A 71,025-nucleotide genomic window follows, 5' to 3' on the forward strand; every position below is an offset into this window, starting at 1 on the left:
TTAAAAGTGATATTTAGTTAAATATCCCACTACATCAAAGATGAAACATCTCAGAGAAACATGAACATTTCAATAGAGTTTCGCTTGTGACAAAAATGAAAACCTCTAACTAGATACCTGAGGTCTTTGGGTGTCAAACCAGGCATCGCAGCTCTCACCCAAAGGCATTTGAAAGGGGCTGTTTTGTGTTTTGTTCCCACAAAAGATACAGAGAGACTTCACAGAATCACAGAATGGCAGGGGTTGGAAGGGACCTCTGGAGATCATCTTGTCCAACCCCCCTGCTTGAGCAGGGACACCCAGAGCAGGGGGCACAGGAACGCGTCCAGGCGGGTTTTGAATGTCTCCAGGGAAGGAGACTCCACAACCTCCCTGGGCAGCCTGTGCCCCTGCTCTGGCACCCTCACAGGAAAGAAGTTTTTTCTTATATTCAGGTGGAACTTCCTATATTCCAACTTGTGCCCATTGCCCCTTGTCCTGCCATTGGGCACCACTGAAAAAAGTCCAGTCCCATCTTCCTGACACCCGCCTTTAGATATTTATAGGTATTGATGAAATCCCCCCTCAGTCTTCTCCAGGATGAACAAACCCATGTCTCTCAGCCTTTCCTCATAAGGGAGATGCGCTGGAACCCGGATCATCTTGGTACCTCTCTGCTGGACTTGCTCAAGCAGTTCCCTGTCCTTCTTAAACTGGGGGAACGAAAACTGGACACAGTACTGCAGACGTGGCCTCACTAGGGCAGAGTAGAGGGGGAGGATAAAATCCCTCAATCTGCTGGCCACACTCCTTTTAATGCACCCCGGGGTACTGTTGGCCTTCTTGGCCACAAGGGCACGTTGCTGGCTCAGGGTCAGCTTGCTGTCCCCCAGCACTCCCAGGTCTTTCTCAACAGAGCCGCTTTCCAGCAGGTTCAAAAACCACAAGACCTTTCCATGGGATGGAATGGCTGTTCTTCATCCAGTTCTGCTCTTACACTTCACAGGAGAGGTAGGTACGTTCATGTCGACCACGTTGGTCATTCAAGAAGGAATGACTGGAAGCATGATGCATGTTCTCCTTCCTGTTTTCCTTCCAAAAAATTGTAATAAAATAAGGTATGAATTCATTGGATATTTTGCTTAATTATCCTAAAAGCCAAAAGTAAAAAAGTTGATAATCACTGTATTAAAACATATTTCATTATTACAAAGTGTCTGGGAACATCTTGTATCAATTTCTCTTCTTACACATGTCCAATTAGTCTTTATATCATTTACTTCATGCTTTTATATAAGGAATAGTCTAGCTTAGTTTATGTCTTTTTGAAAGACACTTAGTAGACATTTCAAGCAAGTAATTATTGACATCACAATATTTTTAAAAAAAGGCTATCTTCTAACTCCATTACTGTACATTAATATATCTTTTTTTCTTTACAGTCAACCTAGTTCACAAAATTTAGTCTCTCATTGGCTGGGAACTTTTCAGACTAAAAATATCTCACAGTCCCTCTGTTGCATGGCAATTCCCACCTCTTTAGGTGTCTGTTTGATCAATCACAAGGACCATAGATTCATCTGAAAAATAATTTGCCTTGGAAACTGATATGATCGGAGTCAAAAGCATAAATAAGATTCAGAAAATGTTGCCCTTGCATGACATGCACACTCAGGAACGAAGAAAGTATTTCCATTTTCTATCTACTTTTTTGGCCTTTCACATTTTTTGAGTATAATTTGAAGTCAGGACAGAGTATAGGTTGATGATGCAATTTTTCCCTTTTAAACAGATCTTATGTTAGTCTTCTGCCAGGTGGGCCCTTGTGTATCTCTCCCAATTCCTCATTACATTGCAGACAGTTCATATGGTCATATGAAATTACTGTCAATATAATGAAAGTGTTTCATTTCAAGTGTCTTGAACTTATTCATCTACTGAGTCATCAATAGTTTTGTGCTTGCTTGTATCCAAGTGACCCTCTAATGGGAATGAATGACACGTGGGATCATTTCAGCCCAAAAGGGTGAAGCTAGATTCCAAGAGAAAATTATTTATAGTTTCAAGACAAAGATGATGCAAAAGTAGATTATTTTATATCTCATATATCGTTGATTTATTGCAAAAAGATTTTCCACTTGAAGTTGTGAGTTAGTTGTATTTGGATTGAGGATAGGGAAACAAACTGAATGGAAGGAATTGATAAGAAGTGACTCTATCAAACCAATTAAAGCCAAATAATTTTCCTTGAGAAAAAAAGGAAAGTCAGACTTAAACAGATTGGTGCAATCTGATGGCCTCTTCCTTAACCTCTAGATTTGTGTGTGTGAAGTCCTCTTTGGGCTCTCAAACAGGCAAAAAAAAAAAAAAGGCAGGAGAGCATTTCTGGAAAAGCTTTCCCTTTGTTCTGCCAGTGTTCAGACGTACTGGCCTCTCAGTTCCCATTATCAGATGCAAGTGCTCTAGCACGGGTGCAGACAGAGGCACCTCCTATAGTTCAGTAACACCATAGCCAAGCTGAGAGCATCCACCTGCAGAAGAGGGCCATGCACCTCAGGCTCTGCTACAACGGGTCAGAGCGGCCTCTGAGCCTGCTGAGCACACTCAGATCAGGCCGCAGCAATGGCTGTCATGCTTGTAGGTGCTCCAGCCCCACACCAGGAGCTGCCCCAGCTGGGAGCACTGCAGAAGAGGTATTCTGGAGTGATTTCTACATCTTCCTTTGGTTCAGACAGCACTGCATATATAAGTATAAGCGCACAACCAAAAGGGATTCCTGTGAATGATACTCAGCAAGTGTCTGGGAAGAGCTGTCAGAAAAAGGCTTCATCAATTTTAGCATCCTCAAACAATTTGCATTAAAAAAAATAATGGATGGATGTCACTGATTGAAGGAATTGCTTCCAGCCATGAAGAATAAGAAGGCAGCAACTGAAAAGGTGCTGAAAGTTTTTGAGGTTTCTCATGCTGCCCAGAGCTGAGATGGATATCTGAATATGTCATGGTTCTCACAGCAAAGGGACAATTCCCATCCACAGTACCACCTTTTTGGTAGAATATGGTCAGCCTAAAGGGTGAAAGAACCAGGAACACCCATTTGATAATTCTGACAGAAAAATCTGTCAGATATGAAGGACTGAGATGAAAATTAAAAAATGAAAATGAACAGTGAGGTACAAAAAGCCAGGCATCTGCCCCAAAACAGCAACAACAAAGGGTAGCTTCTTCAAGTGTAAGGTTTTTGCAGCAGCGGCATTTTGTTTGATGTTTATGCAACAAGTAGCAGGGCTAAAATCCATGCGTAGTGCTCCTAGTGCCACCTCGACTGCTATCAGAACTGGATAAGTAGCATGGCTGCAGTCTAACAGTGGCAAGCCTGGAAAGTGAAAGACTTGTTAGGTTCATTAGAAGATAGTCCAATTCCTGTAGAACACTACTTCCAAGCCCTCAAGAAATGCTGCTGTTATTTCACCTGATCAAAAGATCTTGCTTTCTGGAGGAAGTAGCAGGTGATTAATTCTACCCCCAACTACAGCAGAGCGACTCCATTAGCAACAGTGAAATTTCTCCTCCTCCATGAACAGATGCAAGAAATTCCTGGGAGGAAAGCAGCTCAAAGGCTGTGTTACCTCCTTTGCTTAAGCTCCAACATCAGAGGCAAGCTGCTTTAACATGATGAATTGAAAAAAAGAAACAGAAGCTTCCAGTCTAGGAGGTGCAAAAAGCAACTGTGCACCAAAGGAAGTCTTTTATACCCTCAATTCAGGTGTCAGTACCTGAATTCTTGCTGTCATCCAGGATATTACTCAAAAAAAAAATAATCTCTGCATTGCAAAGAAGTGCTATGGACAGAAGTTTAATCTGTCCCTCAGTGAGGTACAGTATCTAATATGTAACTTGTCCTTCCCTCTTACTCCCATGGATCGATGCACGCTTGTGGTTATTTGTAAGATTAAAGACCATGCCATTAGCAGAAGGCATTCATGACAAGCAGCTCAGGCATTTGACTTCCCCAGAGCAGTAGATGTTGATTTTTGCTCTAGCTCCAGCAAATTAGTGATTAACTGGAAGCTATTCAGAGTTCCAGTGCCAAGGTGAGTAGAAAGCACTGAACAAGGTCTTGTGAACATCTTTTCTCTCTCTTATTAAAAGAAAAAAATTGCATATCCAGGTTAGCTGACACAACTCATTCTGGTGACTTCATTTCTGGCTCTTTTTTCTAGTCACAGGTTAGGGTTATTTGATGTTAGTACCACAGTGTGTGTTTCTCCATTCAAAGAGGTCAGAGAGTGCTGTCAAAGCAGAGATGTATCATGGGCTTAAACTCAGAATGAAATTCAGGTGCATATTCAAGTACCACTACCCCCAGCTTCTGGCAATTGGGTCTACCAGGAGCTGAGCAAAAGGAGATGCACACCACCACACCGTGTTAGGCACCAGCCTCTGTGACCCCAGGCTCTGTTGCTCAGGGTCTGACCAAAGAAATCCCCAGTTTTCTTGTTCTCCAACTGTCTCTCTCTCTCCTGGGCAGAAGGAGGGTGCTCCCTCTGCAACAATGCTTGTGAAGTTGTGAGATGTAGACACAGTTCTTTCAAAATTGCACCAAAAAGAAAATCAAATGGTTGAAACAGAAGGGGAGAATTCAGGCCTCATGAGAATTATTCCTCCTTCTGTCACTGGCTCACCACTCCTGTCTTGTAAGCAGTTTTTGCCTCCCTTCCTTTCTCACACCTCTAGACAAGTCTGAGGACTCATTTGTCTTCCAGGGATGTTTTAAGATGTAATGGGTGTTTTATTATATAGTACCATAAGCCTTTTGGATGAAATGACCAACGTAAACTCAAAGAATTTACTAATGAAAAGCATTAATAATAAATTAATTACAGAGCTTTTGTAATGTTTTAAGAACTTCAGACTATTTCAACATCTGCATTATCTATTTATGATTTTAAAACAGAGGATGATAAAAAAATTTTTACAAATAACATATAATCAGAGAACTTTATATCCCATCTTACATTCCTCTGTACATCATTGCATTTTTCTTATGTAAAAACATTCAAGAATATGAACACGTGCAAGGGTGTCACTCCTCCTTAGGAACCTTCCAGGTGCAGTTTCCTTGATTTTTCCAAGTTATTTCTCCCTTTGAGATGAAGAGGTTTTCATTTTCCTAAGCACCACACACTTCATGAGCCAAGACTTATTAAACAAGCATCTAGCAGTATCTGATACCAAGAACTGAACAACTAACTGGCCCATTTCTTCTTCTCCATCACCTTTCCTGGCAGCACAATCTTTAGATATTCCCTGATAAATTAGAGCTCTTTAGAGAATAAGCAACCCCCAATACAGATTTCTCACAACAAACCTATAAGATATAAGATTTTCATGGTGTATTTCCTGCCTTTCTTGTCCGGGCCCAGCATGTATTCTAGGTAGATTTTTCGCCTCTGTTGATGCATCCTGGAAGTGGTGAGTAAAATGTAAGCAAGAACAAGAATAATGAGAAGAGTCACCAAAAGCTTTGATCAACCCCTGCACATTGCAAATCATAAAACAGTTGCTTCAGTCAGAATTCAGTGCTGCAGTCTCTGACTTCAACAAAAACCTGAGTTAAAATTAAAAAAACAGACCTCAGTAATATTAAACCTTCAGCAGACAATGTTACTAATCACCAGATATCCAATGGGTCTTAGTTTAGCTTGCCAAAAGAAGTCTAATTTTGCCCTACTTAATATTTGAAAGGTTTTTAAATTAACACCAGTACATAACGACTCCCATAAGATTTTACAAAAAAGCCGTGATCTCTTGCTTGTATTCAACACAAGTATTCACTAGAGAAACATAAGTTGATATGCTTGCTTGGTGTTCACAAAGCATTCTGAAGCTGAGAAGTATCATGCGCTAAACATTAAGCTAGTCTGACTATCTTCTCACTACACTACAGATAGACAATCTGTCAGAACGAGAAAAACGAGACACAAAGCTGGTCTGGGGAGGATCCTGTTTTGCCTTTGAAAAAATGTTACAATAATTGATAGTTTCAATAATAGATAGTTTCAAAGTATTAAGCATTCCTTTGCCCACTGCTTCAAAGGGGTCCCCAAATACCTGGCAACATAACTATTTTCCTTTTCATGTTTGATAGGAAAAAGTACTCAAAAGACACTTAAAAATAAAGAGATCTATCCACTTTTTGATCCACCTTTATCTAAAATTAAAAAAGAAATTTGAGTGCTTTACTTGCTCCCCTGTAATGAAAAGCCTCACAAAAAGACTCTGATGTGGAACTAATTTGCATTCTGAATATGGACTACAGAGACTATAGTAACCTTTAGAGAATCTTTGCTGTGTTAAAAAAGTAATTCATACTCTACCTTCTACAGGAAATGAAAGGTTGAAAGATGTAAATTAGACAAAACAAACAAATCTTTCATAGTATATTATGAGTTCCAGGTCTCCTGTGCATTTAGTAAAATTTCAATAACTCGTCTGCCGATTTGGGCCATTTGACAAACACCTCATCAGCATTTAATTTAAATGTTGCCACATACAGAAGTGTATTCCATGGAGAGGTGCATTAAGAAACAACTTCTTTGAACTTGTTTTTCTCTCCCCTGTGCCATCACATGGATGATAGTTTTTTTATTATTTAAAACTGCCATAATTTCCAGCCTGGCTAACTGACTTTTAGTGTACATGACCAGGCAGTGCATGTACATCTTCACATTTCTTTAATTCATATGTTGAAACCCACTGGCCCATCTCCACAGGCTTTAACAGCCTGGTCCAAGTCCCAAACAGAATTAAGTTCCTACTTACCCCATGAAAACAGAGAGCAGGGGAGAAGAGAAACATCCTCTAAAAACCCCAGTTAAGAAATGGGGAACAACATAACACTGGTCTCATGTGCGAGACAGTGAGCCTTTCTAAAGGCTCAGCTCACATGGAAGGTGTCTGTTAGGCACCAGAATTTCCTTAGTGTCCGTGTTCATGGGGTCATTCATTAGAGGGCAATAAAGGTAACTTCAAAAGCAGTGAAATAGTAATTTGATAACAATTCCTTATCCCCACCCTGCAGCATCATTAAAATTATACGACTTCTACCCACGCAAGCTGTCTATCTTTCTTTAGTTCCCCTTGTCCTTATAAGGACTCTGCCAGTCCTCCATAACCATGCCATATTGCTTCTCCATATCCCCCAAATCCTTGGCCGCTCTGCGCTTTCATCTCCCACTACGCAAGTTTCCCTGCAGACCTGAGGTAAAGACAGCATCCATTATCATCGGCTATGGACACACTAGCCTCTTTGGCATATGCTTTGCAGATCTCCAACTCAAAGGAGCGCTGTGCAAGGTGAAGTTTATCCTCCTGCCTTGGAAGACCAACATCTGCTTGTACGAGAGACACAGGGAGGCTTCACACCTTCCACTGCCCGTGGGTAGGGTTGTGGTGGAGCTGTGTTAGTCCTTTTTTCAAACATACCCAATATAGCACTACTCCAGGGACTTGAATGGACAATCTAGTTATTAGGATTTGCTAACTGGAGGCATGGGTTGGAGCTGGAGATATCCAAAGGTCTTGTCATCACCAGCTGAGGACAGAGAGTTCCAAACCTCCCTTGGCTGCTGACAACTGACACCGAAGTGGGCAAAATGGCATAATAAAACCACAAGCCTGCAGAAATCTGTGGCTATATTTATTATGTTAACACAGTGGAAACAATGAGCCTCTCTCTACACTGGGGACACAGAAAGGTGAAGTCTCAGTCAGGTACCACATTTAAGCTGGTTTGTATTATCGACCTGCCAAGACCTTTATTAATCCTTGGAGGATGCATCTGAACTTCCAGCACCCAAGCAACAGATTCAGGGATGGAGCACTCTCAAAAGTGGGAAACCAGAGTGACTTAGCATTATTCATTCAGATTATTTGTTTTAAAGGGAGCTGTTGCACAGAAGAAAATTTCTGTTGAGAGGAAAGGAGGGGTTCTCAACACGTGTGTTTCATGCTCTAGGATTGCATCAACACTATTATCCTAGAATCAGAGGGGGGAAAGGGCTGTGAGAGGCCATCCAGCCCTCCCCTTGCCAAAGGTGTGATCAGCTAGATCTAAACTATTCCCGAATGATGTTTATCTAACCTGCTTTCAGAAACATTCACAAAGCGCTCACAGCAATTTAGCTCAATGCTTCAGTGTGTGACTTGCTCTCTTCAGAGCATGCAGGAAGGACAGGCTGTTTCCTATGTCTTAATAACTGTCTTTTACATGCAGGTTTCATTATGCTTCCCGCTCCTCTTTCTAGCAACCGAATATGCTCTACCCTTTCTACTTTTTTCCACCTACACTTCTCATGATTTTCATTGCTCTACTCTGAATTTTACGACTTCATATCTGTTAATTGTAGTGTCCAAAACCGGACACAGGATGACTTCTTTGGGGCATGTAGGATTTCTGTTGAAGGGTTTGGTATAACCATTTTTCACACATTTCTTTCTTTTTTCGGTCTCTCCATGATGCTGCCCTTTTCCCCACCAGATCACATAACTTGCTATCCCAGCCCTGCCCTCTCCCCAACCCTCACCCTGCCATTTAGGTTGTGCAAGACAGCAATTAAATTCCATTTTTTCCTCCCTTTCCCAGATGGAACAAACCCAGCTCCCCAAGCCTCTCCTCCTATGCTGCATGCTCTAGAACGAAGAGCACCACTGTGGCTTTCCTCTGGCCTCTCTCAGTCTACTCTTCTACTGGGGGGTGGTGTGTCACCCGTTGCCCCCACATCCCCAAGGCTGGGTTGGGTGTGCTGAAGTTATGAGGAATCACATTTTTCTTGCCTAAGCATCTGCTCTGTCTTTTTTTGTAGTAAGAGTACAGGCTCTTCAGGGCAAAGACCATCTCAGGGCACTTAGCTATAGCGTTACAATAACATAAATTTTAAGTAAAAGTAAATACAGTATTTCTGTGTTACTGGAAATCGAATGTGAAGGGTCCATCAGGAAGAGAATGACATTTTCCAGATTCCCAGTTCATTAGCCTCTCACTCAGCCCCTCCTTGTCCCTTCTCAGAGATCAGTATAAACCCATCATTCAGGTCTTCAGTGCAATGACTTGCTCAAGCCCAAATCTGGGGCTTGACCAAGGATCCCAGACATCCCTGGCCTGAACCACCAAAGGAGTGTGGCTGCTCCGGGGCGGCGCTGGCCCCACATGTGACAGCGTGGGACAAGCCATTCCCCATGGAAGGAGTGCAGGCAGACTGCGGAGACCAGGCAGCACTGAACCCTGGAAAACCTTCCATCCTGCTGTAGCAGGGATGAATGTCACCACCTTGATGGAAAGATATTTCCTTGATGGCAGGATATTTCCAAACACTCCTTCCATAGCGATCATAGGTTCTATAATATAGAAAACAAGCAAACAGGCAAGCAAAACAAAAAAGAGAGGGGCTTTATTGTTGTTTCCCTGAAAAATAAGCAGATCTCCCATGAGGTCCGTAAAAGCTTTCAGTATTTTGTACTAATTGCCGTACACTTCTGTGTACAGAAGGCGGTCACAAGGACACTGATGTCAATAGGAATTAGAAGTCAGGCACCAAATTACCTTTGAAGATCTGGGCTTTAATTACTGCTGTTACGGAAAGCAGTGTAAAACCTGCTGACCAATCGCTAATGTAGGAGTTTTGCAGACACTCAGCAATGACTGCCTCTGCTCTGAGGAGCACATGATATAAGACTGGAGGGGGAAAAAGGGGTGAAGCAGAAGTTGAACAATGTCAGCTTGCACTGCTGAGTAAGAACAGACCTGTTACATGTGAACACATTGAAATGCTGAAGCCACAGGCCCCTATCAGCTACCTAGCGAGATCCACAAATCCCTAGCGTATTAGATCACACATTTTGGGATCAAAACTGACATCTCAGACAGGAGTTTGTGTAGATGCTTTACCTGTCATCCACTTCCTCCATCACTTTAGCAATGTGCTTTGTCTTACTGTGAAACTGTGGATCAGTGCCAGATTAACAGGGCTGGATTAGTGTGCAGTTTGCATTTCGTCCTGAAAATGACTGAGTGTTGTTTTGATATTTTAATTTTAGTAAAAACACAGACTGGCAGGAAAAAAAAAAACCCAAGTCTGTCATCCTGGTAATGCTTCACATTGGCTCATTTACTGGTAGTACTTTGCAAGTGGGCACACCTTATGGAAGCCTGAGAATTTTGGAATGGATGCAATGACTAATTCCAGGTTGAAAAAATCTGCCGCATTGCATGTAGTTTTCTGTTAGTTTCCTGAAACAGAAATATAACAAAATCAAAGTAGTGAGAATAGCCTTAAAAAGGAATTTGAAGATACTATTGGAAACTTAAAAAAAGACACTAAATGCCAGCAAGTTTTAGAAAACATTAAAAAAATTGTAGATAGTAGATATAGTAGATACACAACAGCAAATGTTGTCGTCAAGTCTCAGGATAATAAAGCTATCACGTCTTCGCATTACTCCCGCTGTCCTGCAAAAGGACTCTTCTTGCTCATTATTTAAAAACTTCTTTGTATGTCAGCATTGAAACACTGCAACTACCATGTTCCAGCAAAGACTCCATCGAGTCCATTTTCACGCTATTCACATGCCCCAGTCTGGCTTCTTAAGGGCAAGTGCACTGAACAGCTACCAGGTAATCAGCTTGCAGTGGAAGTCCTCCCTCACTCCTAAAACAATTAGAGTCTTCAAAACATGGTTTCTATCTGTTTAAAATTGGTTTTTAATCCTTGCTATTATGGCTCTGAATGCTATACTTAGCTGTATGCACTAATTCAGCTTTGAATCCTATCTATCTAATCAATCAGACAATATGCATTTGTTATTGTAGTGTGGTATATGTATCCCTCCAGTCTCAAAGTTCAGTCTTACCCCACAAAAAACATTTGTGTTTTATATAATTCAGTAGAAAAAATATACAGGCTTTGTCATGTGAAGTTTACATATTTCAGTATAATGAACATAGCCTTTAAGTCCAAATTATGCACACTAAGCGATCTGAAAAAAAGTCCACGCTGTGTTTTTGGTAAGAGTTGTTGAAAAGAGGGAAACAGAACAATTGCTTTACAGAGGCATTGCTTCCTTTAATAATTTGTGCCCCATAAAGAATGCTTTTCACACTAGGTCATTCAAGAGGGATTTTGGTGGAATGTGATCATTCAGTTTATGCAGCAAACCCAAGCTACCATGATTTAATTCTGCTGCATGCTCGATTTTTATATTGTACGCCCATCAGTTGTTAAAGCATAGCTCCTGCTAAGCTGAAAACATAAAAGAAAGAGTCTCAGGTTGCTTCTGAAAAGCTTGAAAATATTTAATTCATGTAGTTGTAGCACATACATTGCAGGGTGTGTTGCTGGATTCAAGAGATAATTGAATGACCCCTCATAGATGAGATTTTGTTAGTTTGGGATTTCGGTTGGGCCATATAAAATTGATCATGTTTTTTCTTCTGCTCCAGGTCATTAATTTTAGACATTTTGATGAAGACTAAACCAGAGCAACAACGCATTACTGAGCAGGATGCTGAAGGCTCCACTTGGAAGCCTGGAGGCTGATAACCAAAGTAGGGGTTAAGTATCTTTCCTGAGGCTGCTGCATAATGATGAAAACACTGCATCTCAAAGCCCACATAGAAGAAAGCCTAGTGCTGCTCTTTAAACCTCTGCAGGTAAAATGATGGATTTAAAATAACTAGCCTCTTCATCTGCTGGGGCACAGTAGACCTGTACAGTGCATGAAATGTAATGTGCGCTCTATAACGAAGCTTTGTGCTGCTAAGAGGCAGAGCTGACAGATCCTATTTCAAAGTTATCTTTAATGCAAAACCAAGAAACGTTCCCAATTGTATCCATTACAATGAAGCTGCTGGATGATAAAGCCTGCTACCTAAATCATTTCAGCCATGTATGGGAAATCAAATCCCTGTGAAGCCTGAATGCACGCAAAATGCAAATCACTCCAAACTGCCTCTAATATATGCGTGTTTATATACGTCCTTGCTTTCAGATAGAAGGTGTCATTGTGAGCTCTGCTGTGGAGCCTGATGTAACCTGAGCACAGGGTAATGCTGACTTAAAGAGCTGCATGACAAAGAGCCAGGCCCTGCAAGTGCTCCTTCTCCTGAGCCCTTCCGCAGGCCAACGGGCTGCTTAAGAACTACTCTCGGGAGAAATGACTCCATATGAAATACCGTACTAATGACATTAGGGAGTATTCCACTGTCTCAAGCTAGCTTGAGAGTCTTTGCATTGTACCAACAAATCCTAAGTGTTTGGGGGATTAGGCTAAAAGCTGGGAACGGCTTGTCAAAATAGTCCTGAGTTCATTTAGAAAAGTCATTTATTGAGACGTTAATAACATCACATCTCCACGTAGACAAAGCGGGGCTATCCTTAGCACAACACACCAGCACCACGCACACTGCCTTTCACACGCGGAGAAAGGCTCGGCGTACGTGATTTCATCTTCCTGAAAACAAGGAAGGCACTAGCAGAAGCTTGTGGGTATAGCAGCATTGGATCTGGCCCAAAATACTTCACCTTGTGGAGGCTTCTGTTGAATGGAAGTTGTTCATTCCAAGTCCCTGTAGATTTCTAAACCAGCTGAAAGCTGCAATTTGAAAAACTTAAGGGCTATTCAGAATATGATGCTGTGAAGGAAGGAACAGTAGGCTGCACACAAACCGTAAGTGCTCATTCTAGGCTATTGCATTCAAATAATAACGCTATACTTTATTCAGGACATATGTGGCCAGCGTATGTTTACAATGAAAGCAGTGCCATGCATCAAACAGAAGCAGAATTGTTTCAGACTCATTGCAGTATACATTATCCAGACACACTCCAGCTGGACAGATCCACAAAAGTGAGAGGCACAGGTAAGAGCTGGTTCCAGTTATTATAGGTGTCATTTAAAAACAAATCAAATAGTCGTGAAGTGCGTAGGCTCCATTCTCCTCCTTTCTCATTTTGTTAAGAAATCCACCCAGGGAGGGAGGACATGATGGATTTATTTCATCGCTGATTCCATTGTTCTGTGATGGAACAGAACAAAGGTTATCAGATCATTTTTCTGAATCACTCATCTGGTCTGGTGAAAACTCAAAAACTCAAGAGAGTTTAAATACGCTTACATGCTATTAAAAAGCATTCTGGTCCTATTTCTTCAAAAAAAAAAAAAAGAAAAAAAAAAAGCCATGCCACCAACAAAGGCAACCATCCCAACTCCTTTGTATATTTAGCAAGAACTTCACTTCAAACATATGCCTATGCTTCATTTGTTTTACTGGTATGTCAGAAAATTAAGGACTATTGTTGCAGCCTTTCTTGTTCTCGCTCTCTTTGGAGAGAGTCTCTCTATTTTCAGTTTTGTGGTTTTAAAAGACAGCCAGGTAAATGGCTGGCGTAATATTTTGTCTTCATGCTTTCTTCTGGAACATTCAGAGAGAAGCTAAACAAGGGAACAATGTGCTCTGATACTCCCTGCAGATTCCAAGATATATTCAAATGGTAAGCTTTGTTAAACTCATGCCGCTCCCAGGTTTGTTCAGCCTACTGGAAAAGTAAAGGAACACTATCAAAGGCCTGCCGCGCTGCGTTCCCTCCGGAGCCCTCTCCCCCGCTGAAAAATGCGGACCGTCGTGCAGCACGCCTAAGTAGCTAGGCGTTTTTAAATGCATTTCTCCACAGCTAGGGAGTAAAGATAATCACTCAGAACACGGCTGGGCCTTTAAGGGTTATTAGGAAGGAGCATACCTGAAAGACAACAAAGATACAACTTTGGAATGTCATGAACTGTAACTATTTGCTTTTGAATTCTCATCCAGTTAATTGCTGCTTTTCAGCAGGATATCACACACACATTCCTACCTCTTCCAGCCTCTGTCTTTCATCAAGGATGGTGAAACTTACACTATTTGGATATTCTTATATATTAATGTAGTCTGTGGGAGTCAAACCTCAAGCAGTTAATTCACATACTTGATATGCAGAAGCTGAAAAACAGCTTTAGCCGTTGTAAGGAAAATAACTCATTGCCACAGTAAGAAACAAAGGAAGACTCTGTTTAAGGTCTGTTTGTCCAAAATGAAAGCATAATAATACTTTGAAAGGGAAGAGGCTGTTATAAGTATTGAAAACCTACTACAGCCACTAGAGATGTTAATCAAGGCTCACCCACCGATTTCAGAGCGGAATCCAGCCTCCCAGTGTCACTAAATCTTTCAGAGAAATGAAACTAGTTACACTTCAGCATTTCTAGACCTTGAGGTTTTTAATCATGTATACTGTCTTGCTTAACAGTTCATTCACTTTATGCAGGCAAGTTACAAGTTTTTGTAGAAGTTTCTGGAAATGCATCGAGAATGCGTTGCCTGTCCACTGGTTTATTTACAGGTTTTTTTCCAATGAAAATCAGTAGCTAATAAATCAAAGCATAATTACACAAAGACAAAAATACAATCATTAACATTTTACTGACTACAAATGATAAGCATGAGGAAATGTCCATTTACACCCACTGACATGAATTTGTGTTAGTTTGCTATTGATAAATGATACTCTGGATTGGTGGCAATGTAACTGACAGATGTGCATTTAAAAAAAAAAAACCCAGAAATTAGAGAGCCACTCATGTTCGACATGATCTTATACTGAGATAAATACCTACACACAGTGATATGATCATGCGTACCCACATGTGATCATATTAACACTGGGGTTTTTTTTCCTGACAAGGTATTATGGTCAAGGTAGTTGAACCTCCTCAACAAATCTTGCTTTGATCAAGTACCAGATACTATTATCTAAAGCGTTGGATGATACAGAAACAATCTGTGCAAGTGTAGCAATTTAGAATCAGAAAATTTTAAAAAAAGTAGTATTTACAAAGGTAACTTTTAAATTCATTAATTAAATTAAGACTCCAGTCTTCATATTCCAAACACCTGATCATTTAATTTCTTTTTTTTTTTTTGGCATTTTGCTCTCCTCTCCCCATTATTCCTTCTCCCCACCGCAAATATTAGCCCATGTTTAAAGTAAACTAACACAATTAAAACTCTTAAAAAACCCAAACCAGTAAGTTATTCACCTTGTGCCAAGAAAAAAAGCACAGCCCTAGAACATTACTCAAAAGATTCCATAAATCCTTCATAATTAAGGAGAGTTCCAGGAGCAAGGAGAACTTAAACAAGTTGTAGAACTTGAGAGGAGAAATAGGGGAAAGAGGAGACATTTATCCCTTAATTTTTTTTTTGTTTTGTCTGAACTTCATTTACAAAAGGCTCCTGGTACTTTTCCCAACGTTTTCACGCCTCCATCCTCTGGCACATATGGTTTAATACACAAACAATTTAAATAAAATGTCAAATTCAAATTCCCACCATCAATAATTCAACTCTTGGGAAAACTGGTGGTTTTTAAGCTATTTCAAAACTAGCCCTGCCTAGCTAGCCATTTGGTTAGGACTCAGAAGTTAAATAAGAGGATTCTTATAAAAATTTGGTATCCTATTTTAGCCTTGTAACAATTTCATACACATAAAACCTAGAAGAAACCCTTTTCACTGATATTTTGCTTCTTTTGTATACATCCTACTACCCATAAGTTATAACCATATAGGCTATGCGAGAAACAGAACCACTCAAGCTTCGCTGTGTTTTCTAGTGGTTCTATGAGCCTCTCGACTTCAATGAATTTAAACGGAAAATAAAAATCTCTTCAAGTCCTTATTCTAAACGGTAGATAAACCCTCTAGCCTTTTTTCTTAGTGAAGTGGTATCATCCATCCTTATTGTAAGATACTGCATTTCTTCTCAGCTTTAAATTGGGGGTTGTCGATACTGTCTTTTTGCTTCTGTCTTGCTTTTCAAATTCCAACTCATTTGGTGAAAGAGCTCATCGTTTTACCTCCTTGCTGAAGCCAGTCTTTTCACACTGGTTAGCTTTGGAAAGTCGGAATACTGAGTGCTTCTCTAGGTCAGACTGGTACTAATTTGAGTATGGAGTGGAACCAAGCTGGTTTGATGTAGAGTTTGGACCGATTTATTTTCATGCTGGGTTGGAGATCTAGCCATCTCAGATGGTTCAGGAAACTGGGTGGGGAGTGGTAGCCATTTCCATGCCAGAGTCTCTTAACAGCAAAAATACAGAAGAGAAACTGAGAGAATGAAAAGAAGACTTGTGGTCGAATGAAGAGAATTTCCATGTCCCTGAGGGGTGGTACTGTTCACTGAATTTGTGACAGTTGACAGAGAAATGGAAGTTGCTGAAGAATTGTTTGAAGGTGTTGGACTTGTTCCATTGGGATTGCAGTAGATCTAGAATGCAGGGAGGGGAAAACAACAAAAAGGAGTTTGTGGGGGTTTTTTGGTGTGTGTATTTGTTTTTTAAAATCAGTAGGCAGATTTGTAGCAACAAACAAAGTGTCACAGCACTCAGACCAGATACACAGAATTGTTCATGCCTCTCATCGTGCAGTTAAAGACAAAGCCATTTTGAATTATATGCATGCGATTTGTTAAACAAATAGAACATTTTTCTAAACCTTTTCCTGTGGTTACATAACTATCACTTCATCAAAACCCTACACTAAGACAAAAGGCAGAATAGAGAAGTAGGTTTCAAAACACCTCACACCAAAAAACCCAAATGCAAATGTAAAGGTATGCAAGACAAATATTAGGATAAAAAAAATAAAAAGACAGACTTTTGGACAACTACATTACTTCATTGTCTTTGCAGACTAAGCCACAAATAAAAATATGTGCAAACAATGGTGAAGAATCTATTGATAATGTTTCTGGTGCTGGTTTGGAGATTCCTTTCAAGCAATGGTGGGGCTTATGTGAGTGGGCTGAATATTTCAGCCTCTCTCGTCTCCCATCTTGCCGTGGTAGTACTAAACTGCAGAACTTAAAACAACAGAACTCTACTGATTAAATCATCACCTATTGGCATGCTAGAGCCTACAAATAGAAAATGCAGTGGAAAGACCATATAATATTAACAAGTTTTAAAAAACAGTGACAGAAAGTAAAAATCAAAAAATACAATCCCCACTCCCCCAGCTTTGCATTATAGGGATGGAATATGAAAATTTGCACCCTACGTAACTTCAGTATCAAGCTATTTCCTACACATGCACAGGAAAACTTTCAAAGCTAAGCTACTGTGTTCTTTTCTTCCAGTGGGGGGGGGGAAAAAAAAAGCATGTGACACACGAGGACGAAAAACAAGGGCAAGAATCACAGATCTGCTCCCTCAAAATGAGCATAGTTTAGCAAGCTTGGCTTCAGCTCTGTGGCAGCAAACATGTATTATACCAGCACCTTCTGGTAAGCTCTGACAGAGTTTGCTGAAGTGAAAATAAATGTTTTCTTTTAAACAAGAGCAGTTAGTTTAATAAATAATACTCCCCATAAAATGTGTCCTTACTGTCTCATATTTCTAGTGCTGCTGAGAAAGTTTATTTTCTTTAGAAGAAAAAAAATAATTATAGTCCCTCAATGCTGAAGCCATGAAGGCAATATTAAATTTAAAGAAAGTACTCATGCAATTTTCTAATAATTATTTTCAACTTTAAAAAACAAGCATGTAATAGAAAAATATCAGGATGGTGTAAAGATTCTGGTAGCTCAGGGTCTTGGCAACCAGCAACATGCTGGAAACAATTTAGGACTGCAGGATAAAAATTGCTGTGTGGAAGTTTTTGTTGAAACCAGTCCGAAAATGATCAATAATGAACTGCAGAATTAATAACCTACAAGCTGGATACGAGGCAAGTCCCAACCTGCCCTGGAATTTTTTCAGTCTTCATACGAAGTCTCCACTGCTGTTTCACGCTTGGTTATGCATTTTTAAAGTTTTCTTAGTTTTAAACAGAAAGCCTAGTTTCTGGATTTTTTTTCTTTTTTTTTTTTTTTTTTTGTGGAAAAGGAAGGGCTTAGAGCCAAGTTCCACAACGCCAAGGTAAATGGAACCCCAGACAGATCTTCTTAACGAGCATGTGACAAATACCTGTGACCTAAAGAGTCTGATACTGCTCTCATCACTGCCACGGGCAAGACTCCACTGAGCGCAATGGAGATGGGATGACGCCCTTCCTTACAAAGCAGGGGGGGAAAGAATATTTAAAACAATCTCCAGCAACTCCTTTGCTGTTTATTTTTATGATATCGTGTTATCGACTCTTTTCGAGTGGTGGTCTCTACGATCAACACGCCGATCCGGTATCCGGGAGCCCCGCTTGTCTTGACCGCTTACCGAAAGGCCAGCCACTACTACCTCTACATCAAGGGTACAGCAGCCAGGGACAGACGCCTTTGCTCCAAGCCTGCCCAAACCTCCCCCTCCTGCCGCGGCCCGAGCCCCAGGGCCGGGCCCAAAGCCCCAGGGCTTCGGTGGGGGTGTGTGTGGGATTCAGACCAGGGCCTCGCTGCCCTCCATCTGCAGAACCCGGCGCCAAGGCGGGTTTGGAGGGATCGCTCCTCTTCACCTCAGCGGGGGGAACGAACGCTCCTCCGCCGCTCGCACCACGGCGCCGCGGCTTTCCCCCGAGCATCCCGAGGGAATAAAGGCGCCCAACTCCAAAACTTCAGTTTTGTGATTTGACGGGGGAACCCAGGGCACCGCCATCCCGGGGCGCTGGGCTCGCCTCCCGGTCCCCCCGCCGCCAGGAGAGCTGCGGCGGGCCAAGCCCACCCGCCGGCGGCCCGGCCCCGGGCCCTCCCCAGCCGGGGCTGCCCGGGCTCGTTTCTACCGCTCCGCCGCCGCTCCGGGGCGGAGGCGGAGGAGCCGCCTGCCACCCACGGCCGCCCGGCGGGGCGCCACGGCGGGCTCCGGGCGGCGAGATGGCAGCAGCCCCCCTAGCGGCCACGCGCCTCAGGAGAAAGCCACCCTTGAGGCGGCGGCCGCCGCGGCTGGGGGCGCTGAGGGAGGGTCTCGCTCGGCGTGGGGCTGCTCTCCCGTCCCTCGCACTCGGGCCGGCGGCGGGGAAGCGCCGAGCCACTCCGGGGCTCACCTGCGTGGGTAGGAGGAGGGCCAGGAGCAGGAGCCCCAGACCGAGCCGCGCCGCCAGCGCCGTCCCCATGACCGCCTGCTGCTGTCCCGCTGCCGCCGCCGCTCCTGCTGCCGCTCCTACCGCTGCGGCTGTGGGCGAGAGGGATGCGCTGCTCGGCCGCGCCCCGGCCCTTTTATGGCAGCGCGGGCTCCCGTGACGCCCCGCCGTCGCCTTCCCCGCCTCCTCCCCACACCTCTGTTCCCGCCTTCTGTGCCCGCCGCCCCCTCGGCCCCTGGCCCCCCTCCGCGGAGGGCCCCGCTCCCCCTCCCGGGGCCGGGCCGCGCCGGGCCGCTGGGGCAGCTCCCGCAGGGCCGTGCTGCCGGCGCGGGTCCGGCTGGCCTCTTCGACGGAGCCGAGAGCTGCGTTCCCCGCGTTTGGGTCTCAGCGGCGGCGGCGCCTTTGTCTAGCGCCGGCGCCGCGTTCTGGTGTTGAGGGACTGGCACGGGGCTGCAGGGGCTAAGCTGCAGTTACTCTGGAGGAACGCCTGTGTTTATAAAAACATCAGGCTTTTTAATTAAAATAAAAAGAAAAACCTCAAATCTTGGGTGAGAGAAGGAAAGGTATAGAAGGCTATACGTCCTTCCAAACGATGGGAACAGTGGGTAAAAGGCTGTGGAGTTAAGATCCCGTCTTGTTTAGAGCTGCCTTAACACTAGTGCTGAGGCTTCAGACCACGGGTTGCAATGTCAAGCACTCTTTGGATCTAAATATCTAAAAATTACCATTATTAAAGGCTAGGAAACCTGAGTAACAAGTGGAACAGAAGGTTCTTCCAGCTGTAGCCTGTGTGTATGCAAGGTTCTTGCTTCTGGCGCAGTAAATACTGTAGTTTTACTGTATGTCCTCCCTTAACAGACTGAAGATAGATTGCGCCAGTGCCTCACCAAATCGGTCAGGTATCTCAGTGTACAGACAAATTATCAAAAAATGGACTGTGTTCACATTATAAACTACAAAAAGAGACACTGGTGTGCTGATTTTATTGTGATGAAGCAGTTACTTCCATTTAAAAGAAGAGGAGGGTGTCCTGTTTTCTCAGACTAAGCAATGCATTTTAAAATTGTCCATGTTCGTGCTTATCTCCAAACAAAGTGTCAGGTATCCATGTTCAGCACGATATAACTCATTTGCCACCTCCAGGGGCAGGACTATTTCTCAGGAGTTGTTGAGGGCACTGCTAGAACTTGGTCCGGAAGCACAGGGATGCGGAGACATGCTGCAGAACTCGATGCTGGGACTCATGTTAGGCAAAAGACATCATTCTAAACCCAGTCCCACACTAATTGCTTCAGAATGCCTGATAAAGCTATAGTTATTTTGTTTTTCCGGGAATAAAGGCATTCTGCAAGTGGTACCGTCCAAGATATCAATCCTTATTCTATAGCAAGATGAAAAATCTGAGAGGTACACTAAGCCTGAGGCCCTCATGAAGTATCATTTCCCTGTTTTTTATACATTCCTGATCATAGTCAGAGTCCAGTTCCTAAGTATTAGAGGCATAGTCTATCTGTAGAGTAACTACAGGTGTAGTCACCAAATTGAGGGTCTTATTTGCTGGTTGTCTGCTGAAAGTTGGTTACCAGAAGATGGGTTTTCATTAATACAGAGATATAAGAAGAGCAAAAAGGAAACAGATTGACTTAAAATAAAAGAGGGTTGACAAGGCTGAAAACTTTCCTATTACTACTTTTCCTTGCCAACGGTTTGCTTTAGTTGTCACAGTTAAATGAAACCACAGACAGGAGGGAAGGTCACCTTTTCACTCGGTTGACATGCCTAACGCTACAGAGAAGTGAAACTCCCTGTGCGAGAAGTCACGTGAATCACAGCAATAAAGTGAGGGCTCATGCCATTCTGACACCAGATCCCCCAGAGGAGATGCAAAAGGAAGGGAATCCAGTTAGGGCTCTATGATTGCCAAAGTGAAGAATATTCTAGTGTAAAGCTGACAAAGATGGTTTCCATTATAATCTCTCCCACCTTGTTTGGGAGAAAAGGAAGTGATACAGCTGTTGCATGATCCTGTAGGGATCGTAACTGGCTGTTGCAGGTTAAAGCAGCAACCAAGACACGTTAATGTCAAAGCTGGGAGAGGTGAGAATGAGAGAATAACTATCAGATGGCCTTTCCCTCTCTACCCAGTGCATATCACCTGAGGTCTGGAACCGTGACTGTAAAAAATGAGGATGATGCATAGTTCTTGTGAGGTGACATGAATCAACACAGCATTATACAACTGCTAATTATTATTGTATTGCACTTTTGGCATTTTAACAAGCTTCAGTGAAAACAGGATGATCTTTCTTTTTGCTAAAAATATTATGAAATCTTTTCCTTTATTTAAAAACAAAGAAAAATGCAGAGGCTTTCAAACAGTTGGCAGATATGATAAATTTCTGAAATAATAAAACTGTGTTAAGTTTATGTTCTGAGGCCAGAATCCTTTCTGAAATATTCCTGAAATATTAATGCAAGTAAGGAAATGTATGGGCAGCAACGGAGAAGTGCTAAAAGTATTTTAAGCCCAAGATTTTCCTTGAAACTTTTGTCATTGGAAATTATCATTAAAATGCCTATGCTCCATTAGATTTCTACAACCAACTCTCCCCATTCAGGACACCTGCAACATTCTTGATTCCTCCCGAACACATAAATCACCTGCACTTCTAATTCAAAAATCTTTACTTTTTTTCAGTCTATAATGAAGTCTGCAAAAGATGTATCTGAGCAAGAGACCAGGACCCAATATATGGATTTTTCTACAAAGCAAGAAACACTGTAATTGAGTTGAGAACGGTAGAAAGTGAAGCACTGCTATCTGGTGGCCAAAAGGCACTTCTGATTTTTTTCACTCAGAAAAGACAATATACTGCCTCAACCAAATATCCTTTGGTAGCAGTCTACCCGAAGAGCTTTCATGATGCTGAGATATAGTGTTAAATAGTATTGTTAAATCCCCATTGTTCTGCTTCCTTTATTCTTTTGTAGGTCAGAACAGTACTCAGCACCTCTCCCAGTTAAATACATAATATTTGATGAGAAAGCTTAACAAAGGGAGAAAACTACTTTGATCTTTTGGGTTAAATATAAACTCATCTGTATATTCCCCCAGTGACTTTTAAGTTGATTGAACTTTGCAATAGGCATAACTTTCAACCTGGTGATCGGAAGCCAAACTTGTGCTACTTTGTATAATACATTAGCAAACAAGATCAGCTAAAATGACTGGCAGAAAAAAAAAAAATAGTTGTCTATAAAAGGCAGCAGAGAAGTAGTCTCCAAGACATATAAGTAGTGTATTTAAATTTGGACAAGGTTTAGCAAAATAAGTGTAGCCAGAGCACTGAGTGGAATTCATGAGAACTAATTTTCACTTAACGATTAAATTACTCTTGCCTTTTAGCTGCCAATCTTTATCCATCTAAACTTAAATATTTTTGGAGCATCAGTTGCCAATGAGATTCACTGGATCCTGTGCCACCAGCAAGCTCTTGCCTCTCCTTGGCTGTGCATAGACTAGAGCTTACTACACTCTGTGGCTCATCCCAGGGTCTTCATCCATTTCAAGCTCATGCTGGAGTGCCCTGCAGCTCTCAGCACTCACCTGGGTCATACTATGAGTTATTTTAGTTAATACCCATCTGTGAACATGTTACGCATTTATATATTAGAACCTGATCTTTTTTCAAAGGACTACTTCAAAGAGAGAAATCCAGCTTTGCAGTGTGTATTGACTAGCCTGTATATGCTGATCTATGCTGACATCATCTGGTGGTAAGTTTCTTCGATGTCCATTTTTGCCATATGGATTTTGCCTTGAGAAACTCACAGGTCGGTGTTTTCTAATATAGAGAAACACCAGCTTTTCATAAGTTAGGCTGGCCTTTCTCTTTCTACTTGTTTAGCAGAAAGGACCTATCTTGCAGCAGCACCAAAGCTCCAGCTATATAATCAAAATCTGCCAGCTTTTTTGAGGCACCCTTCCTTACAGTTGCACATTCACTATCATTGCAGAACAAGGTTGAAGTACTGATGGGAGCTGGCTGGTTGAAACTGATTTTAGAAAACTGAAGAAAGCTGTTTGGCATGTGTCTTTGGGGAGAACTTGGAATATATATTGAGGATTACATTCCTTCTTCCAGGGGAGGGTTTATATTAAACTCATGTTAGTAGAGCTTTTAATGGAAGGCATGATTGTCGGTAGTGTAAATCTCCACTTGGTAATGTGTATCGGATTCAGCTATACATGTCTTCAGACATGGGCCTTGCTGCCATGATCCAGACCCTGATGGGACCAGGATTCCATCAGTGCTACTGTTTCCCTTCTACGTCAATCTGAGCCAAAAAGCATCGGGCTGCTTAACTAGAGGTATACAGTTACAGAAGTAAACAAAGCCATGATTTCCAGCCCTGGAATCATAAACTTAGAATTTTGAGCAGAAGTTAAACTGATTCCAGAAATAGTCTCAAGAAGAAATATTTAAGAGTTGCCACCCTAATACCCATGGGTCTTTTGACTTCTGGGTAGACTTTAAGGGATGGTGTCAGCTTATCCAATTGGGTGTGGCTTCAAATCTGCTTGAAAGCACACCTTTCTCCCCAAGTCAAACAAACTCTTGGGTGACATCAATACAAACAAATTAAGTGGTAGCAGAGCTTGTTCTTTGGCCTTGAGGCCAACTGACGTGTCTAGCCACATCCGTACTATTAAACTCTCCTAGCCTCTGGAAAATGAGGCTGAATCTAAACTGCCTATTGGTAGGTAGTTGTCCCTGGCCTGGGCCAACCCCTGAATCATGCTCAGGGATTGTTTAGGGTCCTGCTACTTGGTATGGGACAAAACCAAGACAGAGCTTTCCTTCAACTCATGAGGCAGGTCTATAGACACATCTATAGGTATGAAGAAGTAAAAATGATCAAAGGTCATTTTCTCCATTTTCCAGTTTGAGGTAGGTTTAAACATAATTCTTGGAAAAAATCAGTGAAGGGTATTCCACAGCCCATAGGCCTTCTGTTTCTTTGCCAAACTGTCTTTGCAGAATACTTCTTTTAATACAAAGTCTTATTTGCTGCAAATTTAAAGTAATGATTTATTACATTGCCATAGTAAAGCGCACAGATAATAACGATGGCCATATTTGTGACAAAGTGTTTATCGGTTGAAAACATCAGGCACTTTGCTCTGAGAGGAGGAAGAAAGTGTTGCCTGACAGCAGGTGTCTACATCTAAGCAAATCTCCCTGGAAACCCTTGATAGAAGATGAAGGGAAATGAGTGTTTCTGTGATGTAATTTGTCTCACTTCAACATAGACATCTGAAACAGATTAATCGCATCCTGGAGATCCCTACATCTCTTCACTATCAAAGAGTGTAGATGATTAGCCCAGACATTTGCCACTATATTTTACCTTATTTTGAGGAACAGGTTCTGTTTCTTCAACCTTTCTTTGTAGGATTTCTTTGCATTGTTGTCACTTTCCTTTGTACTCAAATCTGTCTTCATTAGACCATGTTGTCCAAAGTACCACACTCTACTCAAGCTGAGAGTTCAGCATTCAGCAACTCTGTTGGTACCCCTTAGAAATCTGTCTTTATTGCTGCAGCAGCTTCATAATGTTTGTGGTCTGATGCAATGCAAAGATTATCTTGCTCCATCTCTTGAACAATAGTGCACTTTCACCATCTCCTTGAATTTTCCTTCTATGATAAGACTTATTACTGATTGCAGCTAGTGCAACCAAGTTCTTCTCCCCATTAGCTTGAGCACTAGCTCTGTAAGTCTGTGATTTCTCCCATTGGATATGATATTCTGCGTTACCTCTCTTACCAGTGGATGAAAACTTAGCCAGTTATCTCAATATTGTGCTATTACTTCATTCTGCTTCTTTCCAAACAGATGAAAAAAATGTTAACTGAAAATCTCTGCATCCTTATTAGTAATTTCAGCCATCATCATTAGTTTGTGACTGTTGGGATTTCTTCTATCCTTGACACATTTCAAGACATACATTTTTAGCCCTGCCTGCCGAGCATTTTTTTTCTGATAACAGTGGAAGTCTTTATCTTCTCCTGAGAAATGTTGAAAATCTGTATCTTGCAACTGAATCTAGTATTCTTCTGTTCCCCTTTGTTTCTTTCTTATTGTTTGCTTATTTTTTATCTTACTTACTGCCTTCTCTTTGCCACTAGACTGGGCAGATTTTTACCTACAGTTATCAGAAAGATAGTCTGTATAAAAAGGGAGCTGCCTTACAGAGCACTTAGTTTCGGAATTCATTCCTAGTCATGACTGCTGCGTGGCATCCTGAAAGGCGTCTTCTTTTGTAACCTTTTCTGGGTAATTTCTAGTTTGAGTATGGGACAGGCGGAGATAACAGGTAATGAGAATGAACCATGGAGAAATCTGATGAACAGGAACAGAGGAAGTTGGAACTGTTTATTTTAGAAGACAAAATAAGAACAAATAGGACTAAAAGGTGTATAAATGGACACATTCTAGAAGTTATATCAGCTCTTCTTCCCATTTTGTAATAGGAAAAGGGATGAGTCTAGGATTCGAAAAGTTGAACTGCTGAAAAGAAACATGTACTGTGTATCACTAAGAGCATTAAGACTTTATGAGTCTTTTAGATGGTGAACTCTGTCACAGGGTATCATTAGGCAAGGTGCAGAGAAGGAGTGGTCATGTAGTGATGAGAACATCCAGTTTAAATAGCAAGTGTTGCATGGACACACTTCCTGGTGAGATAGATCATCCCAGATCTTCCTACTGTGTGATTTACACATCTTTTATACCTGTGCAGCTGGATGCTGTGAAAGGATGAGGCAGCCTTGACATGAAGCGATATGATTATCATGACATTCAATCCCTCCCTATTGCACTTTTATTGATATTATTTCTTTTCTTATATCAAAAGTCAGATAATTTTTTCTTTCCCAAAGCCGTAACGTTTGTAAATGCTAATCAAGGCAACTTTGTCCCTTAGCCACAATGGAAGCTGAAGCACTTTGAACAGCCTTTTTTTCTGCTTTTAAAAGCAAACCTGACACAAAGCATAATTTAAAAAAAAAAAAAAAAGAAAACAAAACTTTAATTGTACACAGATGGAGGAACAATATAAATTTCCTCATTGGAAAGTAATTACTTTGGACTTGCATGCACATATCTTGAATTAGTTACTATCAATTAGAGAAGAGAACATTATATTCTAAATTGTAAGGCCATTAATCTGGGGAGAATACAGAGGAAACACAGAAGTAAACAAATAATTCAAACTAATTAACATTTGCTCATGGAATGTGTAGGTTTATGGCTAATAAGTAAGGTTCAAATAGCAAATGCTTAATTGATTGCTTTTCCTTTTTATTGCATTTGCCACCCGCTGTTAGCAGTAGCTAGATAAATCCTAGAGCAGCAACCAAAACCAGCAGAACCTGAGCATGTTCACTGCAGAATGAATGGAAGCCTGAAAGCCCAGGTTAGGAAACAGTACATTAACTTTTCCTACAAAAAAATTGTTGTATTTTACACAACTGGCAAGCAAGAATGTGAGGGAAAAACAAACAAGCAAATCTCATTGCAAAACTCCCACCAAACTGGGGAGTTGAAGAATTAGTAGAGAAACAGTAGAGCCTTTAACCTCTAGTAGCTGGGTTGAATACCAGGCTGACTGAAGGAAGTTACTCACTGTTTTCCTCCCATTTGCTTAACCACTGACGTAACACTGATTTTCGCTGTCAAGGCAGCTATGTGTTTCTGGTTTAGGTGGGTCACCATGCTCTGACTTACTAGGGTGGCCTCTGTCATCGTCTTTAGTGCTGGTCAGAGCAGTCTGTGCTGCTCACCTCCATTTTCTTTCTCATTATGGCTCAACGTGGCCTTCGACTGTAAAAGAGAATAGGCAGATAAAAGCCAAATTAGTCAGGTAGTTAAAAGGATGGGGAAAAAAAAAGAATGTTACTTTAGCAAGTGCCCATATCTCCATCACTTAAAGAAATATAAAACAATACCTGAAACCCTTCCACCTTACCTTACTCATCTAATTATCCATCTGTAATGCCTAAGATGACTTTTCAAGGAATAAGAAGGCTGCAAGCAAAGGTGGTTTGTGAGATCTCACTTGCTTCTGGAAAGGGATTCTCTGTGCAGGATGCCAGTGTGGCTGCAGGAAACTGGACAGAAGTTCGTAACAGGTTTGTTATTGCAAGAGATGAAATGGCAACACAAAAAGTTGCTAAGTAGGAGACAGAGCCAAGTTTCAGTGTACATGGGGGCTGGAGACATTAGAGGTATCCTAAAGAGAATAAACCCATTGTTCTGCAGTAAAAACACCACAGTGGATGATGATATGGGTAAATGTGTAAAGAAGGGAAACCAGTTTAGAACAGCATGGCAACTGAAAAGGCAGCACTAGAAGGGCTAGAAAAAGAGCTTCTGCTGCATGAAAAAATTGATTTTCAGAGACGGGCTTTAGAGAAAGAGGGGGTAGGGTTATTTGGTCGCAGATTGGATGCAAGTAACAAGCTAGAGGAATTGCCTCCAGACTATGGACTGAGAATAAGTGTGACACTGGAAGAGGTGAATTAGCAGTCAGGGAGCTTTACTCATTATTCAAATGAATATGGACAAACTTAAAGGTGATGGTCACATGGGGACACTGTGTTTTCCCAGGCTGCATAAATATGCATAGAACACTGTCCAGTCACCTTCTCAGTACACCTTGAAATAAGCAGTGTAATTTAAAAGGCCTCGTGTTCAAATAAGGTAATGCTGAAGCTAAATCTGCAGTGACAAGTAATCTGGTGAGATGTGTGTTGCAGAATGTTAGTCAGAGCTATTCACAGGGCTAGAATGGCAACATGGTGCTCTTGATTTTATTTTGAGATGCAACAAGTGTCAGCAGATCTACTGCTGTCACTTGACCAACCTTGCAGGAGAATAAAGGTAACAAGAAACCCTAGGCAGTAGGGAGGGAATTCCCAACTACAGGTTCCAACATACAGACCAAAAGCTATTAAGCATTTCGTCTCTGAGCAACAAAAACTAAAAGACTAATCTCCTTGTGAGTGAATGTCACAGGGAATATATTGAAATACACAAAATGAAAACCGTAAATGAGAGAGGAATTACCCTTCCTAGACAGGAGATGATTCCACTGAAAAAAAATTAGGCAATTTTATGAGAATAGCCATGGGAAGAAGAATACATCTTGGCCAGACTAATTTCTTACCCAAATTTCAGAAGGGTACATTGACTACCACTAATCTGCCAAAGACAAATGGGCACTGCTTCTTACCAAAGCTGAAATTTTTGACTGTATGTTGCTGAGGTGCAATATGATTAAAAAAAAAAAACAAGCTTCAAATCACCTGAAAGCAGCTTAAAGGCCATCCTCGTCAGATATGTGTATGACTAGCTGGCATTTGAGCAAAGCCTCTTGAGAGCACAGCCCGAGCTTGTGGCAGCTCTGAGAGGGAGCTATTCACTGCCATCTAATGGTAAATTGGAGGAAGAGGAAAATTAGACTGTGGTCTTCACCGCGTCGGAACGTTTTGTTTATAATTACAGTTTGATGTAATTAAAGTGGGACTTATTTTTGCCCCTTTGGTCATTAAAAAATGCACTCAATGACCCAGTTTGGGAACTGCCAAGACGTCTCACAACTGGACTACAAATCTTAAAGATGAGGCTTTCATGGCCCTTCTTACTCTGTGGCACAGAGGGATCTGATGAGGAGGAGGGCCGTGGGACACCATAGTTCCTCTACAGTCCAGGGCTGAATGAACCCTGACGAAAACCTTGGTAAGGATCTGCTTTCATGACTGAGATATAATAGTGACATGGTGTATCTTCTAACCAGTACAACCACAGCCGTCACCCCTGTAGCTGGACTAGGAAATGAAGCAAGTGTGACAGAGGTGATGTTTCTGGTGTTGCACAACGATGAGATAAATTAGATGCATGACGCCTGTTCATGACATCCAAGTTACATTTCCTCTGTGACGGGGACCTCTTTGAGTGCCACGCCATTAACCTTCTGCAAACTGTGAGACCTGCAGGAAAGGATACTGAATGGTGAATTAATTACTCTGGTTTCGTAAGATGCCACTATATCACCATATCTGAAGAATATAAAAGACAGAGTGACTTTCAATATGAAGATGCAATAAAGATGTATAATGCCAGACTAACCTAGAAAGGCACTTTACTAAGAGTAAGTTACCTTCACTCTTAGCAAAGTTAGAGCATGACTTTAATCCTACATAAGACAAACCAAATTCTAAGAGCTCTGAAAAGAATGGGGTATATGGAAAGCTGGTGTGTGTGTGTGTGTGTTGGGTTTTGGGTGTGAGTTTTTTCCCCCAAAAGAAGTAGGATTTTTGCTCAGAGAATACCTACTGTTCAGACATTCATTTTCTCTTTGGACTCACTGTGTGCCACTATGAATGCAAGAAAGTTACTCTTACCAACTTCTTCCCCTCACCCCCCAATAAGGATGTATGCATATTTTAAGACATATGGGGGGGAAAAGTGCTAAAAAGCTAACAGCTATATTCCCAACTGAAATGGGTCAGAATCTCACAGAACTGGGTAAATGTGTAACTTTCAAAATACGTAAAGATGTAAAGATGATTGCAGCTTCCTTCCCAGTGAGGTTTCTAAGGAGGGGAAATATCTTTTTCAAAGAATTGCTCCGTTAAGAAAGGTCATAAAAACTTTTCATTCAAACGTTTTATGACAAAGATTATACAGGTGTAAAATTAAGCAATCGCTTACAAGGCCCATGCTAATTTCACAGCTGCTGTGTAGCAGTAGCCCCACAATTGTATCACTTGCCATATTTGCTGATAATTCTCCAGGGGAGGATTGGTCTGTCAGGTGAGGCAATGGGCATTTTGAAGTATAATTTCAAGGCTGAGGAGCTCTTCCATCTGCCAACATTACCCTGAACCTTTTACACCCATTTACATCAGGGCAAGACGCTGCCAATCTGAAGGTGTTGCATTTTGTACCCTTTTTGTACAGATACAGATAATTCCCAAATGCTGAGCAGTCAGAGCATTCAGAAGCACCAAGAGAAGTGTGGTTGGTGCACAGTGGAGAGAAAGCTAGGAAAAGGCAGAAGGAAGGAGGGATGGACCTCTTCTAGTTTTTGAGAGCCAAAGAGAAGAGATTATGGATTACCACCAGCAGTGGAGATGTGGAGTTGAAGAGGCGTAACGTGAAGGAAAGTAGCAAAGATAAGGACAGGAAACCCAGGCCACAATGGGATTTGGATTAAATTGTCATCATGGCCAAGCCTTTTGAATTAATCTGTGGTCAGGAAACTTTAGCATCTGCTGGAGGCATTTCCCCCGTTTTCTGGTTTGGGTGTGCAGGCAGAGCCTGAAGGGCTGAAAACACAGGTTGGCCCTTGGCACTGACACCCAGGTGGCTTGGTCTGAAAGAGGCAAAATACTTCAGCAAGTATTGCGAAGGGAAAATCAGAAGTCCGGAAAATCAAAACGGTATGAAAAGTATTAACATAATCCCTGCCGAGTGCTTTGACCGTGTGATTTGGAGACCCCAAAGGGCCGTGAAGGAGGGAAAGCCCTGCCCGGCGGGGCTCGCCGCCGGCGGGTGACACCCCCGGAGGCAAACCTCACCTCCCGCAAACCAGCGTACGCTGGAAAAGCACACACTGGAAAAAAATAACGACGGGGAAAATTATGACAACGGGAAACAGCTTGGACAAATCTCGGTGAAACGGGAGACCGGCGGCGGGGAGGTCCTCCCGGGGCTGAGTAGGGGGCGGCGGCCGGGTGCCCGCTGCAGCCCGCCGCCCTCCGCCGCTCCCAAGCCGGCGGGGACCGGGGGAGGAGAGGGGAGAGGTCATTCCGCTCCTCGCCGTCACCTTCCCGCCCCGGGGCGCGGAGCCCGCCCCGCTCCGGAGCCGGTCCGCCGGGCCCCGGCCCCGGCAGAGGGCGCCGAGCCCGGGCTGAGGCGGCTCCGCCTCCGGCCTTCGAGCGGCGGCGCGGGGACGGCGGCGGCAGGCCCGGGCCCGAGGCGGCGGCAGGACCTAGGTAACCGCGCCTGGGCCGCGGCCCCAGGCCTGGCCTGGCCGGGTCTCCCCTCTGTCAGGAGCGGGGAAGGGCGGGCCCCGCCGCGGCCCCAGGGTGGCGGGGCCGGGGGAGCTGGGCGGGCGGCGGGGCTGGGGGAGCGGCGGGCAGGCCTGCTGCCGCGGCCTCCGCTGGGGACGGCGGACGGGGGAGCCGGGGCTCCTCCGCCCGCAGCCGGTTCGCCACCGGGGCCCTGAGGGCAGGGCGGGTCGGACACCGGCCCCGGGGCGGCTGCGGGCCCCGTTGCACGCCGCGACAGCGGGCGTTGTCCTGGCTGCCCGCTTCCCGGCGGGCTCCCAGCCTCGGCAGCGTGCCCACGGGTCTCCCCGCGGCGCGTGGGCGAATCTGAGCCCGCCTCAAGGTTTCGTGAGGAGGAGAGGCCGCCCTTCGTACTCGGGGCGCTCTGTTGGCCTCCCGGCGGGGGCTGTCCGGCCGCCGGGTGTACCCGCTGGCCCGCGGACAACTAAGTACGGTCGAGGGCTAAAAGTAAGCAATAATATTGTTTAAACATTCAAATAACTGTTCGAGGAATTTGCCCCCAAACTGAGGAGAGGTCTAAGTCTTACATGAGGATTGCACTGTCCTAAAATTAAACTATAGGTCATGTATTTTAAGTTCAAGTATTTAAATAAAGGAAAAAAAAAAGGAAAAAAAAACCTCAAACCCAAAAACAAACCCCTTATTTAGATTTCAGCAGAGTTCACCTGGGTGCAGAGAAAACAAACTCCAGCCTCATGAAGTAAACACGTGTTTCTACATGTATAAGGCCATAATAAAAGCCAGTGCTCCACCTAGCTAGGAAGGACTGTAAATCAATTTCTAAGAGTATTGAAAGACATCTGGGGGATTTTGGGGGTGTTTCTACCTACTTGTCCCAGGTCAGAGATGGCTCCAGAAGGGAGCAGTACTGGGGAGCTCGCACACGAGACTCTTGTTGCTGGCGTCAGTCCTGTTGCAGTGCAAAGAGCACCGTTATTTCTCCTGAACTCCACCATGACGCTATTCGCCATTCTGAGAAACGGGGGAATGTTGTGCCACATTCTGCCATGCAGGAGTGTTGTGGTCTGAGCAGAGACTGAAGTTAAGCAGCTTTTGACTCTTCTGGGTTTACTTGCTTGCAGTATTGAGCAAGTTGCTTTTATTGAGAATAAGTCATGTTAAATGTAGGTCTCCCTATGCTTTTTATTACATAGTTAACTTTGTTTCTGTGTCTTTCGTGAATTGTACATCAGATGTAGGGAGGAAGATGCCACAAATCTGTTTGGACAGTTAATATGAAACACCAGAAAAGGAATTATGAATGGAGTATTTCACTGGGGTTTTTCATGTTTGTTTTTCATCTGGTGTTTTAGGTCTTTGTAACGGTGGAGAGTGTGTGAGAAAGGCAGATCATAAAGCTGGTATAGCCTTGTGCTTTTAGACAATGTGTTACTCTAGATAATCACCTTTTTGTAGTAATTATTATGCCCTACCTGGAGAAATCCTTCAAATAGTCAAAGCAGTTGCTCGTTTTTACATACAAATGTTTATTTTATTTTAGGGTATGCTATGACTGGCTTCAGACTCCCCGTCACTTCTTTTAGAAAACTAAATGCCTGGTTTGGACTGTGGGAGAAATTCCCCTCCAATAAACTGTATCTCTCTTGGAGGCGAAGCGTATTCTGTAGCTGTCAAGCAAACACAGTAAACTATAGAAGATGTTTCAGCTTTTCCCCGGTAAAACTCAGTGCACTAAGACTTTCTCCAGAGTATTTCTCAGTACTTTCTCTGCGGAACAAAAGTAACAAAAGCTCTAAAAGGAACAGACAAACCATACAAGAAGAGGAAGAAGAGGATGAAAAAGAAGAGGAGAACAATTTGGAAGATGAATTCGAAAATGATTCTGACGTAGTAAAAGATTACAAGGATCTTGAAAAAGTAGTGCAGTCTCTTCGATACGATGTGATCATGAAAGCTGGTCTAGACGTTGCAAGAAAGTAAGTATGGAAGAAAGAACCTGCTGATGAGAAAGATATAATTTATCTAAAATTTTAGCTTTGATAAACTTTTGTTGCTGGAATAACTCAGGATTTGGGTTGTGGGTTTTTTTGGTGTAGCTGTTTTGACTGTCTAAAAATACATTTCGGATATATGGGTGTAGTGTTTTTTTTACCTTATCTCCCCTAAAATAGCCAGTTTTCTGCTTTTTGCTGTCTGCAGTATTTCCAGAATAGCTGAGGAGGAATTTTCTAGCAATTACTATTTATTTAAAGTGAGAAAAACACAAAATACTATACTAAGTAATACAAAAAGATCTAATTTGAGACTGAGGGAGTAAAAGAATACGCCACTTAATGGCTGTAGAAATAGGTGAGGGTAGATATAAACCTAACAAACTAGGTCAACCAGGTAAATACTCTACAAATATATTGCAGTGTTTGATCTAATGCAGCCTACAGAAGCCTTATACTGCAGTGTTGTTAGAACAGAATATTATTATAACTTGATCACTTCAAAATTATTGAACTGGACACTGGGAAAGGGGACATTATTCCTTGGTATCCAGGAGACAGGTCTTTAGAAGCAGCTTTTAATTGCTTGCACCTGTGGCACAGAGTGACTATACTCTATTATTTCACTTAATATCCATGAAAGACTTTTTCTTTACTTCCAGTTCAAGTCTGTCCTGACCTGGAATAAAGGTATCCTTTATGCGCAAATTAGAGTTGTGGATATGTGCCTTGCACATGAATGCTGTTCTTGTGTATCTGCAAAGAAACAATTGCATTTGGTCTGCTGCACACTGTAAATGCAATAAAACCTTGTTTTTCTTCAGTAAAGTAGAAGATGCATTCTACAATAATGAACTCAGGCTGAATGGAGAAAAACTATGGAAGAAAAGTAGAACTGTAAGACTTTTTAAAATTTAAACCTTTTAATACACTACAAGAAAATAACTAAGGCATGACCTCTTCTTCTCCCTCCTCTTACTTGGGTCAGAAGAGCTAACTACTAAATCGCTCTGCAAAGGTGAATGAATAGTACTGCTAACACGCCTTCCAGCTTTCTGTCCGTGACCAGCTCCCTGGGTAAGGCATCATTCCCTAAGGCAGGCAGGAGACTGGGGGTATTAGAGAGTAAAAATTAAGGCTGAAAGTCAGGAGAAGGCAGATGGTGGCAAGGACAGAACTTTGTAAGCTGCTGAAGGAAGTGCTGTTAGGTGTGAGATTGATGGAGTAGAAAGGATTAAGTCATGGTGGAGCAGGCATATGATTAAAGAAAAAGAGAAAATGTGATGATAGAAAGGGATTGAAACTGGGGTAGCTCAGGACAGGTTACTACTGTACCTGTAACAGAGCACCCAGGAGCACAGTCAGGAGAAGAGCCAGAGGGGTTGCAGGCGATGCTCGTTCACAACAGAGCTCACCAGCATGGTGACAAACAGAATTCTACCCACCCTTTATGTGAGGGTGATCCAAGGTGGTGGTTACTGTCATCAAAAGGCAGTAAGATGAGAAATTTTAATTCCCGATCCCCTGAAGTTTTGGGACTTTTGGAAGGAGCACAGGCAGTTAACCAGCACTTTGTTCTTTAAAATGCTTTAAACTGTTTCAGAGGCAGGAGGGAGAACTTTGCATTTTGCTCTTTTCTTTATGTGTTGATAGGAAAAGATTGGCAGGAAACACCCTTCAGGGGAAAAAATATACTATGTTACACCTTTTTCACAGAGTTGGGTGTCAGTTGTGGAACAGGAAGGGTAAAGCTCTTGGCAGAGAAGGTCATGAGACATTTAATTGCTTATTGCCGGGGCTTTCCTAGAAGTTCATAGCTGGAGGATCTGTAACGGGTCTAGTATTGCCTGCCTTCCTCCTCTCTCCTGTCAGAAAATAATATTAAATGGAAAGAAAGGAACAAAAATAAAATTGTACATGGACTGCAGGGATTTGTTTTCCCCAGGGAATGTTTATAATTACTCATCTTCTCTTTCTGTTTCCAGGTGAAAGTTGGTGACACGCTGGATCTCATAGTAGGTGAAGATAAAGAAACAGGAACCGCTGTTGTTATGCGGGTAGTCTTAAAAAAAGTATCTGACAAAATTGAAAGTGAAAAGTACAAAGTAATTTTGAGGCGTTGGAAAAACTTAAAAGTGCCCAAACAGGATGTACTTAAGTAACAGGGGGTTGCATGTGGCAGCGTAAGATTTCTGCAAACCATTTGTGTTGTTAAATACGAATTTTGGTTAAACAAAATTACAGTACCCTTTTTTTAAGGGTTTGTGTCAGAAAGTTACCTCCCCCTGCTGTGTACATCAATATTCATGCAATAAGCCTGTCCCTTTTTGCTGTTAGTTTTGTTTCATGGTACTGTGGGATAAAAGATCGAGCCCTGACATTTCCAGGCAGTTTCCCTACAGATGTTATAAATAATGAACCAATAAATACTAATTTCATCACTGTTTAATTGCCGTCTAATTTTGTTAATCAGAAAGGTTACATTAAAGCTGACATCAGAACAAGCAGAACTGCTTTCTTAGTTTTAACTCTATAGGTTCATGAAATAGTTAGGGATAATAGGGATAAAGCCCCCAGTTATGTAAAATTGCTTCCTTTTTCATTATTGGTTTGATCTTGGTTAACAATACCAACTCTGTGCTTATATACACTGCTGCTAGGCCAAGAATGGAGAAGGATACCGATTGCAGCTGCATATTTCTAAGCAGGAAACTTCATGGTGACAGAGAATGAATCATGACAGTGATGCTATGCTCTGATGGAGAAGGCAGATCAGAGAGGAGATGCGTGTAGGGTTGCTGATTTTTACTGTTTAAGTAACTGTGCAGAGGACAACGAAACTTCAGTTTGTCACATAGTTGTTTCAGGGTGGCATTTAAGAGAATATTAAATACTCAGGTGGTGTAAAGAGTGTAAAGATCTGAGCAAAGGTCAGACCATACTGTGATGAAAAGCTCATGTCTGTATTGCTACAGGAAGATACCATCACTTGGGCATCTCAGGAGTCACCACTCGCACTTGTAGTGTTGAACATATAATCATAGAATGCCCTGAGTTGGAAGGGACACACAAGGCTCATCGAGTCCGACTCCTGGCCCTGCACAGGACAACCCCAAATTCACACCACGTCTCTGAGGGTGTTGGCCAAGTGCTTCTTGAATAGCGTCAGGCTCGGTGCTGTGACTGCCTCCCTGGGGAGCCTGTCCCAGTACTCCACCACCCTCTGGGTGAAGAACCTTTTCCTAATATCCTGCCTAAACCTCCCATGGCACATATTCCTGCCATTCCCTTGGTTCCTCAACACAAGCAGCTTGTTGGATGAACTGTCGTGCTGTCAGAATTTTTATTCTGTGTATGTATGTTTAGACAGCCACGTGCAGGTATGTGTCTACAGGAAAGCTGGACAGTAGGAGCAGGTGGCTGCTGTTCATGTGGTCCACGGTCTGCTGCCTACCCATCTGGAGAGCCCAGAGGGAAGAAGGTAGCCCAGAATAGGCAGCAGGAGCATATTCAAGATCACTTTTTCTTTGATTTTCCTGAAATCTAAATGGGCAGACAAGAAACTGTTGCTCACAAAACAAACCTAGTGCTCTGGTTAAGCATCAGACTGTCAGGTACCCATAAAGGCTCTGGTAAAGTCATGACTGGATTTTCACTGCAGAAATGTCTCTGAGGTGAGAGGAAGCAATGGTGCTCACTGGGTTAGGAGCCCATGGGAACTGTTGGGCTCAGCTGCCAACAGCTACTCGATGACTGTTTGAGCAGGCTGTACCTGCTGCAGACTGTCGCCTCAGAAGTGGTGTCTGCTGAGTGTGGTATTTAAAATAATTTCTAGCTTGCTTCAGGCATAGCTACAAATCTGTGCTGTTTAGGGCATTTTTTTATGATTGTGTAGATGTTTAAAGGTGCAGGTAAATGTCTAGTTAATGGTTTAGAGGCATAGTGACCTTTTAAAATATTGGTTCTTAAGAAGACATGATCCTGGAAAGCTTTCCTAGGGGATTTGGGTGATCCTTACCCTGCAGAAGTGAAGGGATTCAGCATAGCAAGCACCCAGAGGAGCATGGCAGGCTGTACTTTCGCTGCAGGCATTGCTGTCTCCGCTCTGTTTGTTGGAGCTTGTACCAAGTACTATGGAAATAAAGTGATGAGATGCATCCTTTGTTCCCCAGTTCTGCTTACCATTGCTATTCTGAGTGGCTCCCTCAATCTCCAGGGATGCCCAGAGAAATGAGGAGAAAGATGTGTTACGAGTTATATGTCAGTGAGCTCCAGTTGTTGGGCAGCAACCCTTCGTTACCTGTCAAGTGCTTATCAGTATGTACAGTCATGCTGCCTGCGACCTCCAGCAATAGTAGCTTACACACCAGTGCTTACAGGGCCGGAGTAGGACCCCCGCCTCAGGAATGCTTTGGGGCTTGGTGATAGACAATGTACAGACGTGAAGAAGTGAACTTTCTGAAAGGGTTTGTTCTGCCTAAGTTAAAACCAAGAGCAACAAAAAAAACCAACACCTGCCTGGCATCCAGGATGGGCAGGGAGTTTGCATCCCTGAAAGCCGTTGGTGTAAGAAGGAGCGCAGGCAGGGTAATTTGTGGAGTTGGGCAGGATATGAATACAACATTAGGCCAAAACCTTAGGTTTGATCTTCTGGAAAAGCCTGTTGGGAAGTAAAGTAGACAAGAGCTTGCAATAAAGACCTGGCTCTCTCCTAATGATGACGGAGAGAGAATTTCTACCAAGGCTAGTAGTGACGGACCAAGGGCCAATGGTTTTAAACTGAAAAAGGGTAGATTTAGATTGGACACAAGGAAGACATTTTTTACAATGAGAGTGGTGAGGGACTGGAACAGGTTGCGCAGAGGATGTGGATGCCCTATCCCTGGAAGTGTTCAAGGCCAGGTTAGATGGGGCTTTGACGAGCCTGGCCTAGTGGAAGGTGTCCCTGCCCATGGCAGGGTGGTTGAAGCTAGATGCTCTTTAAGGTCCCCTCCAACCCAAACTATTCTGAGTCTATGATTCTATGCCTGCCACCAAAAAACAGGTCTTCACTCACAGACAAAGGTGGAAACAGGCTTTCATAGGTTTTAAGTGTCGATCCACTGGCGGTGGCAGCAAGGTAAAGGAAAAGAAAGGCAGACTCCCTAAGGAGTCTCGTGATGGGTGAGAGCAGCCTCTGTGGATTCAGGACTGAAATGGTTGGAGAGAGAACTGTACTCATTGGCTTCAGAAAAGAAAGCTTCAGTCACAGCCAGGGTGATCTCAGAGGAAAACTATGACAGCAGGAAGATGATTAGCTGTTCCACTTGGCTACATTGATCTGTCCTGGATAAGCTTCTCTATAGATCAGACCCTCTTACTGGGGCCTGGCATTGTTGAGCAGGTTGTGCTTGTTTCTGCAGCCTTGAAATATTTGGACAGAGAGCTAAAGAAAGGCAAGGCTTGGTTAATGACTGACACGAGCGGCAGGCAAGCAGCGCCAGCGTGTGTTCTGGGAGGTGTTGGCACAGGCACATCACAGCCATGGCTTTTGCTGGGCCTTCAGGGGGCTTTTAGACTAGGTAGGCTCACATAGGCTCTGTGTATGTAAAGCACACATCATAAATGTGCAGCTTCCCTTCATCAGCTGTGAATTTAAGGTGATGGAGGCCATCCGATAACATGGTCAAGTGTCTGGTCAGACCGCATGGTGAAGTAGTAAGAAGTGGTCATACAGAAGTTTTAAAAATCCTTCCAAAACAGATAATCTGCCACCAGTCAACTACCACATCTCTGGTGCTACTGAGTACAGGGTGGTGGGGGACACACAAATGCTCTTCCTCCTGCTCAGAGTTCAGGGTATGGACAGAGAACTGGGTAAATGATCACTGCTTCTGCCCTTCTGTCATTGCTGTAATGAATTTCCTGCTCCAGGACATGGGCATCTGCCATTCTTAGTCTGCGTGGTGGAGGGTATATATGAAAGGGCTTCCTTGGAGAGGAAGTGCTGAGAGATCCTAAAGAGAGGTTTGGGTGGCTTTGAGAAGTGACTGACAAGTTCAGTGGAGGCTGCCCAGGTGACTATACTGTCCAGGCCACCTCTGCCTTAACCAGAGATGAATCCAACCTTGTGCTGGCTGTCAGGCACGGAGCCCAGAAAGGCCAGCATAGCTGCCCTCGCACAGAGGGATGACCTGATCCAGAAGGCTTTGTCTGGTCCTGTGAGAGGCAGGCACCGTCAGGTTGTGGGCACAGGCCCCAGCTGTCACTGGCACAGCACGCCGCATTATCTGACAGCTTTGTGTGTTTCACCTGCTGCAGGAGCAATGTTACATGCTGCAGCATCTGCTGCATGTGGGCCAGGCTGCGTCACGGAGCAGGGCATGGGAGGATCCTGTGAAGGAACAGCAGGGAATTGCTCACACAGGAGCTGGGCTCAGGTCTGGCAGAAGTCAGCCTGGTCAACTAAAGCAGGCACATACCAACACTCCTGGATAAGTTCCGAGTTCTGCTGCCTACAGATCAACATAGAGAAAAAGGGCTTATACTTTGCCTCCTCTGGCCCCCCCAAAATAACAGGCAATTCTTTTTTCCATAGAACAGAAAGCACCAAAGTGTTTCTGGGTTTTATTTTGGGTTTGGGTTTTTTTGTGTGTGTGTTCACTAGGGTTGGTTTTCTTCTGTAATGTCGTGTCAGAACAGGACTGCCCACCTTCAGCACCTACCGAATTACACTGCTCAACAGCCTGTGCCGGCCAGTGGTCATGCTACGATGGCAGGCATGGGGAAAGGAATGCAGGAGGGGGATGTGGGGAAGCCATGCACCTCTGAGTACTGCTGAAGCTAAAAAATTCTTCAGTTTTCAGCACTTGAGTATTCATTGCACATATAGACAGGCACTTCAAGGAGGCCCCAGGTTTTTTTAATCCTTGGAGCAAGGAGAGATAGGGAGCAAGAGAGACACGGGACAGCATCACGTGACATAAACTCCTAGGTTTTTATACAAGGGATCAAATCTCAAATGTAAGATGTGATCCTATTGAGCGACTTGTTCCTACTGCTGACAGGTACCTCGGGATTTTCTTTTCACAGGAAACATTGCTAACGCACCACCTTATGAACGAACCAAAGTGGCAAACTCCCGAAAGTGCAACAATTAAAGGAATGTTTTGCCTCCCAGAGAAGTGAGCACTAATGCACAACGCCACAAAATGCCTCTGGAAACAATGAGAAACAGTTGTTTTGCCATAATGAAATTTGTGAAGGAAACTGAGAATGATTACTTGACATTTGTTTGGGCAGGGAGATATTAATTAGCCCATCTTTCTCCAAACTTCAGCAATCGCAATTTATTTTGTTTCTATTTACACAAATTTTAGTGTGATTGGATACATGGTGATTTTGCCCATTCTTTGACTGGGACATCACGCTAAATTTTTAGAAAGAAGATAAGGAAAACCTAGTTAAAAAAAAAAAAAGGTTTGTTCTATTCTTTGGGGGGAGGGGGGAGCAAGGGGAGAAGTAGCAAAAGAACTTGTCGTATTCTCCAGAACAGCTCTTCCCTTCCTGTGAGAATTAAAGTTCTTCTTTCCAAATTGTAAATGAAAGAAAAATGCTCAGTGGGGGCCACAGCCCCATCATGGAACAGATCAGGAAATGGAGTAAGCGGGTGGTCTGCCCACGTCACAGGCTTTTATGGCCACTAACTAGAAAAAATGGCATCTAGAAAACGACATAAATGAAAAGGAATATGCTGGATAAAAATAATACAGTGTAGGGGCTAATCGCCAGCCAATCAAACGAGGTATAAGGAAAATGTTGTGAATATGATGGAGTTCTGATTTCGTTAGGAGTCATCTGCTTCTGGCACTAAGACCGGCCAAGCCAGGGTAGCTCCTTCAGCCAGTGCTCTGCTGCAGGAGCGGTGACCTCTCAAAACAGGATTTTTATGAGCTGTGACAAAGATAATGATGAGTATTCTGTATTCTGTACGAAATGTCTGTAAGAAATTAAAACTATCACTACCAGTGAGAAGTTTAGATTAATTACTTTTATAATGGAGGGGGTAAAATGAGGATTTTGAAAGCACTGTTCCTACTAGAAATTTATCTACCTTAATATTAACTAGGACAAAAATGTAGCTAGGAAAGCATGAAGACGAACAACTGGGGATTTCCTTCTTTTTTCTGTCTTTCTTACCAAAGACAATTTTAAGAGAGAATTAAGAGAGGGAACTAAACCATTGCTTCAGCTATTCATGTTAAACAACTTCAAGCACATTTAAAAGTATGTTTTCAGCATGTTCCTAAGAAAAAACCTGTAACTATGTTGGTGCCAACTGAGTTACAGTAACAGTGGAAAAAATCAGAAAGTCAAACCAAGGAAGTGGAGAAGTTTTGGCAATGACAGTGATGGAGTTTGTTTGATTTACTCAGAAAAACAGGCATGAGCCTACCACACCGGTTCTCCCATAGGTTTTAAGTGCAATCAACTAAAATGTGCACTGTAAGTAAGAACACATGTCAATTTATGCCGTGTCCTCAGTACAGGCAAGCTTAAGACAGTGAATTTTCCAGATATTTAACAACCCTTTAAACAATGAAACAAAATCTGAATAAACTGTGAATAAAGCCTGCATATTATTTTCTGTGCTTCTCAGGGCAGTAGAATTCATGTTAGCCCCTTCCAGCATGAAATCAGACCTGGTGTGCTGTTGTAGAGCACTGAGCACACGATTCTTTGTTTCTCACTGCTACAACATAATATAAATATCAAAAAATAATTGGAGAGAATGAAATGACAGATGTAAAAATATGTATCTAGACATAAATCCTATATATTTTGAAGATGATAAGACCAGTTACAAACATTCCCTGAACATGAAACACTTCGGAGGCTGTTATCCATTAGCATAACAAAGCATATGACTTCAAGTAAAGATTTTTCTCATTTGCAGATTTGTTGATTCTGTCAGCTGAATACAGTTAACGGGCAATAAACTGACGCATACTTGATCTCCCCTTTGATGTGCTGTTTTACATCTTTTACAGAGCTTCCAAGTAAGTTTTTAATTTGTAGAAATTGGGTAAGACACAAAAATATAGAGCTATGATATATTACACTGTTTCTTTTATAAAGCTATTAGAAATGGGCTATTCAATGCTTATGCAAAGCTGATATATTGAAACTCTAAGAAGTGGACAGAGCTGCTTGACATTCACCTTAACACAGTTTACTGACCTGGTACATAGAAAGGAACATTCACCTACAGGAAGTCAGTGTGTGCATGGATATGTACGCTCCAAATACTTCAGTATCTAGCTATCTTCCTATCATAGCCTCACTTGCAAAATGACACGTTTGTTCTTTTAAACAAAGAAAGTCTGAAAGACACAAAAATCTTTTTAAATGGCTGCAGCAAACCAGGGTATTTTCATTTATGTATTTTCTGACTAGCTAAGGTTATCTCAGATCTTAGTAACTGACCTCATAGGCAAAATATTCCTGCCCGTACTCAAGCAATCACCAGACAACATTCCTCTTGTATGAAAATAATATACCTTTAATTTATTTACAAGACTGACCAACTGGATGAAGTGGCTGTACTTCAGATGCACTGCAAGAGCTTTCATTAGTGAACTATGTCACTATTCATATGTCTGTAATTTCTTGATATCAGTTATAAAACATACAATCAAATGATTCATGAAAGGGTTGTGAAGAATGAGATAAAAGGAATGTACACAGCAATTAGACAGAAGAGAAAAAAACAATGCAAATCTTTTATACCCACTTTCAAAAATGTTATTTTAAAAGGTGAAAATGTTTTTTCACTACTTAGTAGATAATATGAATGGACTGATTTTTTTTTTTACTTAATGTCAACATCTACAGTAAAAGGCAGTATGTCTCAAATTTGCATGCTAGCTAGTAACATCTGTCAATTGTGGAAAAGTTTAATATATATTGAATTCTTCTGGGAGCTCTGACATCACTAAGTGGTGAAGCGTCTATGACATTAAGATAAGAAAATATAATTATATTTCTTACCTTCTGGCCAGTCATTTGCAACAACAAATTAAGCAGCTGTTAATAATTTCTGTGATTTTGTATCTCCCATAAAAGTGCATGTAAAAAATTTCACAGAGGTGCTAGGTAGCATACAATTACAAGAGAAAGTCTTTGCTTCTGATACATTCAATTTGTTAAATGTATGCACTAAAATGAAAGATAAGATGCAGACATTGTGGTATCAGTTCTTTATCTTTGGTAAAATGTTTTCATTTTATTATAGCCTTATTTGCTCTGATATCCATTTTGTGCATGGTCTGCTATTATTTAAACCAACAGGAAACATTTAAATGGATACAGTATCAGTGTATTATTTAGTACATTCATGACTTTCTTCATACATTCTTTGAGAATGTTGCTAGGGTATGGGGAAAATGAGAAAATGCTACGATCTATTATGATTTACTCCCGGTTTAACATAATACTTTTACTAGTTCTTGCCGTTGTGAAAAAAGTTTTGTTTTGCTTTTAGAAGAAAGGGATCAATATGACTCTAAGGACAATAAATTCTAAAAATCTGAAGTAAAAATATCAAGTATTTTGTACTTTCTTACAAAGGCTAAAATAGAAAATAATACTGGAGCTGACTTAAAATTTGATACTATGACCCATCTAGGTAAACAACAAAAAAGGACCACAGAGAACATCAACAATTGCTCCAAGGTGTTCCAGCGACAGTCAGTAAGCATCAACTGTCTTTACTGTCTTAAAAATCCAAGTCTGACTCTCTCTCACCATTTTTATCAGTATTAAAAGGAAAAAAAAAAAGAGGGAGACTCATTCTAAAGCAGCACTCTCCAGTGACAAGTCATACAGCAAATTCACATTGGGTTCTGGGTAGTCTTTGTTAGACTTAAACACATTAATGATGCAAACTTGACCGCATGAATCTAAGTTATACATACACAGTTATGCCTCCAAATAGCTACTAATTACACTAAATCAATTTGGCAAAGTGAGAGAATTCAATATCCCTACACCCGAAATATCCAGATAGTGCTGCATTCACGCAAAGAACAAGTTACATTACCACAGCTCATACGTGGGGACCCTGAAACACTGAATTCCATCACAAAACCAATCTTTGCACGTACTTTTTTATATATGCAATTCAATATGAATACTGGAAACCTTTGGAATCATGATTTTGATAGAGAGTAAGGTCTAAAATTTTTCTAAGTTCTTGTTTCAGGTCTTGTTGTTGTTGTTGTCTTTGTTATTTTACAAATAGGGTGGCAAGCAGACGATGGCAAGACGTTCCATGGGTATAGGCTTGGGTCTGTTCTGCTGGCTTTATTCAGACGAGCCATCCTCAAGTCACGCCAGCAGTGACACTGGACAAAACAAAAAAAGAACTCACAGGGGCAGGATCAAGCTTGCGGTGTCAATATTAAAAAAACATTCACATTGTGTCTATGCTCATGTCCCAATTTTTCAACAGTTAATGCCTGGTTATAGAAGTAAAACCTGGGTAACAGTCAAAAATGCAAGTGACACCGTTCTGACCCATTCATTGACATGGTATTATTATTTTCAGTATCTCAGTATCATCAAGAACAAAACAAATGTGAAGCTGCAATTACTGTAGAAGGAAAGTCTAATATTCCAATGATTTCCAATGAACATGGCACTTTTGAATTTAAATTAAGTTTAAATTTCAAACTCTGAATTAACCAACAAGGCTGTTTATAAGGGAATAATGAAAAACTTCCCCTGAAGAGCACAACGATTTAAAAAAGAAAATTCCTTATTATTAGAAAGTGATAAAAAAGATGCAGAAATGGGGAGTGGAGTAGTACAGTTTCAATACATGTATTTGCACCAGTGAAAACCATGCTCTTAGCAAGTCACCGATAGCTCTGTCACCAATGACTTACGGTCTTTACCCATGTACAAATGTAGTAAGCCACTTCCCACTGCTGCGGTGCCCACAGAGATGCAACACACACATTAGAATGCAACACACTTAGTGCCTGACTGTCCTAGATGCTGAGCACCCTCAGCTCCCGACAGGCCCCTCAGTCTAAACCAAAGCATAATCCTGACAATAATTTAGTGGTCAAAGTCTTAGGAATTTAAAGAGCCTGTCACTTTTTTGCTTTCTTTGCTTTTTTCAGTATATCACACTTTTTTCTGTTAGGACGCCGGCATCTTTCATCAATGCTCGGTATACATTCATAATGCCATACTTCTTCCATTTTCTCCACAGGGTAAACCGCCTCCACGTAATGACGGATCAGTCTCAGTCTGATAGGATCGAGCTGTTTTTTGTTACAAGCACCTGAATGGTTGTATTGCAGTCTGAGATTCTCCGGAGTAAAGAGTTCGGGAAAGAGTCTTACGAGAAGCCTGGCAGCAAAGTTGCCGACCGACAGGCTCTGCTGCACTATCTCTCTTACCTCCTTATCAGACAGCAAATACAGAGAAGGCACGGGGAAGTCTGGATTAGGAACAACGAGTTCATCGAGTGGTATCTTGCAAAAATCCTTGCTGCTTCTTTCCGGTGGCAGTGGCGGCCCTTCAAATTCTTCTCGAAACCTCTCGGGGTTTATTGCATAGCTGAGAAATTCCCTCCTGTCAGGCCCTGGCACGTGGATTTTCCGTTGCTGTTGGTATGTGCGCCTTTGCTCCGTGTCTCTTCGTCGACACCTCTCGTCAAGCTTCCCAACAAACTCCAATGTCCACACTCTGTCATTCTTTGCTCTGGGGTACAGTATCTGCACATAATGTCGAATTAATTTAATTCTAGTGGGGTCGAGCTGTTTCTTTCCTAAGGATCCACTACAGTTGTATTGCTTCCGTAAGTTTTCATGAGTAAACAGTTCAGGAAATAAGAGAACAAGCAATCGAGAGGCAAAGTTGCCTATGGAAAGACTGCTTTCATATATACTTTTAATCTGTTCTTTGTTCAACAGGTAATCTGGGACAGGGACATCAAAATCGGGAGGGGGAAAGTCAAGCTTGTCAAAGTCTATGGGTACAAGCCAAATTTTTTTTGAGCGTCTGCCAGGTTTTTCATATTCAAAACTGTCTTCCACTTTTATGATTGATACATCATCTGGCAAACCAGAAGAATCGTAACAGTCATCTCTCATCTGATCACATTCACTTCCATCCATATACGTATTTTCAAGCTCATCATTCAGTCGCTGAACACATTGCTGCAACCAGGCTTCTTCTTCCTGCACATCTGGAAAGTAAATTTCAGTGTACCTACGGATTATCTGAAGCCGATGAGGATCCAGCAGTTGTTTTCCAGAGTCTCCAAAGCAGCTGTACCTTTCAGCTAATTTTCTGTGGTCAAAGAGTTCCGGAAACAATCTGTGTAACAAAAAAACAGAAAATTCCCCTGGAGAAGAAGCTTCATCTAAAAATTCATTGAGATCCTGAGCGTCCAACATGTAATCTGAGGCAATAGTATTACTCCTGTCCAAGGACAAAGCTTCCTCTTGCTCTTTATCCTCCATAAAATGAGAGGATTCGACCTGCTCAGTCTCATAAAAACTGGACGATTGACCATTCTGCTGACTGTTTTCCATTTCCCTTTGAGCCCAAAATCTATTGAAAAAATCATTGACTTGAGGCAAACACTCCACCTGCCACACAGCTGTATTCTTCACAGAAGGATAACAAACTTCCACATAGTTACGGATAAGCTGCAGATGGAGAGATTCAAGTTTCCTTTTGTTGAGAAAGCCGCATGCACTGCAGCTTCTGCTGAACTCATCGTCGCTGAAGAGCTCTGGGAAGAGCTGCACTAGCAATCGGCAAGCTAGGTCTCCTCCTGACGTGCTTTGATCCATGATTTGTTTGAGCTCCGCAGAAGTCAACTGGTACTCCGGGGGAGGCTTGAAGTCTGCAACGGACTCTGCTGGACTGACTTGCTTTTTAATTCTGCTAACCTCCAGAGACAACAGGTCAACTTTACTGTGAAGCTGAGTCATATTGGTATTGAGGGTGTTAAGCGTGTAAAACATTTTCTGTATCAAAGAATATATGTTTGGGTCAGAATCTGCGGCGGCTGCTGTTACGGCAATGGCTGCAGCCGAGTCCCTTTTGCGTTGGTCGTTCAAAGTCCGAAGATGCGAGGGACTGCTGGGGTTGATTTTTTCAAACAACTCATAAGAAGCAAACTGCTCTGCTCCTGGCGGGTTCTTCTTCTCCGTGATTTTGTGTGAGATGCCATAGAGAGGTTTTTTATAAGATGGAGTGGTTATGTCATTGAAGGATTCTTCTTCACAGAGCCACGTTACGTTAGGGTTCTTGTTCTTGTTTGGCTGCTCTGTATTTACCTGAGTGGGTGAGCCAGTATCTCTGTTCTTCATGTTTGAAAGGGGGCCCTTTGAATGAACAAATACTGTATTAGTAAGTCTGCCTGAAAAATATTAGCTATAAATATATGCCCTTTAAGCAGGCAACGTTACATAAATAGGCAAAGTCATATTTTCTCCAGAGGACTTAGCTGTCTGAAGCACATAAAAATTAATAAAGTTACTAGGAAAAATAAAAGTATAAGAACTTATTATTTTGGGGTTTTTTTTGTTGTTTTGGCTCACGGTTTTCTCCATGGAATAGAAATGCAATAATAATCCTAGTACTCTCTACCCACAGAGCTCTAAATACTCTCCCAAATTAAGTATCATTATGCTTCACCTTGCATATGAGGATCTTGGGCTGTAGAGAATTTGGGTGGCAACAAGTCAGCAACAGAGCCAAGAATAGAATCTAGATTTTCTGACTCCTAGTCCTATGACCTTGCCACTGCCTCCAACAACTGCATTTAACGTTCCAGCACTCTAGGTTAGCATTTGAAAATACCACAAATGCTATAAGACACCAAAATTATGCTTATTCTTTCTGATGTGAAAGGTTTATATAGCGGTTTTTTATCTTTATAATGATATACAACTCCTAAACAAGTTCTAAGAATGACTGTAATTTTTAAAAAGTATTCTATTTAAATAGTAAAAACTTAAAAACAAAGTGAAAAGTACCTTGATAATGTCTTTTTAAAAAGGGAAGCCTAAGATTTCTTTATTTCCAAAAGGCAGGGAAGTTTAGACTCGTGGGTTTCTATTTTCCTAAATTATTTATATAAAAAACAGTAATTAGCTCTTAAGGAAATAATGTTCTCAATAACTTTTAACTCTTCCTCATTGCTTGAAATTGGAAGCAAGCATTTTCATCAACTCACAGCAAATATGCACGGCTTGAGTGGGTTGGATAGATGGATAGGGATGCAAAGACATGGATATTGCAAATAATTCTTAGGAAGTTAAGTAGATACAACAAAATCAAAATCCAACATACAGATTTCAAACAGGAGAAAACACTCACAGATTTTAGAGAAGACTGTACTGAAACATTTTGCTTGGCTTGTTCCACAGAACATTAATTAGATGAAAACCACAGAATTTGCATCCAAGTACTAAAACAAATGGAACACAGACTTGAGGTCTGAGCTGAGAGCCACAAGCAATGTGAAATTCTAGTGAAGACCCCATTGTGTCCTACAGTGAGGAACTTGAATTAAGGTTCCTTTCTGAAAAAACAGAACTGTAATACTTGTGAAATTAATCTAGTCACTATGTGTACTCACACTTGGCATCTGCTTACTGCAGTGACAAATTGAATCTAATTACTTTTTAATTTCTAATGCAATGTATACTCAAAAGAAGCTCAGAAAGAACAAGCTGGTTTCCACTCCAAGTCTAGAAACCAGCAGAATCAATTAAATTGAACTTGTGTTTCCAAGTTCTGCTATCATTCACATCACAGGAGTTTTTCATGTTTTCACATCCCAAGCTGCGTGGATGGTCAGATGATAAATGCAAGCATAACGCAAAGGCAATATATTTGACAGTGCACAGAATCCCTAGCCATGGTGGTACCTACGACATCTGGCTTCCAGGTCCCATTGAGAAGACTGTCCCTCCAGTCCCACTCATATTAAGCACCTTTATGACAAGGACAGCGAGGAACTAGAGTCCTGTAACACCACTAGCTATTAAAGGGTGACTTTTTACCCCAGCAAGTGGTAGGATATACCCTGATTATATCAGCTCTTTGTGACTTGTAAAATACCAGACCACAAGAGACCGAATTGTGAGCAGACCAAGATCCACATTGCTCCCACCTAACTGTAGGCTCCTGTGCTGGGACTGAAGTCGTCATACCCCACCTACACATGTCAGTGGAGAAACAGAGGTATTTCCAGGTGGTAACAGAGCTCTCCCAAATAGACACCACCTGAAAGCAGGTCACGAAAATCTCCACTGACAATAAACATAGTTCTGCTCCCCAGTCAGACACCCAGACTGAATTACAAATTTCTTTTACTGTTTTAGATCAAAAGAACAAAACAAAACTGCAATTCCGGTGAATACATTTCTTACACGTATAGTGAGACCTGCTACCTAAGCAGCTAACTCTTTCATTAACACTCCTGTTTGCAGAGAATATTCCAAATACTCCTTCACATACAAAGTATGATTCATTCAATTCCTTCTCTACTAACTAGCTTGCTGAACTTTTTCTGTAATTAATTATATAACAAAACTTGCCAATATCAGGGTAACTTCTACTAATGCACACCTCACACACAGAGCCAGGGCAAAGCAATATAAGAATGTGCATTAAACCAGCACAAACTCATTTTCTTAAGTATCTTATTGCACTTTGACGGTGAGAATTGTGAAAGTTTGCATTCTCAGTTCTGGACACGGTGCTCTGGAGGAGAAGAAGTGTTCATGCAAAGAACTACAGCGGATCTCTGCTGTGACGACAGCAGAACTTCTGCCCTTTCACTAATGCAGCTGGATTGGATCTGTGTGTTCGTATCTGGTTGTGGGATGGATTTGGTTATCTGCATTTCAGAAACACATACTCAGTGTTCGACTAACAGATGACAACACATTTGGGCCTATATTTAAGGATTTTCTATTTCAGATGCATTCTCGTTTTCTTTCCTTTTGCTTTTAATTATCTTGTCTTTATACACTTTCCATCTGGGAACAGCACTACCCAGAGCATAAATGCATGGATATGCATAAATGGCTTTTTGTAAATTCTCCAATTAAACTCGTATTTAATATTTTTAATTAGTTTTCTGTAACACTGGTCTTTAAACATCAATGTATTTCAGGTAATGCTACACCCATTTAAGATGATCAGTTTTAATGGGCCATCAAAAAATAAGCAAAGATACTGTTCTATGCGACTCAATGTACATAAGATAGTGCTGCTTTTTATGCTACATTTGCACAGCAAGTTTTTATATCATATACATTCTTTGAACATTTGCAAAATGCAATATTTCAGTAAACATCGACCAATATAAGTAACTGTGAAATAGCCTCTCATATTAACCCTTGGGGTCCTAAGCCAAGTTTTAAAAGTTGTTTAGACATTGCTCTGTTCAGTCCTAAAGTCCAGCTAATTAATAACCTTTATTATGCTTAATAAACAAAGTCTAAATATCTATAAGAATACAGAGCATAATATCTTAGCATATGAGTAAATAACAATAAATATATGAGCAAGAAACATATAAAAAGATTCTATCAAAAATAAGAACTTGGAAATGTCTTGCACACAATTTTTTTGAACTTACCATCTTCTACACTTTTTTTTTAAAAAGAAAATTAAGGAAAAATGAATTTCTGGTTCTGAAGTGACAATCATAATTAAAAAAAAGCTAAATGTCTTCTGATAGTCATTTAGTAATATAATCACCAGCCCAACAGTACAGTTATGTAACATATAAGGTACAGCTCTGCTTATATCATACATAGATGCCTATGTGATGTGTAGTAAAGATACTCTAAAAGCACAGTATTCTTGAAAATAAATAACATTTTGTCACTTTAAATTAACTTAATAACTTTAAGCAGAAATAGTTAATGAAGTCATCAACTAAGACAAAATATTGGTACTAGAAAAGTAATTAATTTTAACAATGTTGTTAGGATTGAGGACTATTTCTGGTTGGTTATTTAACTAAACATGCTGATTCATTGGGGTCAGTCAAGGATGAATTTTCACCATTACTGGGTCACTTTCTGATATTATAAGTCCAAAGTTATAATTAATTTCAAATGATATTTAAAAATCTATTGAAGGCAAACAGCAAACAGTAAAATCCAAAGCAAGCAGAGTTCAGAGACCATAATGAAGCTCTTTTAAAAATCTGAATGTAAGTAAAAGATTTGTGAAAAGAAGAAGAGAAAGGAAAAGAAACTGAGTAATAAGATTAAAACCTACCTGCCACAGGCATTCAGGGGAAAAAACAACCCCAAGAAGTCAGAGAGATGACAGTCAAGAAAAAGAAATATGAAGAAGGAAAGGAGAAATGAAATGCACAAATACAACACGGAATAACTAGCTAGGTAGTAGAACAGCAGAAAAGGATATGTGCATTAGAGTAGGTCATAAACTAAATATAACCCAGGGCCTGAAGTTATTCAAAAGAGGATGAATTTGAATCTAGGTTATTTTAATAAAGTGCTGAGTGTGAAAAACAGGAGGTCATTATACTGCTCTAGAAGGTGTTAGAAGAGATGTGGCTACCCAACACAGGACACTACCCTTTCAGAAATCTCAAAAAGAACCACAAAAATGTAAGGTGACTCCTGAAGAAAAGCTGAAAAAACAGAATTTTAGTCTTGGAAAGGAAGGGCTGAGGGTGGACAACATAACACCAATTTTCCCACATGCAAAAGACTTTTCTAGGAACAGATGATCACTGCTCTCCCTACTGAAAAGAACAAGGACAAAAAGAAACTTGCTCAGTTTCACCAAAGATTTATGAAAATCTCCAATTGCTAAAGATGTGAAACACTAGAACATGATAATGGAAGAGACTGGGCATCTCCTTCACCAGCTGGACAAACATCTGTATTATCACCAGTGGGATGCTACACCAGAAGCTGTAATACATTCTGCCCTTGATATGCTGAAGTCTTCTGCATCCCCACATTTTTATCTTTCAAATAATACACAAATGTATATTTGTCTCACTGACATCAAAATCTATGCCACAGAAGGAAGAATTACAGCCCTCATTCTACCAGTGAGGATCCAGCTGAAGGACTGTGTGACATGAAAGGGACCGTAATCAGAGTCATGCTCAGTTAATCCAAATCACTACCTGCTCCTATGTCCTCTGACAAACAACAAAAATATACTTCACATGAATGAATGAACCTATAACTGTATTTCACAGATACGATCACTCCCACGTTATTTAAAGAAATACCCAGACAAGTTAACGTGTGCAAACTGGGTTAGGATTAGCCATACTTGCCTCAAACTCATTACTCGTTACTGATGCAAATCTAGTTAAATGACTTGCATTTTGCTTATAGCAGCAATGAATTTAGCCTATGAAATATGAACAGAAAAATCACACAGTCATGTATAGAGAAGTCACCTCTTGTGTAAAGCGTCTTTTCTTCACACTGGCTAAGACATCTTGCTGGCTCCCTGAACCATCACAACCAAGTGAGGTCTGTTTCCGTTTGTTGGAATCCTGTAGGCAAGTAACTGCGCCATCCAGTGAGTGTTTCTCAGCAGATCTGGATGTTACTGAGCAGTCTAGAGCTTCAGCTTCGTCTTCTGTTTCTACTTTCACAACATTTTTTTTAGGAATTTTTACTGGAAAAAGAGAAGGTTTAGAAAGATAAAGCACTCTCTCCAGAAAACCATTATTTAATATAATCTTTTGTGGTTTGTTTCTTTTTATGAAAATGTGTTTTGAAGAACATAATTATTTTTTATGACTTGTACAATAAGTGTATGCTGAGGCCACCCCAAAGCCAAGTTTTTATTGTGCTAGGAGCCATTCCATCATCCAGTAAATGACAGTTTCTTCCCCAAAGAAGATTCTAAAGTATAAACAAAGTTACAGTAGGAAGATTTTTTGGAGGGGGAGGAAGGATGTAGAGCAGAAAATAGGAGTAACAAAGACAATGGTGCATTTCAGATAGCTTTTTAAAAAACATTAATTTGTCTTGATCCAAGTGTATTCTTTATCAGGTTACAAAGGCTTTAATTCAACAAGTATTTTTGCCTGATCATAAATTACACAAAGTATAATGTTTTACCTTCATCATCATCAGTGATTTCAGCTGAATTCATCTTCTATCTCACTAAAGAACAAAACAAAACGAAAAATATCAACATCTTCCAGAATCAGGAAATACCTATATCTGTTTTTATAATTAATTGTAATCTAGAGCCATTGGGCATTAACAGCTCACAGATAATTTCCAGTCTGTACATTTGTAATAACTAGCTATTTTCAGTCAATTTCATGGCCATCTATAGAGCTGTCAACATGCATGCTCTACTGCAGACAACACATGACAGCTAGGAAAGTATTTAAAACTATATGTCTTTTTCTGGTATGGAAAAAAGTAAAAGTCATTTTAACCTTCTCTGTAAAGTATCTTGGCAGTATATAAATGGAAGTTAACTGTATTAAACTCTCCATCCCGCACCAAGTCACTACTTCTTATTGCAGTCAAATGTTTTTATATTGTCACTGTGGGTGACCCAAAGTCATCACAGAAGGAAAACTCATCATAAACTCTAATATACATGCTGGAGTAAGTTGTCATTTAAAAATCTTTGATCTTTTGGTATGGATTGCATCAATTCAAGCAGAGTAATCTACAGATCTACAGTAACTCCTCCTTTTTTCTAACAGTCAGTCTCTAAATAATGTGAATTATTTAGAGACTAAGTGACCCACACCAACTTTTAAACCACCTGATAAGAACTGGTGAGGGTTAATACCCAGTCTTACTAACTCAACAGTACTTATGAACTTAGACACAGCCACTACAGCTCTTTATGAAAGATCATAAGACTATGTACTTCATACAGCACTATCAAAAAGCTACGCTGGACCTTAAGAAAATCACATAGTACTAAATATTCATATTTTGCTCTGATACCCCAGATGCATTGATATTCAGTGCCTAGATCTTTCTCACACTTTCCCACGCTGCACTAGGCTTAGCTCTGAGGGATGAGTTATAAAACCAACATGTGCCAGTGCTCAAGAAGTGTGACACAAAGTCTTTTTGTGAGGGCCTAAGGCGACAGTAAGCAAATCAGCTGATACCACTACAGAATATACTGTAATCAAAATCAAAATGGCTTTTCAGATAATCCTAGACTGCTCCATGAGAGCAAAACACTAAAAGAGGTAAATAGAGAGCCAGAAGGGAACACTATAAAGGTGGTAGTGGGCAGAACACCACAAAATATTTAGGAGGGGATACAGGGAATTATATTTTCCTTCTAACTCCTGCTGTTACTGCTATTCAAATAGGAAGAATGCTTTAGGAGAATTCCTCTGAGAGAATACAAGCAAGCTGGAAGGAGAAGATAAATGAGGATGTGAATAGCCACTTTCTAAAACTGGAAAAAAGTGAAAAGTAATGCAAAGCACATACTCTGGTTATCAGTTGACTTTCTAAAGGAGGCAACATCAGGAAGACCAAAGCTATCCCAAATTCAGGTCAAATAACATTACGTCAAAACATTGTTTCACAAATTTGAAACACAGTGTTATTACTTATTTTGGATTTTTTTTTCTCTAGTTTATTTGAAAACTGCCAGAATACAATTAAAAGTGAATAGTCAAAACCAGCATCAGAATCAACGAGGCCTAGAAAGACTGGGTTTCATATTTGAACTCTCTGGTGCCAAAGCACGAGCCCCAACCTTTTCCTTTTTGGGAGCCCTAGTAATACCTCCCTCCTTATCTGGTTTCCTGTCATCTTTGTGGGATTTGTAAGAACTTAGTTATTATGAGAAAATGAAGCACGTATAACAGCTTCTGTCAAGAGACAGGATTGAACTGCCCCTCTGGTTTCCTGCCTCACAGCCCCAGCTGCTCCCTCAGTCAAGCACAGGTGCCCACCTTAACCTTCAGTGAGCTCTTCTAGCTTGATAAACTGACATAAAACAATTCACTTCTTTCTTTGCTTTCTTTCCTTCTAATTCAGAGAGTAAGGCAAGGTAAGAAAGGTACAGCAAGTAATTGGGCCCATCTTAGGAATATGCACTAGGTCTCGGACAGAAAGGAGGAATTACAATCTCTCTCCCTCGTACCAGCAAGCCACTGGCTTGGTTCAAACATTTCATTAAACTTCATTTGTCGTCTGTTTACACCATCGTCTCGCTTCAAATTTGGGTGGCAATGGACTCACGAGCGAGTAGTGAGCAGCCACAGAGGTATCAGCAGAGCAATTGTATCATCGCTTCCATAGGAAATTAGGGCCTATGGGAAGCGGGGGGGAAGTCTGTGTGCGTGCATCAGCATGTCCATGCACGTATGCCTATATAAGGTTAGCAATAATTTTGTTGATTGTTTGAAGTCCACTAAAGATGAAACATTTCAGATTCTTTAAAATAGTGTTTGCAGTGAATCAGTATTTACGAATAGTAATTATTGCCTCCATAGAAGAGGCAGCAGTGTCAAAACTGCTTTGAGGTAGCATTCTGGCCCAGACTGTGAGAATGAACAAAGATGGCATAAAAAAGACCTAAAAGAACTTGGGACAAGATAGTGCAAAAAGCAATCGAGTAAGAAATCCACCCAGGAAAGCAAACACCTGACAGTTGTCATCTTGAGTATACATACTTTATTCTTACCTCATATGTCTTTTTTCAAAACAGAAGATAAATATATTTATCATCATTAGCCTGAAACTGACCCAATGCTATTAACAGGACAGCAGTTAGTTCTAGGAAGGAGTAAACACCCTGTGCTGAAGTTGGGAGCCCAGGTCTGCAGCCGTGACTGGCAGAGCAACCGGCCGTGGCAGCTTTATCTTGCTGGGTTACAGAGAGATGCTGCAGTACATCTTATTTTCTGGCAAAAAGATCTGGAAGGAGGATTCCAAAACATACCAAACACCTACAGCAGCAGCTATGTCAACAGCCAGATCTTGATCCTAATGAAGTTGGTTGGAGTTATAGCCTAAGCACCTGTACGCCTGAATTTTAGCTGTAACTTTTTATATTTCTACCTGAACTGACCAAAAAAATAACGCTTTACAAAACATGAACATAAACCGTAAACTTCAAGTGTTAGGATTTTGCTTGTAAATACTTTGATTTGTGAACTAAGTTATTTTAGAAGCATTTTCTCTGGGTTCTTTGGTTTCTATCTTGTGTATAAATTTACATTCCAAAGAATGTGTGAACAGTTCAGAAACACCTAACAAAACAAGCTTACAACACGTAAATGAACACATTGTTTCTTTATGCTTATGCTAAAACATGGGTAAAACTCAGAAAGAATAACTCTTATAACCCTGATTATGGATCATACCCTCTGAACACTAAAAATGAAGCGAATAGCTAGTACTCTCACTTTTTATTCAAAATAGACTCTGCCTTTGATTAATGGCAATCTGCTTCTGGTACAGTCATTAGCTAAACCTATCTAATGTAGGATAAACAGTGAGATGTGCAGCACTTGGACAAATTCAACAATCAAGGAAGAAGAGGTAAACGGACTCTATCCTCAGAACGCAAACAATAAATCATGTAGGCAGATTTTACTGCCTACATGTCATCTATTGAGAACAGTCTTCCTGAAAACAGAATGCAGTCTGTAACTTCTATGTAATCAATATCTCAAAAATAAATACCTTGCTGACATATCAGCATGTACTCACCTTCCCATCTAAAATGCCTTGATAGCTACTAGTGCTGGTACTGTACAGATACCTGTGCTGAGCCGCTGCTAGGTGTCACGCAACGGAGCCCGTGTGATGCCAGCACTCACCTGGGAAGAGAGAAACATTCCTTTGGGCTCAGCCCTCCAGACTCATCCACATATCCTGACACTTTTGAAACAGTTAAAAAAGATGAAGCAAAAAGGACGGTTTTCTTAAGGTGGTTAAAGCTTTGTTCTGCTAAGAGAAGTGAATAAAAATACCTAGATTTGCAATCACGTAGACGAGGATATTATCCTTTTTAAACTAATGTATGACGAACCCATTTGCAGAGAACTGATGTGATACACAGCATTGTGTCCTCCTGTTCCAAGTTAAGCCACTTCTAATAAATTGAAGATACATTACGGTCTAACTCTAGACACCAATGGCACAATGCTTAAAGGGGTATTCGGGAACCAGGAAACCCGCTTTGTTTTTTGTTTTTTTTTTAACTTTCCTACTCTTTATTTTAGAGCAGAGACAAGAATTCAGGTCCCCAAATCCTAGAAGAGCAATCTCATCAGCGGGTTATGGTACACTGGAGGGCAAGTGGGAAGAAGAGGAGTGGGCCAGAGCACGAGGGGGTGGGGAAAGAAGGGGGTTCCCCGCACACCTTGGCTGCCAGTATTGGCCAAATCCTCTTCCCTCAGGTCCCACTCTCCCTTCTTCTCATCAGATGAGACAAGGAATGAGACAGCTCAATGGAGGGACTTAACACTCCCTACTTCCATTTGTATCACTTAGACACACGCCTCTATTCAAAAGACTTACCAGGTTATGACAGTTAATTGTATTATCGTACGATTTTGGTAACAACATTCAACACTGAAATGGTATTACCTGTGGTTAATGGGGAAGTTCAATGCCTAGCGCAATGCTGTGAGTTCCAAAGCATGGAAGAATACCTTGAAAACGAGGTTTTGGAACTCTCTGTGCATTTGGTGCTGACTACCACCCTGATGCTGCTTTTGCAAGTAGAGCAAAAAATGTGATCCACTTATCAAAAACATGCCTAGCCGAAATACGCACTGAAGCCTTAAGGATTCAAAGCACTTAAGTACAAAAGATTTTATGAGTAGGGGAGCAAATTGCAAATAATACTCTAAACATACTTCAGTCTCATATCATCTAGTATAATGCATAATGCTACTTAAAAGTAGCATAAAAGTGTACCTAATTATTGATATATAAACCAGAATTGAATCATAAGCCTATGCTAAATCATCCCATGATGTGCATTCTGCTCCTTCTATTTACCACCCATCAATTACTTATGTGCTGGCCTTGGACGATGCTTTCCCTACCTGTCTTAATGATTGTGTAAACTGTAAAAGCCCAATGCAAAGAGAAAAGATCTTGCTGGTAATGTGAGATCAAGGCAGTTCTCTGCCTTTGCAATCATTCTTGAAGAAAACCTGATGGATCACTTTCAAGTTCTGACTTAAAAAAGCAAAGTCCACCAGAAAAAAAAATACTGTTGTTCTGCTGTTCATAACTAAGAAAATAACTCTTTACTCTTCAAACTCCCATATCTCATGTAGTAAGTTCCGACAACTGAAAAAAAAATTCGTGTGAAAACTATGTAGAGAAGTATAAAAGTGCACACGCGCTCCATGTGGAAAGCAATTCTGATTTCATAAGACTTGTTGATTATAACTACAAATGTAAATGAATCATTATCTTAACTGATATACTCTAATAGAATAAGAATGCCTGGTACCAGTTTTACAGAAGTCTGCTATTTATAATTTAAATGCCTGCATAACACTGTACTGTTCACTTCGTTAATGCATGGTAAATGTGCAGATGCTGCTTCTTGAATGCACACCATCCCACTAAATATTTTAGCATTTTAGCATCTTCACGTAGATTGGAAGGAATGTCTCTAACTCTTCATTATGGAGTATAAAAATGGTATTAAAAGTATAGGGGTTTAGACATTGTGCACTATGAGATGTTTATTCCTTTTAAAGCCTCATGGTGGTACACTGCTTCATATATAAAACTCAGAGGCTTCAATGGAAAGCATTCTACCTGAGTGTCATTTGCTTCTGAAGAGGTGGATTGTTCTTTACATTTTGGTCAAAAGTTAGGATACACGTGTTTGCTAGTAACATTAAATACGGGTTTAATAGCATATGTGGAATAAGCTGCTCAATGTCCTTGCTTTCAGCATGCAGCAAAAGATACAGCACTCCTCTTAATGCACAGGTAACCTAGTAAAGCGATATAAACTATGGGAATACCAGAAAAGCTGATATTCTAATCAGGTAACATGGGCTAAAATTTACAAGGTCTGTACACTGAACTGCTGTTTAATGGCCAAAAGGAGCACCTCCTCTTACACATGCCTTCCTGTAACAGGACTTTATCACAAAACTGCAATGGTACTATGCTACGCAATTAGAGTGTGGTTTACCCAGAGCCGACCAAAACTACTGTATACGTATTCATCCTCCACAGGGGACAATGACTGATCAGTCCAGTAGTCAGACACTCACTGGGCAGTCAAGTGTCTGAGGTCCTGCCCCTGGGTCTCTGTATTTCATATGAAACACGCACTGGATAAAACACAGAGGGCAGCCGACGCTTCCCAAGGGAAGCCCACAGCCATGAAAGCCACTGTGGGTGGGTGGAAGTAGTCCCGTCCCATGCAGCAGGCGAGCACAGGGCTGCTCTAAGCGCCTGGTGACAGCACGAAATACTGTCCCTCGTGATGTTTTAGAAGAACGATTCCTGCGTAACGGTTTGAAACAACAAAAGCAAACACCCGTCCTCAATGTGCATCCCTGCGGCCCCAGGAGGAGACAGGACCAAAGGCAGGCACCTCTGCTCAGGCTGCCCAGGAGCTGCCTCCTGCTCAGGGTGCGCGTCGCTTTCCAGGCTGTCTCCTAGAGAGCCCTCCTGCTGGGCTGTAGAAGCAAACCCAGAGAACTGTGAGTTCTGGGTTCTGCTTTGGGAGCCAAGTTAATCTTCATCTTTTACTTCCTAGCTATAGCACTGGGTTCAATAATTTCAATATTGCAGTTATCCTCGGGGGACATTTGATTCCTCCAATTTGTAAAATACAATGCAACCCAAATTCAATTCAGCTGAATTACACATAAATACCACTCCAAAATTAAGCTGTAAAATGTATTTCTTAGAGGCAACATTTGCCTTCTGTTCAGCTCTGTGGGCCAGTGATTTGGCTTTAAATATTACAGAATTTTGACAAGGCCTTCTCAAAAAACCAAAACAATGCAATTCTTTTTTTCCTGGACTTTTTTGCATCTTCATTTAAGTATGTTTTGATTTTCTATTTAAGTATCCTATTGCTGAAAACCTCACCACCTCCCTCATCGGTATGATGTTCAGAATAAGCAAATGACTAGGAAGGGTCACTGTCAGTATGCTGCCTGAAACAACACTACCTACTAATGTTACAAAGTACCCCTAAAACTATTGTAACAGACAGATATTGGGGAGGGGGAAATCTCTATTGTTTGATTTGTACACCTGACTGTACTTTGCATGGATTTAGTCACGTTTCCTTATAACTTGTGACTTCTCTGAGCAAAAATTTTGAAAAGGCTTGGTTGGGGAGTTACTTGAAAAGGCAGCAGGTTGAGGAAGTCTCATGCCTGAAACCACCTTAATTAAAAAAAGAATAGATAATTGATTTCAAAGGGACCACCCGTCTTAAAGAAACTGTGAAATAAGAACAATGAGCAAAATGCAAGCAGATAATATAAAGAATACGAAAAGCTGATGCTTTCTATTCCATCAATTTTGAGATAGTAAGTAAGGGGCTGCCAGTGACCCAAGAGTGGAGTTTTTGAGTAAAATGTATTCTCAATATCCAGCACTGACACTTGAAATATTAGATACCTTAGAAAACCATATTCCAACATTACAATCACGTTCCGACTATAAATACATGTATAACAAGTTCTAAAACTGTGAAAAAATATTTTTAAAAGCAGCAGCAGAGGTTGTTGGAAGCATTACCCTTACCGACAATAAAATCCCTATACTTAACATAGTTTGAAAACCTCCTCTGCTGCTCTGTGGAGGAGGACAGGAAGCCTCAAGTCTCCACTGAAGCCAGCCTGCAACAAGGGCATTTTGCCAATAGGACTTGCAGGGCATGTTCTCAATTTGGGTCTTTTTTTGTTTCATTTTAGTTACATCTGCAGATGCAGTTTCAATTAAAAAAAAAAAAAAGAAAAAAAAACCCTCAGTCTTCTCAGTTTTCCCACAAGTTGCCTAAAGCTGAAGTTTTTTCAACCTGCTCACTGTACTTTGTCAAACGCCAATTTTATCTTGCACTGGTCAAGGAAATGCTAACCAAGTTTGTTTCCAGTGTTAATGCATCAATTTGGTTTTGCTTCTATTAGGTGTCTTCCCTGGTCTATTAGAAACATTTCGTTTTCCTCAGTGCCTCACTCTCTCTCCCCTCATTCTTTGCTTTTACTTTAAAATACTGTTCCACCCGAACTTTGCACAATTTAAATTCTCCTCCCAACTGCAATCAACTCTCCTTTATTTTTATCCACTGGACTTAGCTAAGCTATGAAACTACTTCGCAAAGATAAAAAGCGTTGTCAGTCCGATGCTGAGTTTGATTTAGCAGGAGAGAAAAGGAAAATGTACCAACGTACATTGGCAACTACTTCTTTTATTAGATGCAGTAATTCAGGTAAATCCATAACCTGATGGCTAGGTACCAGCCAGAAGCAGGGAAAAGGTTTTTCGTCCCCAGTTTTAAACGCCTCAGCCCCAAGGGTCGGGCATACGCTTTTTTTTAATAGGTGGCAGCGACAAACTCTACCCGCACTTCAATCCAAAAAGCTCTGGGACTGCGTCAGTGCTCTGTGGAAGCCGTCACATGGCTGCTGGCCCGCCGCCAGCTCGCATTCTGCTGGTTCAGAGTTTGTTCCCTTCTATTTACAAAAGGCCGTGTGGACATACCACAGGGGAAAGTAGGGTAGAGGCAGCGGGTGACCCGGGTGGCGGCGGCCGGTTCCCCCGCCACCGCCTCCCCCGCCCCCCCCCGGCGCACGACCCACCGACAGCCGATAGGAATGACGACAGAATGACCACCAGCCCCCCCCAACCCCCCCGACGCCACCGCTCCTGCCAAGCGGGACCCTGACCCCAGCCCTCGCTTTTTTGCACAGGGAAGCCCGGCCGCCGACGCCACCGCGGGGACGGGGCGGGGAGGCGGGGACGGGAGGGCAACAACCGGGGAGGTGCCCCCCGCCCCGCCGGGCTTTCCCTCCCCTCCGAGCCGCAGGGGCTCCCCGCCGAGGGGCGGCGGCAGCGGCGGGCGCCACGTGGGAGCGGCGCGGCGCGAGGCCCCGCCCAGGGGCGGGGGCTGCGAGGAGGACGCCCCGCGCGCCCCGCACGCGGCGGCGGCGGCCGCTGCTGCGGTCAGACCCACGAGCCCCAGGCGGCGGCGGCGGCGGCGGCAGCGGTTGGTGCTTCCGGTCCGAACCCTGCCCGGGCGGATCTATGTGGCCGCGCGCGGGGGGGGACGGGGGAGGAGGGGATAAGGTGAGGCTGGAGGTGACGGCGGCGTGACCGTTCCACTCTCCCCTCTCCTCCCCCTCCCCGCTCCCCCCCCCGCAGCCCCGCAGATGGAGGCACCCGGGCCGGGCGCGCGCGCCCCGCGCCGCAGCGCTATAGCAACGTTCCCAGCAACGAACAAAGAGCCCCCCGCCCTCGGCAGCTCGCGCCCCGCGGCGGTGGCGGCGGCGGCGGGGGGAGGGGGGCGGGGAGGGACAGCCGCGGCGGCGGCGGGGCCACGAGCCGCGGCCGGGGGGAGGGGCCGGCCCCGCGCCTCCCGCTTCCTCGCTCGCTGCCCCGCCGGCGCGGCCCCCCTCCCCGTTCCTCCCCCACCCGCCGGGGCGGCGCTCCCCGCCGGGGGCTGCGTGGAACGGCGGTGCCCCTCCCGCCGCCCGGTCCCGACGAGCGGCGGCGGGACTTACCTCGGCTCCGCGCGGGGGCACAGGAGCCCCGGGACGGCGGGGGCGGCTGGAGCGGCCGCCGCTGGTGCCCGCGCTTTCCCCCCCCGCTCTTTGTGTGCGAGGGTCCGCGCGCTGCGCTCTCGCGTGACGTGACGTGACCGTGTGTCATTTCCGCACAAGGACACTGTGAGCCCCGAGCCGCCGCGGCCAGCGCCACCCGCCGCCCCGGGGCAGGGGCAGAGGCGGGAGGGGAGGGGGGAGGAGCGGGCCGCTCTCCCCCCTCCCCCTCTTCCCCACCCCCCGCCCTCCCCGGCCCTGCCACAGGGAACGCGCCCTTCCCACTGGAGACCCCGCGCGCCCCCGCCCCCACCGCGCGCGCCCCGCCGCCCACTCGGCGCCGCGCGGGCGGCCCCACCGCCGGCAGCCCGCCACGCCACGCCACGCGTCCGCCCGCCCGCGCCCGCGGGCAGCGCGGCGGGCAAGGCCCCACGTGGGCCACGGCTCGGGGATGACACCGGGCGTGACGGGGACCGGGGCGGGGGACGGGACGGGTCGCGCCGCGCCCTAGGCAGCCGCCGCGTGGAAGCGCGCCCCCGGCCGCGCGGGGCCGGGTGGTTCCGTCAGCCGCGGTCTCGCGTGGCCGCGGCGCCGTCAGCTGTAGGGAGCCAAGCGCGGCGGCGGGCCGCGCACGTGCGCGCGGGGAGGAGGTGGGAGGGGCCGCGCGCGTGCATTGCCCGCCCCGGGCGGGGGGCACGGAGGACGGCGGGGGATCGTGCCCGCGCGCGGCCGGCGGTCCCCGCCGCGTGGCCACGGCCGGTGACGGGAGGCGGCGAGCACGTGGCCGCGCGGCCCCGTAGCGGCGGGGACGGCGCGCGGCGGCCGTTACTCCCCCGCGGCCTGAGGGAAGCGGTCGCTGCCCACCCACCCACCCACTCGCGTCTCGCCGCCGCTCGGGCCGCTACGCGGAGATAGGGGGGAGGGGTGTAGGCGAGCCGGAGCCCGTAAGCCCCCACGCCATAACAGCCGTGGGTGACCCGCGGCGGCTCCACAGACTGTGCGGGAGGGAGGGCGAGGGGACTCTCCGGCGCAAAGCAGCGGTGACACGGGAGCGCGTCCCCCCACGCCGCCGCCGCCAGCCCGGCCGTGAGGCGGCCGCCCTCGGTACCGGGAGCGCCACGGCACCCGCGGGAGCGCTGCCCGCCCGTGTGCAACGCGAGCGTGGGGCTCTGCGTGCCCTGCCAAGAGGGAAAGGCCGGTGCCTGGTGCCAGTTTAGGCTTAAGCCTATACTTGAAAGTTAAGCGAACTCAGTGCGTCGCTTTAATTCCCCTCCCAGCTGGAGGAGGTCGTGCTGGTCTCTCTCACCCTTGCCGACAAGAGACCGCTTCCACGCGGCGCGTTTTGGGGGCGGGTGGCAGCAATGATTTATAAAACAAGAGACCGCATTCTTTCTTAATTAAGTATCCTTGTAGATTTTATCTTCCCCGAGTTTGACAGGAGCGCGTGAGACGTTACATTAGTCTGGCAAACTGTGGGCGCCCAGCGTGTAGGAAAAGAAGACCGTTTCCCAAAGATTAAAAAAAAATAATACTTAGACGTGGGAGAGGGAAGCCCCGCACTGTAACCGATGACCAGCTACCGCAGCTATATTTTTTGGCTATATGTCACGACCCTGGAATTAGCAATATACCCGGCTTGCCAGCTTTTCGTGAAATGTCTCACTGGCACAATACGCCCGGCTGGCGCTGCCGTTCCTGCTGAATACGTTCATTTTGCCTTTCCATAAAAGCCCACGGCCAAGTGCTGTAACGATGTTGCAATTGTTTCACTTCTTCCAGAGTGAAAGGGGTTAAGCCCAAAGGCGTTGCTTTATTATAAAATAAATAGGTGAGGACGGATCCTGCCACGAAGAGCGGTGGATTCCGGCACGAAGGACGCAGCAGATGCAAGTGGCGAGGCAAGTACGCACCGGGCGGGTGGGGAGTGAGCGTGCAGGTGGGACACGTGAGCTCTGAGCGCTGCTGGGAATTTAACAGCTGAACCTTTTGTTTGTTCGCTCTGAAATGGCATTTCACTGTAAGAAGCCTACTTGTTTGGTGTGGTTTTGGGTTTGTGTTGTTTTGGTTTTTTTTTGAAGTAAAAGCGAATATAAAAATGTGCAAGTCAACTGAGAAAGAACTGTCTGGAGAAAATCTCAGACAGATCTCCTGCCCCATAAATAACTCGGCGCTTTCCTAGATACCTCCTATTTGCTCAGAACTGAACAATACCAAGAGCAGCGACTAAAATAAAAAATCCTCACCTTTTCAGGTCTTCGGTGCTTCCTTTAGAAGCAGTTCTTTAAAATTCCGTTCTTTGACTTACGTCGCTCTCCTAAACATGGAATTTAGGGCTTTTGGCATGGTTAGTTCCCCTGAATAATCCTAGCAGGTAGTAGTTTGTCGATTTTAACTTTGGCTGCGCTTTTTGTTATTGTTAATAGACAGCTGCTTAAAGGAGCCCTTAAAAGCCGGAACTCCTCTGATGAACCACTTGAACGAGGGATACATGTTATTAACAAGACAAGTGTTCAGCAGTTCACGTGCACTCTTAAAGAGCACTTCCCCATAACTTTTCTGAGTCTGTTAGCACTGTGAAGACCACAGTTTATAGCAGGATTTGCCATCTCCCTTTATTGTAAGGCTAATTGAGGGTTTACTTAAAGGGTACCGTGTTTTAACACCCGGCTCAGCTGCTCAGCAGTGCTAGATCTCAGTTGCATTTTACTTGAATGGTCTACTTAGTGGGATTAAGGAAAGGCAACCATAAGGCAAGAGCAAGCCCGTGGAATCCCAAACTCCATTTCAGAGCCCTTGAGAAAACACTTGCCAGTTTGAACTCCACCTCATTTCTGCTCTATAGTGCTGGCCCGAGGCACTGTAGCTACTAGGGACCCAAGCCCAGGAGGAGACCTGAAGGGCCTCAGCTAAGCATAAAGAAGCAGGAGCATATTGTTGCAGTAACAGCATTTGTTGAAAAGGGAGCGAGCCAAGTTGTCTCCAGGCAATGCAGGTAGCAACCTTAGATTGGCTTCCCAGCCAGACAAGTCCCATTTTTTTTTTCGCCATTTGAACTTGTGCTACACAAGTCGTTTATTGAAATGTTCATTTTTTCCCCCCCCTTCAGGCCTTTGGCTCAAAAGCCACTCTGTGACACTGCAGCAATCTCTGGAAAATTCCAGGTCACTGGGGAGGGGCGTTGTGGTGCTCCAGCAAGAGAACCCTTTAGGAAAAAAATCACCATTGCTCTTGAGTACAACGGGCCATTTCTCACTTGACCAAACTGCAACTAGACTTCAGCCATTGCCACCAACAAAAAATGTGTTCAGAGCCCCTGGAAGGCTGAAAGCACTGTTTGCAGTTGTACAGAGTTTTATAAGGGTGGACTATGGAGGCTCCTTAGATGTTTACCCTGAGGAACTGCAAGGTGCCAGACCCTCCCCTTGGAGAATGCCCTCTCTGTGTTAGTTCAAAGGATCTAGTCAGCTAGAGAATTCCCCTGGACAGCCGTGAGGAACCACGGTGGCTGGCAGGCAGGCGGCAGAGCTGGCAGTGCTCGTCACTGCGGCAGGCCCTGAGCTGGGAGACAGAACAGCTCAGTATGCCCAGAGTTGGTACCACAACGTGGAGCAGAAGAACGAGCCTAAATTTAGAGGCCTTTTTGCTTCCGGTGCCGCAAACATTTGCGATAAGCAAGAATCCAACCCGAAACCTTCAGCAAGGTTTCTTTCTTGTAGATCCTTGCAATAGCCTGCAGCGCTCAGTAGGCAGAGATGCGCCATGAGATGTCGAAAGCACTTTTGGCACCAACTAATTTTGGCAGTTTGATTCTGTAAAAAGTATTGCTATGGTACCAGTACATCGTCTATCACTTTTCTCCGCCACACATCTTGAAACTAGGCCACCTTGCAGCCAGACGCAGGAGTCACAGAGTCCAGAAAGAAAGCAGATGAGAAACAGCCTCAGCAGTGAGGACAACCCTGTGTGCGGAGCCAGTTCCTTGCAACTTACGTGTGTTTTACGTTAAGACACTAATAGGAAAACAAGCCCCTTGCCCAAAAAGACAAGCCCCCACTGGGAACCAGGCTTCCTTCTGCCTGCTCTCAGGATGAGTTTTAGTGATTCCCATGTTGCCGGCCACGCTGTGTGTGCAGCAGGCGGAGGCAGGTGCCCCCTCTTGCAAGACAGCCCAGAGCCCAGCAGCTGTCTTCTGGAATACGGGCATAATTCCTTCACCTGCGCATGGTTTGAAAGCTGCTGCTGGAAGGGTGCTTCGCCCTGGGGACTGCCGAGTGCATGGAGGCTCATATTCACTTTGGGTTCCTGCGGGTTCCTACGCGCTTGCTGGTGTTCAAACGGGCCGGATCAAATGGGCTGGATTGCCCTCTAGAGGGAAGTCAGTCAAGCTGGTTCCTGGCCCGGCGTCCGGCGTCCAGCTGAACTTCTTACACTAACCGTGGGAGCTATGTCAGGAGTCAGGCACTGACTCACCGAAATTGGGCAGGCACTTAAATTAAGCAGCTTGGAATTCACCTTCAATTATTTAGGCATGTATTTGATATAAATAAACTTCAAAGAGATTGAAGTGGTTTGCCAAAAAAAAAAAAAAGCAAGCACACAGGTTTTGAAATCTTCAGCTTTGGATTAAAACTAAAACCAAAGTGAGTATTAGGACTCCCAGAGAATCTGAAAGGCATCATTAAAAAAAATCAGTCCAAATAACTCATCTGATATGCAGTAAATCATGGTCTGCAATTCAAAGTTTATAAAAACTGAAATATTTAATGGCAAATAAGGCAACATGATAACCAACTTCGCATACCTTTAATGCTTTATGCTGCCAATCAGACGGAAAGGACATGTATGGACACATGGCACAGTAATATTTAGAACCTCTGGTGGCCCATGGGCAACAACACTGAACAAGGAACATGCTACGGGCAATATCCATACATTGCTATAACCCAGGCAGAAAAGAAGAGTGGCAGACACCTGAACTTCATTTATATTTTTAAACTTCCTATGGCCGCAAGCAGTGTTGGAGGGTTCTGCCAGCAATATATTACACTGGTTGGGAAACACTGGTTTAGGGTGCCAGTTATTATAATTGCAGGGTTTTTTTCCTCAGAAACAAAATCGTTACATGATACTCTGTTTAGTTTTATAACAACACTGCATCTTGTTCTTAGGTACAGTGATAGCTGCTCTTGGAAACTTCTCAAAATTGCAATTTAGCCAGACTTCATGAAGATGGGCAAGAAATAATTTTAACTGTATTGCTTGCTGAATCAAGGATATCAAAATAGAGAATCCACATGGCATCTCTGGATTTAAAAAACAAGCTGGTTTGTCTCTAAGTGCATGCAGGTTGGAAATCTTACACTGAGAGTTTAGCTCACAGAAAAAAAAGTTTCAATTAAATGAACATCCGTTATAAAAAAACCCTTTTCTAGCCTGAAGTAGCACCAGAGCATACTGGCAACACAGCAGATATGTAACAGTTGAGCACCAGAGGAAGGAGAATTTGATATAAAAGCTTAAAATAAAAATCAGATCAAAGCTGCGGTGGAAGATGGAGTAGAGTAGAAATGTAAAGGAGCTTCAAGAATAGAGTGAGTAACCCAGTGAGCAACCTAAAATCTCCTTCTGTGCTGCAGCAGTTTACTTATACATCAGTTGCATCCGTAACTGTTTAAAAACTGACAATCTTGCTCTTGGAAGCACAAGCCTCTTTTAATCTCTTGGCAATGAAATCGCAGTTCTCTTTACTCTATGTTGGTTCAGCCAAGAACTGCACCATTGTACGCTATCTCGCAGCTTTGCATTTAAAAAGAAGCAATGCTCACTTAAAGCACAGTCATTGTATTATCTGTGCCATAACTAACTCTGAATGATCAAACATTTATCCCATAAAGGTCTGCTTGTCAAAATTCTGTGTTACGTCCAAAAGAGGTAAATATAGCCTGAAAAGTCCTTTCTCTCAAAGACGCCCACATCTCCCAGTCAAGTGCAAACAGCACACTCCTCTTTGTGCGCTTAACACGCCGTTCCATAATCCTGCCCATCGGCCCTGTTGCTTAGTCTCATACCTCATTAAGATATGTAGGTTCAAATATTTGCAATGATATTAAAAAACAATATTTTGGTTAGCAACGTAGAAAACTAGGGTTCTTTGAGAACTCAGCTGGCTGATTTGCTCTATTTTTTTTCCTGTGTAAACGCTTCCCTTTTTAAAAATGGAAGTCGCAGTATTCAGAGTGCAGAAATCCTTATGGAAGGAAAACTCTTTGTTTCAGAACCTGAAACAGCCTTTCTAGGTTTTTTTTGAGTCTCAGCTACTTCTACCACGGCCATCATGTTATAAAATCCCTTTCACAAACAAGTCACTGTCTTAGAAGCAGCTAGTGATTTTTCCTTTTCAGTAGCTCATGGCTACTGGGAGGCCACTCCTGCACCTTGCTCTTTGGGTATTGGAACCTTCCCTTCTGAATGTGCATTAACATGGCTCTCTGGTTCATGGCCACTGGATGCTTCAAGTCATCGAGTGTAACCCAGTCATACCCTACAGTAATGGCTTTGAGAACAAGCTTGGATTTTAAAAGTGAATGCATTTTATCCAACAGAAATTTGCCATTGAAATTGGAAAATTTAATCTGGACTAACTTTTTAATACAAAATATAGGTGTGTAGACCTGGGTTTACAAGAAGGAAGGAAACCCCCCACGTGCGCTTAGTGATTATTACTACAATAGAATGTGATTGAAAGCAGTTGCTTTTCATAGAAGTTTATAAAATAAATACTTCCAGTGCGTAGTAGTGTGACCATTTTTAGTAGCAGCAGTCATCTTTAAGAAATACTAGATGTTTATACCCTGTTTATTTTCCTGTAAAGACATCTTATCTTAGTGTATGTACACCTAAAAGCCATCTACAGCTTGTGGGCATACAGCATCTGAGCAGAGGCAGGGATATTAATGGGTTTTGTAGGTTGATATGAAATGTTAACATATTAACTTTCATAGGTTGACAAAAGTGACAGAATTGTTTGATTAAAAATAAGTCTTACTAATACAGACATTTCTTCTGCAACATTCTTCTGCTAAACCCATTTTTTTATGGTGGTGCTGAAAATAATGATGCAAGCAGCTAAGTGTAATTGTAGAAAATTATTGCTAGTGATTTGCATATGAAATACACACCTTTTACTGCCTCTAGTTAGCATTGTTCAAGTATCTTATAAATAGTACAGCTGAAATGCTGCAAACAGAAAACAGTTTTCGATGGGCACATGCTATGAATGAAGAAATGTTCAGACACAATGTGCAAGTTGGAGAGCTTTCATCAAAGCTAGCCAAGAGGGAAAAATGCTTCATTTCCTAATCACCCTCTGTTTCGGAGAAGCCCATCACATACAGAAATCATCCTCCTCATCTGCAGAGAGTAAAGCTTTAAAGATGAGTGTTTATATTTTTCTGAAGGGGAAAAAAAGTAATCTATCAGTACTTGTTTTAGATTTTTTCTGATTACTTTTACATAACATTTCCTTTTTATTTGACATTTATTAACTGCTAAAATTTGAACCTTGCAGCTGATGCAAGTTGTTTGCTGTAAGCATGGAAGGCATTAAAAAAGTCCAGTTTTAAGACACTGGTTTCAGTGCAAGTAAAATACTCACTTTTCTGTACAATCTTAAAACTGAAAATGTTGACCACTGTTCTAATAATAAGGCAGAGTATTTTTAGTCTTTGATATTTGGGGGAATGGGTGAAGGGAGGAAGACAAAGTGAAAGAGTGTAAAGAAGAAAATTTTAAAGCAAGATTTTTTTATAACATTGCTGCAAAATAGCAGTTCTCCTATACAATCAAATCAAAGTATGCCTTGAATTGAATTTTATAAAAACGTTCCTTAAAAAACCAGGTAAACCTGAGAACTACTCTTACAGTTATCAGTGGGACACCTGACAGTGACTATTAGCCAAAAGCAGCATTCTCGTATGATACAATCCCTGTTTTCTACTGCAGATAGACCTGCAATTTCATCACGTGAAGTCAGAACAATACTGCTGTCTAGTTTAGTA

The 71,025-nt window shown here is 42.8% G+C and overlaps 3 protein-coding genes and 1 long non-coding RNA gene across 7 annotated transcripts; 2 read left to right on the forward strand and 2 right to left on the reverse strand.

The window, feature by feature from the left end:
* Positions 1-14,273: 14,273 nt before the first annotated feature.
* Positions 14,274-19,243, reverse strand: CD24 (CD24 molecule). Its single transcript, XM_075087390.1, has 2 exons — positions 19,042-19,243; positions 14,274-16,339 (listed from the first exon to the last, which is right to left on the reverse strand). The coding sequence occupies exons 1-2, from the start codon at positions 19,108-19,110 to the stop codon at positions 16,154-16,156; spliced, it is 255 nt and encodes an 84-aa protein (XP_074943491.1). The 5' UTR covers positions 19,111-19,243; the 3' UTR covers positions 14,274-16,153.
* Positions 19,244-31,009: 11,766 nt separating this feature from the next.
* Positions 31,010-35,620, forward strand: MTRES1 (mitochondrial transcription rescue factor 1). Its single transcript, XM_075087395.1, has 4 exons — positions 31,010-31,144; positions 32,721-33,156; positions 33,996-34,068; positions 35,157-35,620. The coding sequence occupies exons 2-4, from the start codon at positions 32,729-32,731 to the stop codon at positions 35,331-35,333; spliced, it is 678 nt and encodes a 225-aa protein (XP_074943496.1). The 5' UTR covers positions 31,010-31,144; positions 32,721-32,728; the 3' UTR covers positions 35,334-35,620.
* A 4,630-nt stretch (positions 35,621-40,250) lies between these two features.
* On the forward strand, positions 40,251-42,213 carry LOC142054607 (uncharacterized). Its single transcript, XR_012659608.1, has 2 exons — positions 40,251-40,334; positions 42,107-42,213. It is a non-coding gene; the product is annotated as an uncharacterized LOC142054607 (long non-coding RNA).
* Positions 42,214-42,689: 476 nt separating this feature from the next.
* On the reverse strand, positions 42,690-63,078 carry BEND3 (BEN domain containing 3). 4 transcript variants are annotated; one of them, XM_075087393.1, is made up of 6 exons: positions 62,933-63,064; positions 56,919-57,028; positions 53,325-53,369; positions 52,652-52,875; positions 45,621-47,561; positions 42,690-44,555 (listed from the first exon to the last, which is right to left on the reverse strand). In XM_075087393.1, exons 3-6 carry the CDS (start codon positions 53,356-53,358, stop codon positions 44,397-44,399), a joined length of 2,358 nt encoding a protein of 785 aa, XP_074943494.1. In that variant the 5' UTR covers positions 53,359-53,369; positions 56,919-57,028; positions 62,933-63,064; the 3' UTR covers positions 42,690-44,396. The 4 variants fall into 4 exon arrangements, with proteins under 4 accessions (XP_074943494.1, XP_074943492.1, XP_074943493.1 ...); XM_075087391.1 differs by lacking the exon at positions 42,690-44,555 and having other exon boundaries at positions 45,161-47,561; positions 62,933-63,078; XM_075087392.1 differs by lacking the exons at positions 42,690-44,555; positions 56,919-57,028 and having other exon boundaries at positions 45,161-47,561; positions 62,933-63,066.
* Between the last annotated feature and the right edge of the window lie 7,947 nt (positions 63,079-71,025).

Source organism: Phalacrocorax aristotelis, chromosome 3, assembly GCF_949628215.1.
Source record: "Phalacrocorax aristotelis chromosome 3, bGulAri2.1, whole genome shotgun sequence".
Classification (NCBI taxonomy): domain Eukaryota; kingdom Metazoa; phylum Chordata; class Aves; order Suliformes; family Phalacrocoracidae; genus Phalacrocorax; species Phalacrocorax aristotelis.

Bases quoted from the DNA above. Each gene is read 5' to 3' on its own strand.
- CD24 (XM_075087390.1), bottom strand. From the start codon at position 19,110: ATGGGGACGGCGCTGGCGGCGCGGCTCGGTCTGGGGCTCCTGCTCCTG. The intron at 16,340-19,041 runs GTGAGCCCCGGA...CCTGCATTCTAG, and splicing joins CCCTCCTCCTACCCACGCAG to ATCTACTGCAATCCCAATGG.
- MTRES1 (XM_075087395.1), top strand. From the start codon at position 32,729: ATGACTGGCTTCAGACTCCCCGTCACTTCTTTTAGAAAACTAAATGCC. The intron at 33,157-33,995 runs GTAAGTATGGAA...GTTTTTCTTCAG, and splicing joins GGTCTAGACGTTGCAAGAAA to TAAAGTAGAAGATGCATTCT. The intron at 34,069-35,156 runs GTAAGACTTTTT...TTCTGTTTCCAG, and splicing joins TATGGAAGAAAAGTAGAACT to GTGAAAGTTGGTGACACGCT.
- BEND3 (XM_075087391.1), bottom strand. From the start codon at position 53,358: ATGAATTCAGCTGAAATCACTGATGATGATGAAG. The intron at 52,876-53,324 runs GTAAAACATTAT...CTCTTTTTCCAG, and splicing joins AATCACTGATGATGATGAAG to TAAAAATTCCTAAAAAAAAT. The intron at 47,562-52,651 runs GTGACTTCTCTA...GTTCATTCAAAG, and splicing joins AAAGACGCTTTACACAAGAG to GGCCCCCTTTCAAACATGAA.